Here is a 67,701-nt window from a genome sequence, read left to right on the forward strand (position 1 = left end):
AGCTGATGGAGATTTGGGAGTTAACGCCTCCTGGAGGCAGTGTATTGTTGGGGGCGGGCTTATGAGTGTGATAACCAGTTTCCTCTTGCTAGTGTTGGGCACAGTCTCCTGTTGCTATTGTCCACCTTATGTTGGCCAGGGGGTGATGTCCACCCTCTGCTCATGCCATTGTTTTCTCTGCCATCATGGAGCTTCCCCTCTAACCTGTAAGCCAAATAAACCTCTTTTTCCCCACACGCTCTCTTGGTTGGGTGATTTCTACCAGCAATGCAGCCCTGACTGTAACACACATATACACGTGCACATACACACACATACTTACAAGCACAAAACAAAAAAAGAAAAAGAATCAATTAATATTCTAAAATGTGAAAAATTCCAGACCTAGCCATAAGGTACAAACTAGCTCTTCACAAAATAGCTGTAAAATTTGGCAAACATGAACATGGTAGTTTGGATTGTTATTTCTAGCTTTGGCTTCCTTCTTATGACAGAGTTATGTGTCCACGCTCTTTGCTGAAGTGCTTTGCAGGGGCACCCACTAGAGAATGTGGAGGAAACGCCCAACCCCTTTGATATTTGACTTGGCCATGACTGTGAGAAGACTGGCAGGAAGTGGCAGCCTCAAGGGTGCCCACAGGTTAAATATATCCTCTTGTGCCTCTTTCTCAACCCTGGGAAGAATATGTCACCTGTGCATGATGCAGAATAGACATGAACTCACCAGAAGTCCAGGGGCCCAGACTTCTGCAATTGAGGCCTGGCTAGAGAGATGGCTTAGTGGTTAAGGATCTTGCCTGCAAAGCCAAAGGACCCAGGTTTGATTCCCCAGAACCCAGATAGGCCATATGCACAAGGTGGTGCATGCGTCTGCAGTTTGTTCTCAGTGGCTGGAGGCCCTGGTGTGTGCCCATTCTCTCTGTCTCTCTATCTGCCTCTTTCTCTCTCAAATAAATAAATAATAATTTTTTTTTAAAAAGATTGGGAATGGGAGCCCACAGGGAGAAGAGAATAGGGGATATAATTTCCACTGTGAGAGTTTAGATGTCATCCCAAGAGGGAGGTCAGCCTCTTTATCCCTCCCTTGTCCTCCTTATACTGTCCAAGGAAAAGGAGATTGTCAAATCACTTCTATGAACAGCGTCTTCCTCACAAGCCCAGTGATGTCATTCCTGAAGCCTTTCTCCAGGCTCAGAAGACAAGGTACTTGGAATTTCTTGGTCTCAGCTAGGCCCTGAATGCCAACACCCAGGACTAGGTGATAGCTCCACTCACTCTTCACTTTCTCCGTGATGGCAAACCAAAGAAAATGCCAGAAAATCATCTGATGACATTCAATACACCTTCCTGAGAAAAGTGCATCTTAGCAAGCTGAGGGTATAGCTCAAAGGCAGAGATCCTGCCTAGCACAAGCCAGGCCATGTGTTTGATCTTTGGCACTACAAACATATATAAAAATAGGGCTGGAGGCATGGCTTAATGGCTAAGGCATTTGCCTGCAAAATCAAAGGATCCTGGTTTGATTCCCCAGGACCCGCGATAGCCAGATGCACAAGGGTGCGCATGTGTCTGGAGTTCACTTGCAGTGGCTGGAGGCCCTGGTACACCCATTCATTCTCTCTCGCTCCCTTTCTCTGTCAAATAAATAAATAAATAAAAATAAAATATTAAAAAAATAAAGCTTACCAAGATAAGAAAAAGAGGATGTTTCTCTACCATGATTTAAGGCATCTCTTGGAGCCTTCAGTAAGCAGTGTTTTTTTGCTTTGTTTTAAAAATATTTTATTTATTTGAGAGAAAGGGAGTGTGAGAGAGAGAATAGATGCACCAAGGCCTCTTGCTACTGTAAACAAACTCCATACACATGCACCACAGCTTTAGGTGGGTACTAGGGAATTGAATCCAAGCTAGAAGGCTTTGCAAGCAAACATTGTTAATCATGGAGACATCTATCTAGCCCTTTTTCTTTCTTTCTTTTTTACTTTTTTTTTTTTTGATTTTTCAAGATAGGGTTTCACTCTAGCCAAGGCTGACCTGGAATTCACTATGTGGTCTCAAATCCATGGTGATCCTCATACCTCTGCCTCCTGAGTGCTGGGATTAAAGGCATGCACCACCACACCTGGCTCTTTTTTCTTTCTGAACGTTAGCAAATAAAATAGTGAGTTTTGTCATGACATTTTCAAATATGTATATTATATAGTTTGTAATTATTACCATCTTTTGGTTCACTTCCCCCTTCTACCGCTTCCTCTTCTTCCTCCAATAGTTCTCCTCCTGCTTTCATGTGATGTGTCCTATATGTGTGTGAACATACACATATGCATATTTGTCTAGCTTTAAATATAGGCATTTCAATATAGATTCAATATGTAAGAGGATATGATATTTTTGAGTCTGAATTATTTTATCCACTATGATCCATTTTCTTGCAAATGACATAACTCCATTGTTCATTTTTTTCTAATTTAAAAAAATTACTGCAAAGAGAGAGAGAGAGAAATAAGAAACAATGGGTGTACCAGGTCCTCTGTTCACTGCAAACGACCTCCAGACGCATGCATCACTTTGTACATCTGGCTTTACATGAGCACTGGGGACTCGAACCCAGGTCATTAGGATTTTCAGGCACATGCTTTAACTATTGAGCCATCTCTCCAGCCTTCTCCATTGTTCTTTTTGAAAATATTTTATTAATTTAATTTATTTATTTGAGAGAGACAGAGAAAGAAGCACATAGAGTGAGAGAGAGAATGGGTGAGCCAGGGTCTCTAGCCACTGCAAACGAACTCCAGACACATGTGCCACCTTGTGGAACTGGCTTATGTGGGTACTGGGGAATCAAACCAGGGTTCTTAGGCTTCACAGGCAAGTGCCTTAACTGCTCAGCCACCCCTCCATTGTTCTTTATGGAAGAATAAAGTCCTGCTGTGTGTGTGTGTGTGTGTGTATATATATATATATATATATATACACATACATACATATACATACATAATATTTTCTTTATCCATCTAACTGTTGCTAGACACTTAAACTAATTTCCTATCTTGGCTATTGTAAATATCCCTACAATATATATGGATATGCAGGTGTCTTTGTGGTGTGCTCACTCAGAATTTCTCTGCCACTACAAATGGACTCCAGACACAAGCAGCACTTTGCGTATCTGCCCTTATGTGTGTGCTGGGGGACTGAACCTCAGCCACCAGTCTTTGTAAGCAGGCGCCTTCAGCTGCTAAGTCACCTGTCCAGCTCCAAGCACTATTTTCGTTGGTGAAATATTAGCAATACAACATAGTGAGTGGTTCAATTGTTCAACATAGCTAAGGAGTTCCTGACCCATACAGAAAGATAAAAATTCAGGGCTGGAGGGATGGCTCAGTGGTTAATGTGTTATCCTGCAAAGCCAAAGGACCCAGGTTCAATTTCCCAGGACCCACGTAAGCCAGATGCGCAAGGTAATGCATGCGTCTGGAGTTCGTTTACAGTGGCTAGAGGTCCTGGTGTGCCCATTATCTCTCTCTCTCTGTCTCTAATAAATGAATAAAAATAAATAAAATTTTAAAAAGAAAGATAAAAATTCAGATAGGAATTATGAATATTGTAAGGGAATAGGAAATACTACCATCATTTGTAAATCCAATCATATATTCATAAAACACAAGAGTCAACTATATTACTATTAAGAAAAAAACCAAAAAGATCAAGAAAAATGAAATCATGTTTTCTCAAATGAATAGCAACTGATTAAAAATGTGACCAAAGTTAATATAGCAACCATGTTAGATAATACCATAATGTAAGTAAAACGAACCTAATAAGAAATGGGCAGCATCGACTCTTAGAGGATTATAAGTAAGCAATATGGACGTTCATTTATAGACTAGGGAATATAGGCATGGTGTTTATGCCCAGAATTACAGCATTTGAGACGCTGAGGTAGAAGAATCACCATGAGTTCAAAGCCAGCTTGGACTGCATAGTGAGTTGCAAATCAGTTTAGGCTAGAGTGAGACCCTTCCTTAAAAAAAAAAAAAAAAGTAAAATATGGACTACATGCTTGTGTTGAATTTTGTTTTAGGAAAACTCTATGTTTCCATCTGATTTTTTTCTCCAGAGCTTCCTTTTGCCCAAGAAAAGACAGAAAAACAGTGATAATGGTGGGAGAATGGGCACCTTTTGGAGAATGAGATGCATAAATAGCTACCTCTCAAGGGGCATGGTCCTGTTCCCATGAATCCCTGCAGTGAGGGCACTGTCGCCTGCCCTGCACCAGGGACTGGGGTAGCTCACGGAGGCCTGAACCGCGAGTCCCAACCTCCACGCGCTACACTGCAAAGGCCACCCAGGAGGCTAAGTAGCGGGAGGAACGGCATGGGAACACCATCCCCAAAGGAAGTACACGGACTCAGACCCAGAGTTTCCTATATGGCAGCCATCGGCACCAACACCATGTTCTTCCAGATGCTTCTTTCGCTCCCACCCCTGTTCGGCCTGAAGAAGATAAGGTTGCCGGTCCCATGGAACCAAGCGCAGAGCATCCTGAGATGGAAAAACCATATGCTCCACCAACCTGGGAGGGGAGCCTCAGAGCCTGAGCTAACTTGGTCAGCATCAATGTAGAAATGTGACGTTTCTTAGAACCACACATGTTAACACATGCATGGCTCGTTGCATTTCAGAGGTCTCTGCTCGGCCTGATGTGGCTATGAGCATAGATGGATTCTAAGCTAGCTCTGACACTTGCTCTACGCAGTTCATACACAAAACATTTGAGCGTTTTAAACTTTAGCATCCTTGTGTAAGAAAACGGGGGAATCATATTGCTTCTGTGACATTCTATAAAGATCAAGTGACAGTGACCAATATTAGAAGTGCTTGTCAAGGTGCTTGGTGTGAAGCACGTGCTTAGTCAGCAGTCTCTTTTCATAGCAGTGGTGGCAGGTATGATAGTAATTTTGATGGGCAGAGTAATGGTTAACTATTTTATTTCCATTTCATAGATGAAGAAATACCTTGGGGGTATATAAAATATTTCCAAGACTCACCCCAAGACAGCATAACTCCTGGAATACAGTCTGTTTAATAAAATAACTTGACTCAATGAGTTTGTGAAAAGAAAAAGAAAACAAACCATGGGTGTGACTAGTGGTGTGCCTGATCTGGGAAGGTGTGAAGTGGGCCTGGGGGCCATGTCTCTCCACTGGAAGTTCCTTGGATTAGGTCTGGGGTGTGAAGGGTTCTTCCCTAGAGACACAGGCTGACTGCTGTTAGGTCAGGAGGCTGAGTTGGCACTCCCAAACCCAAGGGAGTGAGACTTTACATGCCAACCAAGACGGTGGCATTCCACCAGCACCATTTAGGGGCCCCATCTGTGTCTCCGACTTCATAGAGATCAGGTTCTCCCTGAGAGCCCAGGTGAGGTTAAAACTGAATGCGCCCTACATCCCTACATTAGGCATTTCCTTGGAGTCTGCTTATATCTATCATTAAGTTTAACTGGACTGCTGAATCTCTTTATTTTTTTTAGGTTTAGGGAACTTTTATTAGGTTACAGACAAAACTTCAAGCACTTAAGGAAAGAGGAGAGAGTATAGAGAGCTCCTGCCCATGAGACAGCAGTAGCCTGGTAAAGCCTAAAGCCTAAACAGGGCAAGAGTGGACTGTACAGGAATAATAGAGGGGTCAGGAGGTGGGCATCCACGATGTGACTTAGAAGATCCTTTTGTCTTGGGACCTCGCAGTGGTTCTTTATGAATGACGACACTAGACAAGATAAGGAAGCAGGAGGTCACTTTTCCATGGGGAAGGTCAAGGTTGGCAGAGGTACCTTGAGTGCATGCTCAGAAGAGGCACCTAGAGGATGGCCAATTTGGCTTAATGACCACAGGGAAGGGTCAGGCCCACCTGAGGAATGGAGTGACTGCGGATGTCTCTAACTCTAACAGCCGCAGATAAAACTTGATTGAAAAGGTGCTGCATCATCTCACAGGTAGAATGGGTCCTCAGAATGGTGGCTTAAAGGCAGATGAGATCTTGCCACCCAAGCGCCTGCTCAAAACTCACAGACGGCCAGCCGGTACTGCTGACAATTCTTGTCATTCCACGTCCCGTCGCTGTACATCTCCACGCACTTCTCCCGGCCGCGGCCCGCCGGCTCCCCTGGGTACCAGTTGGTGTAGTTCACAGGGGTCCCATCCAGGTAGAGGAAGTCTCCAGGGCTCTGTTCCTCAACCACACCCAGATAGGCGTAAGTGTTGTATTTCTTCACGAAGCTCGCGATGGCCTCGTTCTCCTCTGGACTCGTGGGGGTAGCAATGTTGCCACCTGCTCTGGCACACGTCTCTCTAATGGCATCAAAGTTGACTGACTGCCCATTGGTGGAGAAGACCTTCTCTCCTACCGCCAGCATGGAGCCCTGTAAGCTGAGGACTGAGAGAGGAGGGGTCTGGGTCAGACCACTGACCTCTCTCTCCATAGCCGTCCCGCGCAGGCTCCTGCCGTTCAGCTCTCTGATCTCTGATCTCTCCGTCTCAGTCTCACTCTGCCAAGCTTAGTTTTAACGAGTGCTCTCTCTGTTCCCATCCACCCATTCATTCACCCATCCATTTGACAATGATCTATTGCTAGAACCAGGGCAATTTCCTAGGATTCAACAAAAAGTGGGATCAGCAGAGAATGGGCCATCCCATATCATAGGGATCAAACCCATGCCCACATCTGTCTCCTTGGGGCCACAAAGAGCCAAGGAAGCGCCCTTTCTTTCCTCGAGTCCCACATGTCCACATTTGCTTGTCAGACCCCTAGGTTTCTGGGTGCTGATTTATGGGAATTGGTGTGTGTTTATTTTTTGGGGGTGGGAGGGGTGGTAAGCCTATTCTTTGAGGCCTCCAGGAGTTCGTCTTACCTCCCATTGCCTTCAGGATCTGATGTCTGAGCTCATGGAGTTTGGTTTGGAGCTCCTCATCCAGATAAGATGGAAACCCTGTTGAAGAGACCCCCCCCCCCATCCAGGACGGGGGACAAATCAACAATGAGCTGCACTTGCTGCCAGGTGAGATGTCAGCGGCAAGTCCAGAACTCTGCCTTTAGTTACACATATGCACAGTCCCGGCCCCAGAAACACAGGTCCATGAAGGTTACACATTCCCACCCCACCCATCTTTTTAAAAATGTATTTTATTTATCTATTTGATAGGGAGAGAGAAAGAAGGTGAGAGATAGATAGATAGATAGATAGATAGATAGATAGATAGATAGATAGAGAATGGGTGTGCCAGGGCCTCCAGCAACTACAAACAAACTCTAGATGTATGGGGCCTCCTTGTGCATCTGGCTTATATGGGTCCTGGGGAGTTGAACCAGGGTCTTTTGGCTTTGCAGGCAAGTGCCTTAACCACTAAGCGATCTTCTTCAGCCCCCCAACCCATTTTTTAATTTTTATTTATTTAGTTGAGAGCAACAGACAGAGAAAGAGAGAGAGAATGGGCGCACCAGGGCCTCCAGCCCGTGCAACGAACTCTAGACGTGTGCACCCCTTTGTGCATCTGGCTGACATGGGTCCTGGGGAATCGAGCCTCAAACTGGGGTCCATAGGCTTCACAGGCAAGCACTTAACCACTAAGCCATCTCTCCAGCCCAACCCATTTTTTTAATAAAAATATTTATTTGTGAGAGAAAAAGAGAGAGAGAGAGAATGGCATGCCAGGGCCTCCAGCCACTACAGACGAACTCTAGATGCATGCACCACCTTGTGTATCTGGCTTATTTGGGTCCTAGGGAATTGAACCTGGGTTCTTAGGCTTTGCAGGCAAGTGCCCTTAACTGCTAAGCCATTTCTCCAGCCTTTAAAAACTCATTCCCCCGCCCCATCTTTTTGAATGCTTATCTGCTCAGCCCTCCTTGCTTCTCTTGCGTATGCTGTCCCTTAAGAGGCCCCACACACCCATCTCTGTGTGTCTTTCTGCCTTCTGGAGAAAGCTCTCTCCCCGTCTTTCTACGGAGAGCAACTATGATGGTCTCCATGTCCTTCTGGGCCTCGATACTCCTGGGTACCCTGGAGCCCCCCTCTGCAGGTGTTACTCTGGACCTTTCAGAATGTCCCTACAGCCTTGGTCTCAGGAAGGGCCTCCAGACTTCCCAGTGCTGTCCCTCATCCCCGCCGGGACAGCTTGTGTCTCCCCATGAGCAGTCAAGATTCCTGGGGCACATCCTACGCTTATCAGGACCTGAATTGCACTGTTGCTGAGACACCTCTGATTTCTCTCCTTGGTCTTTACTTGGGTTGCACACTCTGTCTTCCCTGTCATCCCTCCGGGGCTCAGGACCATGTCTATGTCACCACTGCCTATTTGCTCCCACCCCTGCTCACCTGGAAGACCCCTCTCACCAGGTTCTCCCTTGTCTCCACGCTCCCCAGGTGCACCAGGGGCTCCAGGCAGCCCGTCACGCCCAGGGAGACCTGGCATTCCTCCAGGAGGACCCATGGGGCCTGTGGAGAGAAGGGGACACATGTAGGTGGCTCACATGGGGACTTTGAGGACACACTGTCCAGGAAGCTCCAGCCTAGGGGACTCCAGAGACATCCCACCATGCTCTACCCAGCCAGAGCCCCGGGCAGCTGAGCCTTCTGAAGACAGACCACTGTGTCGTGGTCCCCTGTGCCCAATAAAGATGGGGGCTCCCACACAGTACCTGGAAGTCCAGGGTCTCCCTTGACACCGTCTCTCCCATCTCTTCCAGGCAGGCCATGGGTTCCAGGAGTGCCAGGGATGCCAGGGCTTCCAGCACACACTTCTGTCCCATTGCACTTAATGCCACAGACCACCGTCAGGATGAAGATGAGGGTAAAGGAGGAGAGCGACATGACTCCTGCTGCAGCTGCTTCTCCTGAGGAAGGGAAGCAGCGTCAGCCCGTCTGCAGAGCGCACACGTCTCCCCCGCCCCCGCCCCACCCCATTCCTGGGCTCACAAGCTCATAGAACCAGACAGCCAGGCAGATTGAGGCAGGAGCACTGGGAAGACCCAAACCATCCACACTCCCCCATTCCCAGCATTTGTCTGGAAGCTTCCACGATATCATAGCCCACTCCTCTGCTATAAGTGGGGTGGCCCCTGGACAGGGTGAGGAGCAGAGCTCTGGAGAGTAAGAGACCTGGGTCTGGGGTCCTCATGAAGTCTCTTCTCTGTTGTCACCTCTCTGTGTGGCCCTGGGGAACTCACTGCCCCTCTCTGACCTCAGCTCAACCTGCTGTGAACTTCAGACAATCCACTTAGGGTTGTCTGTTAGGGGGGACGTGCCACCAGCTCACTCCGCCCGTCCCTCAGAGCTCTGTCACCCTCTTCGTGGGATCTCAGAGATCACAGATCCCAGGACACACAGAAGTGACCAGGGCCCACGCCCTGACCCCTCCCTTTCCCCCCTGCAAAGTGCCCGTGCGCCGGAGTCCCCTTCTCCCAGCCTGGCCCTTGGTTAAGCCATGCTCTGCTCCCAGGAACCCATGCACTGCAGGACACCCAGCACTGGGGGTCCAAGCTCACCCACACACAGAGCTTGCAGGCTGCGTAGATCTCTGCCTCCAAGTCAGCGTGGGCAGCCCCGTTTATAGAGACTTGGGCTGAAAGGACCTGTCACAAGAGCCTCTCTGCCCTGGGGCGGGCCTGGCAGGAAGCAGCCATCTTGTTTACACAGCTCACCTCCTGGCAGAGCACTTAGCAGGAAGAGCACATGGGGTCCTTCAGGGGAGCACCCAGTCCTCCGAAGGCAAAATCCAAGTCCATAGGAAGGGGATCTCCCTCTGGCGGTGGCCAGTCCTCTGTTCCTAATTTGCTGGTCAGTGCAAGATGGAGGCCCTTGCCCAGGCACTGACGGAGGTCCTTGGGTTTCTGGTTTGGTTGCAGACAATGCCCAGTCTGTGGCTTAAGTTCAGAGCGGTTAGTTTGAGCTGGCACCCACTACTGGAATCGGGCTTCATCCCGATTTTTTGGACCCTGCAGCAGCTTTGAGGGGATGTGGACAGGGACAGGTGAGCACATTGCATGTTCCATCTCTGTCTGGGCAAGTTCACGGGCAGGGAGGCAGGAGAGGCCTGGATAGTCTCCAGAGAGCTCCGGTGCCTGGCTTTGGCTCCAGATGATATCTGGTGACCTGCAAGTGTGATCATTTAACTGCTCCAATAACGTCAAATTCCCTAATCGATGAAGTTTTCCTATTCAAGACGAGATTCCCTCTAGTTTAGTTTATTGTGTGTGTGTGTGTGTTTTAATTAGTAACTTTTGTGGGAAGGTAGTTCGGAACTATGAAAAGTTCCCCTTGTCCCCTTTTTTATCCTTACTTATCTTCATCAATATGAACTCATGTTCATGGGACAGTGACCATTAACCTGAGGAAGTTTGTTCACTCGAGATACATAAGATAAAAAGTGCATCGAATATAACAATCTAAAAGCCATTTACAATTTATTAGCATACTGCTTTAGAAATCTATTTTTCTTATTGAGGGATGGAGGTAGAGAAGTGGCAGACATATATATACATACGTATACATATACATACATACATACATACATATATATATATGAGAGAGAGAGAGAGAGAGAAAGGATGAGTGCAGCAGGGCCTCTAGCCACTGCAAATGAACTCCATATCCATGCTACCTTTTTCATCTAGCTTTACATGGGTACTGGGGAATTGAACCTGTGTCCTTTGGCTTGCCGGTAAGCGCCTTGTCTGCTAAGCCATCTCTTCAGCCCCACAAATCTAAGCAATAAGATCGTTCTCATCCTAAATAATTAGGCTTTTCCCTCTTAGCTCCTGTGCAATGACTGCTGAGTCCTGATAGCCCATGCCAGGCTATTCCTCTGTGCACATTCTGTACTTGGGTTCTTTTTCTGTTTTTTTTTTTTAAATTAATTATTTATTTAATTAAAAGAGCAAGAAGGGGAGGAGAGAAAGAGGAAAAAGACAGCACTCCAGACACATAAGCTACCTTGTACATCCGGTTTTACGTGGGAACTGGGGAGTTGAACCTCAGTCACCCAAAGTCTTTAAAAGAAAGAATAGAGTTTTGAGAATTCAAACTTCCCAACTTCAAATATTACTACAAAGCTGTAGTAATTAAAACAGCATGGTGTTGCCACAGATTTCCTATATGGATCAATGGAATAGAATGCAGAGTCCACAAATAAACACATGTATCACTGCTCAGTGAGTTTTTTTGTTGTTGTTGTTGTTTGTTTTTCAAGGTAGGGTCTCACTGTAGCCCAGGTTGACCTGGAGTTAATTATGTAGTCTCAGGCTGGCCTCAAACTCACAGTGATCCTTCTATCTCTGCCTCCTGAGTGCTGGGATTAAGGGCATGTACCACCACACCCAGCTCAACTGATTTTTAATAAGAGTACCAGGACCATTTAACAAAGAAATAATAGTTTAAAAGGAACTTTAAACTTAGTGTGCATTAGTTGTAGAAAATAATGGCTATCATGACACTTTCATACATGTACATGATGTACTTCGATCATACTCACCCCATTGCCGTCTCCTGTTCTCCACCTGCTCCATCTTCCAAGACAGTCATATTTCTACTTTCATACCTTGAAAAAAAATCCAGACTCCACCTATGAGAAAAAACATGACCTTCCTTGTCTTTTGGGATCTGGCTTATTTTATTTAATGTGGGGCTCTGTGCTTTCACCCATTTTCCTGCAAACATGACTTCACTCATCTTTATGGCTGCATTTCGCTTTCTTTGTCCATTTACCCATCGATGGGCACCTGGGTTGATTCTATAGCTTGGCTCTTATGGATAGCGCTGTAATAAACATGGGTATTCAGGCATCTTTATAAAAACACTTTATTCATTTATTTGAGATAAAGAGAGTGTGAGAGAGAAAGATATATATATATAAAGAATGGGCATGCCAGAAGCTCCAGCCACTGCACATAAACTCCAGATGCATGTGTCACTTTGTGCATCTGGCTTTTCATGGGTACTAGGGAATTGAACCTGGGTCCTTAGGCTCTGCAGGCAAACACCTTAACCACTAAAGCTATCTTTCCAGCCTCTCAGGTATCTTTTTTTTTTTTGTACTTAGAGTTGATTCTTTTCTACATACATGTATGAGTGGTTTGACCGGATCATACAGTGTTTCTATTTTTTTGTTTGATCTTTTTAGGTCATCCATATGGCTCACCATCTTGTCTGCAACAATTTGGATTTTTAAAAAAGGGGGGATGGAGAGATGGCTTAGCAGTTAAGCACTTGCCTGTGGAAGCCTAAGGACCCCAGTTTGAGGCTTGATTCCCCAGGACCCACGTAAGCCAGATGCACAAGATGGCGCACGCGTCTGGAGTTCATCTGCAGTGGCTGGAGACCCTGGCGCTCCTGAACTCCTTTTCTCTCTCTCTTTCCCCCTTTCTCTGTCTGTCGCTCTCAAATAACCAAATAAAGATAAACAAAAAGTTTTTTAAAAGAACAAACTGCAAATTACTTATAAGAAACTCACTTCACTGTTAAAGAAACAGAAAGTATAGGGATGAAATAAGATATTCCATACAACTAGAATTCAAAATAAAGCAAAAGTAGCATACTTAAATACATAGGCTTTAAATTAAAAGCAATAGAAAAACATAAAAAATATATAGATAAAAGCAATAAAAAGGACCAAGACATCACTATAATGATAAGGAGACCAGTTCAGCATGAAGAAATAATACTGTTAATGCAGAGATAACCAATATCAGCACACCCAAATAGATAAGGCAAGTCTTAGTAACCTGAATGGGAGACATAGATTAGACTCTAATACAATCTTACAAGGACCCATTAAATGTCACCTTTCAGCAATGGGCAGGTCATCTAGAGCAGACAGAGGGTTCACAAAGGATTAGCAGAGTTTAATTGCACCTTTGGAAAAACAGACTAGCAGAACATTTTTTTTTCAATAAGAATGCACATTATTAGGCGGGCATGGTGGCGCCTGCCCTTAATCCCAGCACTCGGGAGGGAGGTAGAGGTAGGAGGATCGCCATGGTTCAAGGCCACCCTGAGACTCCATAGTGAATTCCAGATCAGCCTGGCCTAGAGTGAGACCCTACCTCAAAAAAAACGAAAATAAAATAAAATAAAATAAAATAAAATAAAATAAAATAAAGAGAATGCACGTTCTTCTTGCCAGCCATACTGCATCCTGCAGGATGGATCGTAAGATATGTCACAAAATGAGTCTTAAATTTTCTTTTTTAAAAATCCCTATCATACTGAGTATCTTTTGCAGTGTATGCTTAGGTCCCCACCCACCTTGACTAGGCTGGACAGGTCATTTCTGAACAAGTGATTATAAGACTTCAGGAGGCATTGGCGTGGCCACCATGGGGACATAGGCTGGTCTTCTCCAGCAGAATGACCCTTGATGTCCCCAAGAAGAATGGGCCCATGTGAGGGCTGTTTGCAAAGTCTGTGGGCCTACTCCATAAAGAGAAATACTTCATACCCCCAAATAACTTTTCTCAGACCATTAAAGAGTGATTCCAGCCACTGTTTCTTATACTAGAGGGTTGCCCAGCCATTCCTTCCCCTTTCCCCCATCATGGGCACCAGGCTTTAGCACCTCAAGGCAGATCAGGGGAAGGCACATACACATAACCAAATTCCACTCCACGCTATCTCTCATTGGCTGTAGTGATTCTGCAACAAGCCTCAGTTCTTACAACTCTAAAATGGATGTAAGGACAGACAGTTCCTAGCTGACAGACACTGGCTCTAAACACTGAATTGTGTATGGTCCTTGTTCCTTAAAAAAATGTCTCCTTTGGGCTGAAGAGATGGCTTGGTGGTTAAAGTGCTTGCCTGCAAAACCAGTGACCCTCGGTTTGTTTCCCCAGGACCCACATAAAGTCAGATGCACAAGGCGGCGCATGCATCTGGAGTTTGTTTGCAGTGGCTGGAGGCCCTGAAAAGCCCATTCTCTCTCTCTCAAATAAGTAAATATCTTAAAAAAATTTCTCCCTTAACACAGGAGAAACATTGATCATTCTATGGGACAGGAGGGGGAACACAGATATACTGTATCCCCAAGAACCCAATTTGGACCCATGGGGGAATGTATCAGCTACAGGCTCATGGCCCTCGAAGATTGAATGTGTGGGTCAGCTCTGCCCTCTGCTGGCAACATGGAAAACTGCACCCAGTTGGGGGACTACAATTTACCTGTTCATCCATTCCACATGCACAGGGGGCTACTTTGTCCCGGGTGGCCTGACAGGACAGGAGACGGGATTTAATTCTGTAAGTCTCTTAGTGACTTCGCTCCTACAATTCCTGCTACCCCACGACTTTGTCTGACTGGCAGTTTTCATCCTTGTGCCCTTTGTCAGGGCTCTTCTGGCTACCTGGCCACTCCTATGTTCCCACAGAGGCCAGATCAGTGCCACGAGCTTGGGGAAGCCTAAGGAGGATCCGCACCCACCCCCCATCCCCATACCCGCTAGAACCTGTACAGCTACCACGTCCCTCCTGGGCTCCCCTCTGGTCAGGCAGAATCTGATTTCAATCCTTGTAACGTATAGGGAAACTGAGGCTCAGCGAGGTTCCACAGCTTACCGGAGGAGGTCTAGCCTGCAGATTCCACGGCCTGGTTCCAACCCCATCTTGCTTGGCCTCTGAGGCTCTGCTCAGGTTTTTCTGAAGACCTCAGCTTAGACCCTGCCTGAGATGGCCACAATGGGTGAGGCTCAGGGTACCCTTCCACTGGCAGGGTGCATCTGGTCCCTCAGCTACCTGAGGCCTCCCACCACATCACCTCTCTGCCCAACACACACCCAACCCCAGACATGCTTGATCCTGGCTCACCCGGGCTGCTGAGCCCAGCAGCGTTCCCTGCCCAGCCTCAGTCCTGAGGCCGTAGATGCCACCACCTGACAGAGGTCTCGTCACTCTATGGATGGATGGATGGCGGGCAGGAGCTTGTGGTCCAAAAGCGGAGTCGAGCTGAGTGATCACAGAGAATACAATACCCCCTTCACTTGCCATGAGGAGCTGAGCTCAGCCCAGTGCCCTCACCGCCAGAGGGCAGCAACCTTCCGAGCGCAGTCACCAGGTCCTCGGTCCATTCAGTTCCATTCACCTACCCTCCACAAAGTCAACGCAGCCAGGCAGGACTGAATCCCATTACATTAACGGAAAGCTACAAATGACCTCCACTATCATCTTTTCACCGAGTGACACAGAAACATCAGTTCAGTAAGAGGATTCTGATGGTTCACAGGCCTTTGTTTGGGGGCTGGAGGTGTAGCTCCATTGATGGAGTACTTGCCTAGCATGCAGAAGGCCCCGGGTTCAATCCCCAGTACTGTATAAAGCAGGTAGGATGACGCAAACCTGTAAGCCCAGCTCTCGTGAGGTCGAGGCAGGAAGATCAAAAGTTCAAGGTCATCCTTGGCTACAGTGAGTTAGTCAGAGGCCAGTCTGGGCTACAGGAGGCCCTGTCTCGAATGCTTCTGGTTGAACTGCTCCCAGATTACTTAGGAAATGGTGGACTGTTATCTAATGAAAGTTACTGCCATGTATGGCCTAGAAGTCATGAGACTAAGTTAACCATATAAAATTTGAAGAAAATACACTTATGCCTAAAAAAGGTTGTTGACCTGACAACACCTATTGATAATTCAAAAAAGAACATGTTTGAAGAAAATGAAGAAATTCCACAGGGCCTCATGGTGACTAGAGATTCGGAGGCTCTTGGGGTCAGGAGGGGACTCATCCCTAGTGTTTGGGTGGGAGTTTCCAGCCTGAGGAAAGATAAAGATAGTAACACGTTGTGACAACCAGCTCCAAGGTTCCTTATGAGGACAGGGTGGGAGAGGACACCCATAGCCTGGAGCTCTGCCTCTGGGGGTCCCCGGAAGCAGGCTTTTGAACAGGATGGGGGTGGGGTAGAGAAGCCTGGCAGCTGATAGGGGGGTGTGACAGGAGCGGAGTGAGGGCTTCCTCCTCAGAGACACCTTCTCCCACGCTCAGAGGTTGGGTCAAACGCTCCCTGAAGTGCTCCATCAGCTGCAGGTGGGTAGGTATCTAGAGGCTGGGGGTTAGCCAGTGTTGTCCTAATCTCCAGTCTGCACTTCCTGTCAGACGGCCATGACGTTTCCCTCACTTCCTGTCAGGCAGCGATGATGGTTCCTTCAGTTCCCCAGGCTCCCAACCAATACTCAAGGCAGCTGGGTTCAAGGGACAGGATCTTGTTCTGAGAGGAATCAATGGCTCTTTTGAGCCAACTGTCTGTCACTGTGGGAAAATACTTGAAAACTTTTGAGGAGGAAAGATTGATATTTCTTTTTGGCTCACAGTTTTAGAGGTGTCAGTCTCTAGTTGGTCAGCTCCATTGTTTGAGGGCCTGTGTTGAGGTGGAGCAAAGCTATTTGCCACCTGTCAGCCTGACCGCAATAGACGGAGGGTTGAGCACCCCAAATCTTGTTCAAAAGCCCACTCCCAGAGACCTGACTTCCTCAGCTAGGCCCTGACTCCTGAGCGCTCTCCTATCTTCCAATAGGTAAATAAGCCTCCAACCTACGGGCCTTTGGGAGGCATTCAAGATCCAAACCATGTTCCTGTGGGAAGAGCTAAATAAACCTCTAGATCCACTGACTTTTAGATGATTTTTAAAGTTACTAATTTTGGAGCCGAGCATGGTGGCGCACGCCTTTAATCCCAGCACTTGGGAGGCTGAGGTAGGAGGATCGCCGTGAGTTCAAGGCCACCCTGAGACTACAGAGTGAATTCCAGGTCAGCCTGAGCTCAAGTGAGACCCTACCTCGAAAAAAAAAAGAATGTTTACACTGGGGAAGCCACCATGTGCTGGCCATTTGTAGACTGCAGAGAGCGCCAAGCAAGCTAGGGTCCACGATGCTCGATCGTAGGGAAGCTGGGGAAAATTCCGCCCTCATTCCCGTCCTGCCTCGGCTCTTCTTCTCAAGTGTTCTCAACTGACTGAGCCTCAGTTTCCCCCTCTGTCCCCTGAGGACCTGAATACCCTCGGTGTCAGGAATTTCTATCTTCTTCGGTGCATTGGCTCAGCAGCTGCCTCCTTGGCCTGTGAGGGCCTCTTCCCAGCCTAACTGATGTTGAAGGGCATTCTTAGAGCTGAGGGTCTTCTGAGAACACCCTGAAGATAGCCCTGCACCCTAGGGACAGAAGAGAAGCCTTGACTTTCAGTGGCCCTGCACAGATGTGAGCTCTCCAGAAAGCCTCCCCTCCCCCTTCAGGCACGAGCTCTGCCAATCCTCTGCTCTTGTGTCTATGCCACCTCTGACCCCAGGATGAAGCCAGGCGAACATGGCATTCCCATTTTCACAATGTCTCTCTAGGTAGGGAGTTCATGCCAAGTGACACCCCACTGTGTTTGGGGATGTGCATGACCTTGTGTTTTGCTAGCCCTAGGTTTTAAGAACTCTTTTAATATCTTCTTTTCATATAATTTCTTCTCTTTCTTCATCCTTTTGCAAAGCACTCACACATACACACAAGTATTGTTTTGTTAATTAAAAAAAAAAACTGGCTGGAGAGATGGCTTAGCAGTTAAGGTGCTTGCCCACAAAGCCAAAGGACCCAGGTTCGATTACCCAGGACCCACACAAGTCAGATGCACAAGGTGCTGCATGCATCTGGAGTTTGTAGTAGCTGGAGGCCCTGGTGTGCCCATTCTCTCTTCTCCTCCCAAATAAATACATTAAAATTGTTTTTTTTTTAACTTACTGAAACATAAATGCAGTTGATCAATTTTTGTTTCTCGTGGGTTTTTCCATTTTTTTTCATGACATTTATTCATTCTTGTTCTTAAATTCTGTGGCTTTCCTCTCAGCATTTTTCCTTCTTATTTTTCTGTGGTTTGTTCCAGCATTGCATATATCATATTGTTCTCTATCTACATTTACTTGTGTTTTTTTCTTAATACATAAAAGCTGTATTTTTATGAGCTGTTTTGCTTTTGAGGCAGGGTCTCACTGTAGCCCAGGCTTTGCAAGCAAGCATCTTTTATTGCTGACTCATCTCTCCAGCTCCCTCCAATCCCCAAATCTAAGAAGGGTTACTAAGCATCTCTAATTCAGAGAGACATGAAGCTAACAGGTCGGTGCAGTGTCAATAGTCAGAACCCTTGTGGATGGGAAGGTCATAGACTACGGAAAGAAGTTCCCACTGTCCTTTGCCCATGAAGAGAGGGTGTGCCCATCAAAAAGTCTTTGAAAGGACACTTCTCCTCTTTGATCCATGCTGCTCTCACTCTTGGGTAGAGAATATGGTTTTTACAGATGGCAGTGATGAATACTGGGGAGAACCAAGAACCATCAATATGACAAGAAAAGAGGCAACTGCCTAGCATGAGACTAGTCATTTCTGTTACCTCTGGATGAGGGGTGATGCTTGGGGTCAAGAGCACACGCTGAGACCATGGAGCCACTGACCAACACAGTGGTAGTTTGAATGGATGTCCCCCAATAGATTCAGGAGGTTTTTTTTTTTTTAATGTGTAGCCCAGGCTGGCCTCAAACTCCTGATCTTCCTGCAATATCCTACCAGCAGGTGCCACCACAACCAGCTCAGGAGTTTTATTCTTGGTGTCACTGTGGGCAAATCCTAGGGTGCAGCCCTAAGGTGTGTTGGGGGGAGGCAGATCTGGAACTCCAGCCCTCAGGTTTGCAGAGAACAGAGGGAGTTCTTCCTGGGTTCCCTGATGTTTGGCTGCTGGTTTTTTTGCTCTTGTATTTTGGTGGTGGATTTTCTCTTTTTTCACTATGATGGAACTTCGGCTGGATCTGTAAGTGTCAATAAATCCTGCTCTTCCCACAAACTGTGTCTGGTTTGGAGGTTCATCCCAGCAAAGTGAACCTCACTCCAACAGTGCCCTTGTCACATTCCTAACCTTCTTGGATCCTCAGGTCCTCATATCTTTCTTTCTCTCTATTTATTTATTAATTTATTCATAGGGAAAGAGAGAGAGAGAGAGAGGAAGAGAGAGAGAGAGAATGAGGAGAGAGAGAGAAAATGGACATGCTAGGGCTCCTTGCCACTGAAAACAAACTCAAGATACATGGGACACTTTGTGCATCTAGTTTTCTGTGGGTATTGGGGAATTGAATCTGGACCCTCAGGCTTTGCAAGCAAGCATCCTTTACTGCTGACTCATCTCTCCAGCTCCCTCCAATCCCCAAATCTAAGAAGGGTTACTAAGCATCTCTAATTCAGAGAGACATGAAGCTAACAGGTCGGTGCAGTGTCAATATAGGAGCTTGGAGGGAAGAAACCCCGCGTCCCACATTCCCCCGGCCCGGGGTGGCCCCAAGGTACCAACTATGTTGAGGGAGGAGAGCTGAGCAATTACTTCACAGTCAGAATTCTGGGAGTTTGCAGACAAAAAACCAAGCATAAGGTTGTTGGTCCTTGAGTCTTTTATTCATTGTCCCACCAGAATCATCAACAAATAAAGGTTTTAGTTTCCTATAACAGTGTTGACAAGAAAAATCCTACTTGTTTTCCCCTAGGGGATAAGGAAGCTATAAAATTTTGGATTTTCACTTCAAAATGCAGCTCAAGTTAGAGGAACTCAGCCATCTGCATGCCTATCCCTCCCTCTGCTCTGAGGAACTCGGGGTTCCCAGGCAGCCAGGAGCCCTGTGGAGACATGCAAGTGTCTGGGTCCCACACGGGCCTCAGGGTTTGCTGGTTAGTGGGAGCCTGGGTCCTGTTTCCTCACCCTGGTGGCAAGAGACAGCCAGGGTCTTTGTGCTACACCCAAGGCAACAGACACAGGGTGCCGGTTCTATGCATGGAGCCTGCCCAAGCCCTTCTCCAGCTTGAACCCCAGAAAGAAGCCAGGAGAAGCCCAGTGTTCCCCTGCACCTGTGGAGGCCCCTGGGAGCTAGGGACAACGCGGTTCATTGTGCAAAGCCGAGCCTGGGAACACATAGGGTAGGCAGTCCTGGCCATGGTGGGAAGGCATAGGAACATGTGGCTTCCGGGACCCTGGTGGGCAGGTGTGTCACCCAAAGGCTACCTGGCAGAAGCTCATGGCATCTCAAGCAGCTTGTCCACTGCTGGGACACTGGCGCCATTGGCCACTAGATGTCTAGACCTACGAGGGACCCAGCCTCTTCTCTGCAAGTATTGGACAGTAGCAGGCCAGGGAAAGAGGAAGCCTTGAAGGACGCGGGGCTCCAGCGGCCCCATATCCCAAGCCCCACCTGAGACTGTTTCTTAATTCCAGACTCCAGCCCAGCCTGATGGGTCAAGATGCCCAGCCACCCTGACTTTGCTGAGCGCTGCCCAGGGATCACCAAGAGCTATTCATCGGGTTAATCTTCTAATTCCCAGCAATCCAGGCCCAGGCCTTCATCAGTACAGCGCCTACAACCTCCTGTCAATCCATTTTGTCACTGCTCAGGTCTATGTCTGGTTTGACACAGGAGGGGAGGGGTGTGGGATACAGTCAGAGCTCCTTGACGTCTCAGGCAGGTTGTCCACTACCAGGAGGCTGACTATTGGACCTGTGAAAACCACAGTCACTCTGTGCCTTGGTTTCCCTACTTGTATATGAGGATAGACACCGGTGCAACTTCATCATGGTGGGATGCAGAACATGTGACACCAGTCACCTGCTCAGTCCCTCAACACGGCAGGTGCTCGGGAGATAACAGTTGAGTCAATGCTTAGTCTGGGAGGGGTCTTGAGAAGGTCTTGACTTTGAAGGGGAGACCAGTTGTCTGTGGGACACATGCTCGCGAGGAGGGTGCAGGCTATTTAGCTCTTCAACAGGAGTAGCTTTTCCATTAAATCAACACTGCCTTTGTCTGAGGGCCAGGCAGGGGACATTGTGACTATCCTTGCCAAAAGGACCTGAGTCCCAGCACTAGAAAGCCATCGCCCACCATGACCCACACTATTCATGAGGATTACAAGTTGCCGGATGGGGGTGGGGAGGAAATTAGATTGGACGGACTTTTCCTGAAGGGTGGGGGCAGGGAAAGCATGCCGGGAGGCACTGGGACACTAGGGAGTTGTCACTACAGACAAGAGGAACACCCGGCACAGGGTCAGGCCCAGCTCCCACCAGCTCTAGAACACGAGCTTCTTGGGAACCTCCCACGGAAACTCGCTTCTCCCGAAATGGCCGTAGCATGCCGTCTTCTGGTAGATGGGCTTCTTCAAGTCCAAGTCCCTGTGCAGACAGCAGAAGCCACGGTCATTTCAAAGTGGGCGGGGGCAGCATTGATTTCCATACAAAGGACAGGCTCTAGGGATGGTCATATCTGAGCTTCACCACCACGCTGATCTACACCATGGCACCTTGAGGCTCAATAGCTTAGAGAGTGGTGGCCCTGGGGTGGCCCTGCGGTTCAGAGACAGCGGAACACTTCCACACGGGCCCAGGACTTGGGCTCCACCTGATGGCGCCTTTCTCACCCCTAGTCCACTGACCCTGGGCCAGGCTGATACCGTCATGGACAAGTGCCCCAGGCAACAAGGATGTCACAAGGGCATGTATGAAAGGACTTGCCCGACCTGATTCCCAGCCAACTGGCCTCGCAGTGATTTTCCTGACATGCCCCAGCTGCTCAGAGATGACCCCACTAGAGTGGCTGCTGGGACAGCGGGAATCTCACACAGCCTCCTTTTCCCCTGAGACTCAAGGTAACTGAGCCAGGCGTGTCCACTGGGTCACTATAAGGAGCTTAGAAAGTCTTTCAATCAGTGGAGCTGTCCGTCTGGGTGGGGGAGGGGCAGGGTCCCATGTGCACATGGCGGCACTTTTACCTGACAATGACGCCAGGCCGGAGGTCGAAGTTCTTATTCACCACATCTAGCAGCTCCCGCTCTGTCTTCTTGGAGGTCCCGTAGGTGAAGATCGAGATGGACAGTGGCTCCGCCACACCGATGGCGTAGGACACCTTACAGAAAGGCTCGGCTCAGGGACAGAGGCCCTCACAGAGACAGGGGCAGCGGGAATCATGGTGCTCTTGCCCACCCTGGCCCCGTGCCAACCCTGCCCACTGAGCACCCTCTCCCTGAATGTCTGCTCTCCTTCCTGGGTGCCAGAGCCCCGGCCGCTCGAGCCAAGAGTGTCCACGAATAACAAATATGACACTCTCCCCATGAGGCCAGTGTCTCGTTACTCTGGGATAGTCAGGGACCCTCAGCAGGGACAGGAAGGCAGGAGAGGGTGACCTACCTGGACAAGAACTCTCCGGCAGAGCCCCGCCTTCACCAAGGACTTGGCCACCCAGCGAGCAGCATAGGCTGCTGAACGGTCCACCTTCGTGTAATCCTTCCCAGAGAAGGCTCCACCGCCATGGGCTCCCCAGCCTCCATAAGTGTCCACAATAATCTTGCGACCTGTGACGCCAGCATCCCCCTGCAGGGAGGGAGGGGGGAGAGGGAGAGAGAGAGAAAGACAGAGAGGGAGGGAAATGGAGAGGAGTTGAGAATGCTGGATGGAGTAGAATCCCTCAGGAAGGATGCCCTGAGCTGCCTGGAGCCATTTACCAAGACCGCTTGGCTGGGACTCAGATAGAAGCCACAAGCAACCAGCTACAGAAGTCAGGTGACCTTTGTCAGAGCCTCATTGTCAAGTGCACAAGAGCGTGCAACCTCAGTCCATGAAGACGCCTCTCAGAGGGGGAAAGGAATGGGAAGTGAAAGAAATGGGAAATGGGGAGAGTCTGTTCTCACTGATCCTCTGCTAACCTTAACACACATATGTCTAGGCTTTGAGATGGCTTTCAAGATAACAATAAGCTTGGCCTTCCTTGGACTTGTCTCAACACTGTGTCTGCTCACAGAGCCTGTTATGGGAGGCTTCACACTGTGGCGATACCTGCAGTGGTGCTGACCCACAGAAGTCGGCTGTCTGTAGACGCGGGTCCACCAATCCTTACTTTCTCACTTCTGTATGCATACAGGGGTGAAGGAGCGCAGCTGGCCCCGCTACAAAGGGGCTGAAGAGATGGCTCCGCTGTTACGCGCTTGCCTGCAAAGCCTAAAAGACCTGGGTTCGATACCCCAGTATCTGTGTAAAGCCAGATGCACAAAGTGATGCATGCATCTGGGGTTCTTTTGCAGTGGATAAAGGCCCTGGCACACCCATGCTCTCTGTCCGTCTCTCTTCCCTGTCTGCTTGCAAAGTAATAAATATATATATATATATATATATATATATATTTAATCCCTGAACCAAGGATCTGGTGCCTAATTATTAGAGCTGGAGACAGGCATGGCACTGCAGGGCCAAGTGAGTGCTCAGACAGAGAGAAACGACCACTGGGCAAGCGCGCTGGCATTTGGGATGGTTGGGTGGGCGGGCCACAGGTGGCAGTACAGTCATGCCTCGCAGTGCATTCGATGCCCAGAGGCCAAAACTCACATCTACTCTAGGGCCCGACGCAGCTGAGCCACTGCCAGCTACCACTTGTGGTCTTTGAAAGGTGAGCAGCCTTGTTGGCTGAGAACACACAGCAGCAGGGCCTTGTCAGGGACAAGGACGCACCTGGGGCCCTCCGATGACGAACCGCCCGCTGGGCTGCAGGTGGTAGATGGTGTCTTCGTCCAGGTACTTGGCGGGCACCACGGCCTTGATCACTCGCTCCTTCAGGGCCTCGCGCATGGCTTCCAGGCTTATGTCCTCGTTGTGCTGCACAGAGATGACGATGGTGTGGATGCGCACAGGGATGACCGCGCCGTTGTCCTGCGTGTACTGGACCGTCACCTGTCCATCAGAGAGCAAGGGAGATGGCGTGAGGCCGAGAGGCAGGCTGACCTGAGGACATGCGGCTGCCAAGCGCAGATCCCTAGCATGCAGGCAGGGCCCCCCAGATGCCACGCGGGACTTCTCCTCCTCAGTAGACCTATGGAGAGTTGATATGTCACGTTTTCACATTTTCACACGTGGCTGTTGGCCCAGCGCTCTGGGCGACGGTAAATAGCACAGTCCTTCCTGTTGAGGGCGCTTCCTCTTACACCAGGCACCACCCCTTCTGTCCCAGAGGATACTGGGTGCCAACGAATGCCTCTGTGGCCAAAAACATCTTGCAACTTTCTGCATGGGCTTGGGGCCAAAGTGTTCCTGCTCCTGCCGCGTGTCACAGCAGCTCACGGGCCATGTGTTGCTGGCCGGCATGAGGACCCCTTGGTCCCGAGCTGTGAAAGGTTAAGAAAGGACACAGACCCGGGGCACTATCCGTTGGCACCCAGAGCCTCTGAGATGGAGGGCAGAGGCTTGGCAGGCAGCCCAGCACCCTCGGAGAAGGATCCCCGAAGTGCGTGCACGGGCCAGTGAACTCTGCCTACTGTAGTGGAAGGGTGACAGAGACCCTGGCCAGGGTGGCTGAGGGAAACTCTGGGTGCTTGCCCTCAAGAAAGGAAAAGCAGACATATGTGTAAGGAGGGGCCTTGCCTACAGGGCTCACAGGCACAGCATGGGCATGAATTGAATGTTCACCTCTACCTTGACAAGTTCTGTGTTCATTCTGTACACAGCTCATTGAGGGAGGAATTCCTTTCTTCCTCTTCCTATTTATTTATTTATTTATTTATTTTTTGAGGTAGTGTCTCACTCTGGCCCAAGGTGACCTGGAATTCACTATGTAGTCTCAGGCTGGCTTTGAACTCATGGTGCTCCTCCTACCTCTGCCTCCCGAGTGCTGAGACTACAGGCTTGCACCACCACACCCAGGCGAGGGAGGTGTTCTTACCCCCAGTTTGCAAAGGAAGAAAACAGTTGATAGGATATAAAAAAAAAAAGAAAAAAAACTTGTCTGCCATCTCACAGCCTGTTTATGACTATCAACCACACCCTGCCCAGCCTGACCCACAAGCTTGCAGCGCTCTCACTGTGGCCCAGACAAAATGGTTCTCCAGAGACGCTGTAGAAATATGGTCACATCACTGGGCACAGAAGCCTGACGTTCCAGACCCATCTATTTTGGTGACAAAGGAAAAGATCCCTGGGTTTGCAGAGTGGGAGCGCGTGCTAAGGGTAGAGGGTGGGGCGGGGAGAGAAAGCAGTGGGTGAGCAAGCTTTATATGCCAGAAGCCATGCCAAAGATGTACAGCTGTTATCAGCCCGTTCTCCAGACAGGACAGAGGAGGTTCTAGAATGCATATGTGTTGGTCAAGACCACACGCATGAACTAGGTCTGAACCAGAGATTTGTAACCTGACGGCCTGTTCTGTCCAGCAGAAGGTTGTTTCTTTGATGAGCCTGGACCAGCTGCTGAGCCTCCGGCTCCATGCTGCCTGAGCAGTGCGTTCCTGTCAAAGCCGTGTCCAGACAGCTCTGCCAAATGCCTAGGTAGTGACACTGGCCTGCCAACGCAAGATTTCATCCTCCCAGCGCTCTGCCAGGACCCCGCAGCCCGCTGTGCCTCCCTGGAGGCTATGGCATAGCAAGGTCTGTGCCTGCTCAAGGCCCCTCACAGATGCATTCAAAGCAGGACACATCCATGACTTCTCAAGTCTTTTGGCTAAGATCAAATGCAGCAAAGTGGGGTCTACATCCTATTCTGGCTCTGTGCCCTATTGCTCCAAAAAGCAGTCAAATGAGTGTGATCTGAAGGAAGGGAGAGAAAGAGAAAGATCCAGAAGAAAGCAAAGAGCCTTGACCGTTGACCATAGTGAGACAGGCACATGAGCAGTTATAAAGGACTAACCCTTAAATGCTGGGCTGCCATTCCATTAAAGGGAACTAGATAGGGGAGGAGGGTTGCCCAAAAAAGAGACCCTTGGCAGGCTTGAGGAGCACCTCAAGTTACCTCCTGGCACCACAGGAAGAGGACAGGTTGTGAAGAAGCAACCTGACTGCTCTCCACCGCTCCCTGCATGTTTCTACCCCTGCCAGGCAAACACCACCATGCTGAACCCCAGAACCAGTGGCCCAGCAAAAGGGACCAAACTCCGCTCTTATCTCATCATGTCAGCAGATATGGGGGGAAAAATACCGCATGGAAAACAGAGCTCTGACCCGGTACAAAAATAGCCATCGAACTGCCACCCGATTCCCGATATCAGCAGCGAGAATTTGCTCAGGTGGAAAGACTCATCCTGTTCGCAGTCAACATGGGCGAGGATGGAAATCCTTTACAAAGAGGCTCTGGGGAGGGAGGCCTGCTGCCGTTCCTGGCACAGGGTCCCCTGTGTGGAGGGGGTGCGGGGAGGCAGCTGGGCTGGCTGCCCCGTGGCCAGCTGAGGGATCCCATAGAGCGCTCTTAGCAAGCGGCACCCTGCGGCTGACCCAGCACCATGGCCGGGAGTGAGGCCGACCTTGGCAATCGCTGAAGAGAATGCAGTGAATTGTCCCAGGCAAGGGAGTCCCAGGAAAGCCCTTCCTTCTTTCCCTCCCGGTCCCTGAGACCCGGAAGCCTTCTCTTTCTGAGGTCTTTCCTACTACAAGCTGGTCACACATGTGTATCTTCCTTTCCTCTCTCACCCAAGGGAAAGGGAAGCTCTGTGAGTCTCACTGCTTTCTTCCCAACTCCCACCCCCCGTTCTCAGGTTGCCTTTTCTGGGGAGCTCCACCCCGATTCTGAATTGTAGCCCCATTCCAGCACAGTATGGGCCACGGCATGCCAACACTTATGTGCCCTTCCTTTTCGGTACCATCACAGACTACATGTTCATTACCGTGCCCTACAACCTCCACCATCATCGTCTGAGGGCGCCTGGTGACCCCACCTCCACTTTGGGAGACGTGAATAGCACAGGAAGTCTTAAGAAAAGAAGGGGGCCGTAAGCTCACGTTCTCGCCCTAGTTCCAGCTGGAGCGAGACCTCTGGCCTGCGAGCGGTCCCTCCCTCGGGACAGGGAGCAGGCGCCTCTGATCTCTGTGTGACTGGAGGGGGCCACATGCTCCACACTGAACTGCACCAATGTAGCAATTCCAAGCACAGGAGCAAGAGAAGGTGCTGTCTGGGGGTAGCCAGGGATGGCATCCATAAGGACATGGGCTTTGCTGACCTCTTATGGGCCAGCGAGGTCCAGAGAAGGACCCCAAATAAGACTAAGACAGGAGCACAGATGTGACCCCCACCCCAAGGCACAAGGGCAACCCGGGTGAAATGATGTCTGTTAAACGGAAATGCTACAGAGGGGTAAAGGCAGGCAGGGAAGCTAACCCTGGAAGACCGTAAACAGGCTTTGGACGACAGAATGAAGCGCGGATTAAGTCCCACGGGAAGGTGACTGCGCAGCACTGGGACATGAACAGAGGAGGCGTGGGAAATGACCTGGCGCTGCCAAGCAGACAGAACCTTTGGGAGGGAGGGGTGCTGACGTTGGCCTGGCTGGAGTTGGGGCAGCACTGGGAAGGACTGGGCTGGAATGGTAGAGACAGAGGGCACGGGTTCAGTGGAGACGGCCGGCACCAAGTAGGACTGAGGGACCGGGGTTTGCTCCATGTTGGGTTGCGTGTCACACAGAGAGGGGCATGCGCTAAACTCTTGGGCACACATGCTGCCAAGGTGAATGAGAAACGGGGCTGCAGATTCAGAGGGACCAGAGAGGGGAGACTTGGAAGATGAATTTGAGAAGGAGAAACCGAGCCCCACCAAGTGCGAATAAAGGGTGAGGTCACTCGGAGGGAGAAGGTGCCCGTGTCCTTGGGACCTTGTGTTGGGGCACGGAAGAGGGGTCTGGACAGGCAGCCACTGGCCAAGGGCCACCAGGATCATCGCACAGGGGACATGCGGAGTGAAGGGTGACGGGACACCTCCACATGTGCTAACACTTGCATCAGCACTGGCCTTCAGATAGCAATGGGTTTCAACACGGCGGGGAGCAGGGAGGTCAGGGCCCTGCTGTTGGAACTGGACGTGTCAAAGGTGAAGCATCTTATCAAGAAATATAAACAAGCAGAAGGACCACAGGATGACACAGCAAGCCCAGACAGCCTGGCGAGATGGCGAGAACTGCTTATTTGTAAGGGCAGGGGCCCCCATGTCTGAAATGGGTAAAGAAGTCTGCCAGAAACTGGTCAATATTAAAGTCTGCCTACGCCCACAGAGCAAACCACATCTCTTAACTGTTCTTTTAACTTTTCTGAATTTTTGATTTTCTTTTTTTTTTTGAGGCAGAGTCTCACTCTAGCTCAGGCAGACCTGGAATTCACTATGTAGTCTCAGGGTGGCCTGGAACTCACGTGGTCCTCCTACCTCTGCTTCCCCAGTGCTGGGATTAAAGGTGTGCACCACCATGCCTGGCTCATTTTTATTTTATTTTTTTACTTATGGGGGGGATGGGCATGAAGACCTCTAGCCACTGCAAACAAAGCATGCACCACCTTGTGCATCTGGCTTACATGGGTCTTGGATAATTGAACCTGGGTCCTTTGGCTTTGTAGGAAAGCTCCTTAACTGCTAGGCTATCCCTCCAGCCCAGAATTTTTGTTATTTTATATAACGAAATATTATGGGGTGAGGGCAGGAGGGTGGGTCACCTAGACCAGAAAAGTTTTCAAATAAATAATTTTTTTTAAAAAAATGCATAATGCGTTGAGTGCCCCGGACTGAATACATTTATCTTACAAACAGTAAGATCCACGAGGCCTCAGGGTGCTCGGCATTCTGCAGGAGGTCGAGGGCGCCGCTCACCTGAGTTTTAGAGTCAGGTCTCAGCCAGGGCAGGACACCGGAGCGCCTCAATTCTGCCATCCGGGAGTTGAGCTTGTGCGCGAGGACGATGGTGAGGGGCATGCACTCCTCTGTCTCATCCGTAGCGTAGCCAAACATCAAACCCTGGGGCGGGACAGCGGGGCACACTGAGCCACCACCAGGTGTGAATAAAGGGAGAGGACAGCTCGGGCAGGACGGGAGCTCTCTTGGAATCTCAGGTTTTGTTTGGTGTTTCAACTTTTCTTCAAGGGGTCTCATACTCAGAGCACTTCTGCACTAGGTGTTTTGGAAGGGGAAGACATTGTCCCTGACCACCACCCACCACCCGCCCCCCACAGACACACACACCCTGGAAGGGGAATTCAAGCTCACGTTGGGCATTAACGAACCCAGCTTTCTTCAACACGCCTTAACATTACTGCGGGCCTGCTCCTCCCTCCCACTCCCCTGGTGAGTCAACAGAACAATGGGATTACTCCTTTTCTCACATGGTTCCCTACGAGCTCCGCTACACAGGTCATAGCCTGGCCCAAGGAAGACCAAACCACAGTGAGGTCTCCACGCAGCGTCCGTGCGCACGGGTGACATACCTGATCTCCCGCGCCAACGTCCTCCTCATTTCTGTCTAGATGGACACACTGGGCAATATCTGGTGACTGCTGCTCCAAAGCCACTAGCACATTGCAGGTCTTGAAGTCGAAGCCTGGGCAGGAGGGAGGCAGGCCCGGTGGGGACACATGTCAAGACGGAGCTGAGAGCCTCCTGGGGGACTTCTCCTACTCAGTCCCTAGCATGGCTTGTAGTACCGGGCTGGGTGGCCTCTGGCTCATGGCAGAGGCACGGGACGGTGTGGGAAGACCATGGGCCACGAGGAACTCTCGTCAAATACAATTAATTATAGTATACTGTGATGGCTAATCTCTGGTTGTCAACTTGACAGGATTTAGAATCACCATGGAAACAAACCTCTGGTCATGTCGGTAAGGGCTTTTCTAAATTAAATTGGTTGAGGCGGACAGACCCACTTTAACTGTGGGTAGCAGTAGCCTATGAATTCCTGGACTGTGTAAAACGAGAAGGCTAGCTGAATTGTCAGTCTCTATCACTCGCTTTATTTTCTGTTGATGTGATGACGTGACGCTGGCTGGCTTCCTGCCCCTCTCCTGATAGACTTGATCCTCTGGAATGTGAACTGAGAGAAACCTTTTCCTTCTTTGTTTTCAAAATGTATTTTATTTATTTATTTGCAAGGAGAGAAAGAGAAACAGAGAGAGAGAGAGAGAGAGAGAATGTATGTACCAGGGTTTCTAGCCACTGCAAATGAACTCCAGATGCATGCACCACTTTGTGCATCTGGCTTTACATAGGTACTAAGGAATTGAACCCTGGTCCTTGGGCTTTGCAGACAAGTGCCTTAACCTTTGAGCCCTCTCTACAGCCTAACCCTTTCCTTCTTTAAGTTGCTCTTGCTCAGGCATTTTGTCCCAACATAAGAAAGTGACTGGCGTATTCATTTTGCCGCACTGACTTGCACCTTGGTGAGAGAAGTGCATCCCTCGCAGAACTGCTGCATAAAAACCAGCGGTCACTGGAGCTGCCCTGCCTGACAACAAAGTGGGTGACCAGTGGCCCTGTCCTTTAGGTACTCCCCAAGGAGCCTTCCAGAACCTGATTTCAAAATCAATCACACAACTAGCTAGGTGTGATCCTAGTATCTGGAAAGCAGAGGCAGAAGAATCAGAAGTTCGAGGTCATCTCTGGCTGCATAGAGAGTTTGAGGTCAGTGTGGGCTACATAAGGCCCTGTTTCAAAAAGAAAGGAAGGAAAGAAGGAAAAGGAAGGAGAAGGGGGAACAAAGGAAGAAAGTCACTGCACTGATTGAAATTCAAAGGACCTTCCAATGCCAACATTCAGAAGCCCAGGTATGTGTCTAACCCAGAATTAAACACCCTGAACAGATAGCATGTATGTGAACCACCTAGGGAGACTCTCTGACCCTGAGATGGAACAGGGCCCATGGCAAATAAAAATGCCGCACCTCTGGGGTCCGGGTCTTGTCTGAAAAACTGTGGCACTGAGCTGGGGGCCAGCCTGTGGCATGCTGGGCTCTGGCTCAAGGAATCCTTGTCAATAGTGGTTCCCAGCTGGGCGCTCCATGAGAAACCTCATGTTTCCCTCCCTGTCAGATCTCCCGGGTATGATGGACTCAGCTACCGGATCGTGAGAGTGAGGAGCTCAACCCATAGATGCCCTGCCCATGGTCCTCTAGCCTCTTCCCAGACTCCACCAGCTGTCCCCTTCCAGTCTGTTCTCCTGCGCAGGCTGCTGCACAGAGATCCCATCTATTGCTTGTCTGTAAGCTCTAGATGGTCAAGAAACAGGAAGTAGAATTGAAGTCTGACTCAGCCCTTGTTGCCTGAACTCCTGTAGACAACACACTCAGGGCCTGGCCTTGGCATGGTGTATGCTTCCAGCTCTCTGTCTGAAATGTTCCAGCTCTGGCTCCCCTTCTGCACACACCGAAACATGACTAGCCCCCAGCACGTGTCTTGCAAGCTAACATGAGTGCTTGGCTCCTTCGCTGCACACAGGGAGTACCTCACGGTGGCCATCTGAAGACAGGCTGTCCCTTTACCCCAGAAACATAAGCTTACTTTTCACATCTCCATGTTCTCCAGTAGATGTTTTTCGATGTGCAATGCAATGAACGGTCTTGTTTGGTTTTGTCATTTTTCAGTAATTAAACCCAAGGCACCATGTTTATAAGGCAATCACTCTACCACTGAGCTACCTCCCTGGCAATGAATGTCTTTAGGTACCAAAGAGTCTCCTGTTATGCATTAGATATTTAATGTTTTGTCTAAATCATCTGTCTAAATAACGACTCTTCCCAGTGCTTAATATGTGGCAGGGATTTTAAGTAATTTGATTTTAAAAAATGGAATTTATGGACCAAAGAAACGGGGCAAATCTTGGGAAGGGCAGTGAACCCAGCGACCCTGAATCAACCACTGTAAGGATGGTTGGCCCTAAGCCTTGTTGAAACAGCCATCAAGCCCACAGTGACCCAAATGGCACAAGCCACTGCCAATCATGGGTTCAGGGGAGCTTGGCCAGCAAGTGCCACTCAGCCAGAGCTGGGCTCTATCACTTCATCCTTTCTAGGGGAAATTACCTCCTGGAAAATTTCTCTGTGACCTAATGTAGGACAGGGTTTGTTCTTGAATAAGGTTGAAATATGTATAAATAAATTGGCTTGACATGGCCGAACTGGGAAAGACTATACACTGTGAGCTTTCAAAATGTTGCTCTGGGGGCTGGAAGGATTGCTTAGTGGTCAAGGCACTTGTCTGCAAAGCCAAAAGACCCAGGTTAAATTCCCCGGGACCCACATAAGCCAGATGTACAAGGGGGCGCATGCATCTGGAGTTTATTTGCAGTGGCTGGAGGCCCTGGCACATGCCTATTCATTCTCTCTCTCTCTATCTGCCTTCTCTCTCTCTCTCAAATAAATTAAAAAAATAGAAATATTTTTTAAAAGATTGGGGCAATGAGTTTCTTCTAGAAGTCCTCAGGTCTTAGGTGACACATAGTTTCTCTTTTGCACTGATTCTGAGCCCCAAACAAATCCAATAAAAAAAACTTTCTATTCCGTTAAGAGACTTTGGGGCACATCAGACTGCTAGATGAAGCTTCTGAATGCTCCAGATGGTGTGTTCCTCTCTCGCTTCTATGTGGGAGCCATGGGCGTCTCTGGTTACCTGACCCACAGAGATGCCACAGGTCACCCTGGATAACCAGTGTGTGAAGGAGGCAGAAACGCACACCTCCCACCGGTCACTGTCTGTGAGACTGCATGCCAGGTGTGGGCCTCAGAAATTGGTCTAGAAGTAACCCTTCTTGTGACTGCGCAAGGTTACTGTATCTCCAACAGTGACCTCTGGGGCTTGGGAGAAGCCCTAGTCAAAAGAGTCCAAAGGAATTTTTCTTTAGCTGGACTTGCATGGCCATTTCCCAGAAGCTATCATGGACACTCTTAGAACTGGGGCCAGAGCCCTGCTCAGGAAGTTAGGGTCGATGAAGGGTACCGAAGCTCCCATGAAATGTCACTGCACATAGATCCTCCTGCCCTGGGCCCATTGAAACACCCCCAGACCGGGCTTCTTCCTTCAAAGGCCTCGGTCCTGTGCTCCAGCCCTGCCTGGTTGCAATGGTGCTTCTTCCCACTTCCTGGCCCAGCCCTTGCGTCTTTCCTGTGACTCAGCCTTCACGCCACATGACAGTGTTGTTGACCTGGGCCAGCCCATCTCCTTCGCTTGCTATCAGGGCCTGTTCTGGGCAGAATCCCTGCTCCCCGAATCTATGGTGGGAAGCAATATAGCTCAGTGGAAGGCACAGGTGTCCCCGCCCTGGTGGCCTCTGACAGAATGTGTTTAAGCCTCGCTCTCCCCCCAGTCCCGGTCAGAAGTACACCAGTGCCCGATGGACTGCGTGTTGTTCCCAGAAGAGGCCAGCTCCTTTCATTACGGATTTCATTCCGAGCCCCTTACAACCCCAAGAAGTTGGGGCCTCAAATGCGCCCCATCTGGGGTGGATAGGCACATCCTGGCTCTCCCAGCTTCAGTTCCACACAGACAGTGGCCAGACAGATGTGCCAAGGGCCGTTTCCACTCCTGACACAATTTGTGCCTCCGCCACACTGGAGGGTCAGGTGTGGCTCATTGTGAGATGTGGGGCTCTCTCAGCAGACACCTGTGTCCGTCCAGGCACAGGGACCCATTCTCACCCTTGGCAGAGTCGTCGTAGCCAATGTGCTTGATGGCGTCCCTCACCACGCGCTGGTAGTCCACCATGGCCACTGAGGTGATCTCCCCGCACAGAAGCACCATGCCTGTCTTGCACACGGTCTCTGCAAGGGAAGGACAGGTTGCTGTGGCTGCCAAGTGCCCACATATCTGCAAGTCTCTCATGGTACAGATGGAAAACTCACACGGGGCCTTATGAAGAATGGATTCTGAGAGAAACAATAATGCTAATAAAAAAAAAAAAAAAAGTGAGCCGGGCATGGTGGCGCATGCCTTTAATCCCAGCACTCGGGAGGCAGAGGTAGGAGGATCGCCGTGAGTTCGAGGCCACCCTGAGACTACATAGTGAATTCCAGGTCAGCCTGAACCAGAGTGAGACCCTACCTCGAAAAACCAAAAAAAAAAAAAAAAAAAAAAAAAAGTAAGTCCAGAGTTTGAGGCCAGCCTGAGGCTACATAGTGAATTCAAGATCAGCCTGGCCTAGAGTGAGACCCTATCTTTGAAAACAACAACTAACATAAAGGATTAAGTCTAGCACTGAGCCACTAAGCTAAGCACTGAGCATCTTCAAAGGATACTTTGCAGAGGCTTAGATACACTGAGCTGTGGGCCAAGAACTTACAATTTTGTTACCTTGGGCCACTTAAAAAAAAATTTTATCAGAGAGAGAGAATTGGCATGCCAGGGCCTCCAGCCACTGAAATTGAAGTCTGGATGCATGCACCATCTTGTGCACGTGTGCAACCTTGCGCCCTTGTGGCACGTCGTGCATCTGGCTTACATGTGACCCGGAGAGTCGAACGTGATTCCTTAGGCTTCACAGGCAAGCACCTTAACGGCTAAGCCATCTCTCCAACCCTGGACCACTTATTTAACCTATGTCAGTTTTCTCAACTATCCCATGAGGATAATAACAAGACTGCCAAGTAGACTAAGACAGTTGTTGAATGTAGCCATCATAATAGATCGAACTGGGGTCCTTAGGCTACACAGGCCAGCACTTAACCGCTCAGCCATCTCTCCAGCCCAAGGAGGGCATTCTTTAATACTGGCTTCAGAGCAAACGGAGTGTGGCTGTAAAACCGCAATTGGACTTCCCATTCTAACCCACTCATGTCTCTTACCACAGGCCACCTTGGCATTGGGGTCTTGCTTGAGGTGGGCATCCAGCACTGCGTCACTGATCTGGTCGCAGATCTTATCTGATAAAAGCAAATTCTAAGCGTGAAAAATCACGTAAATGTTAAGTATGGGAAACTTAAGTGTTAAAATAGTCAGACAATTTGTCAGTTTACACATCAAATCAACCTACCAAAGAAAAGAAGATAGCATCTTAGATATAAGCAACAAGAGCTGTTTTGAACTTTTATTTTTTTTCCCCAATTCCTACCTCATTTTGGATAACGTGCCTGATGTAAAATCATAAAATTACTTTAAAAAGAAAACATATTTTCAAAACCAACTCCTCTAGCTGGACTTGGCAGCATACGCCTTTAATCCCAGCATTCAGGAGGCTGAGGTAGGAGGATGGCCAAAAGTTCAAGGCCAGCCTGAGGCTATGGAATCAGTTCCAGGACAGCCTGGGATAGAGTAAGACCCCGCCTTTTAAAAAGCAAACAAAACAAAACAAAACAAAACTAGCTCTTCTAAGAGTCTAAGCAATTCATACACATACGCACATTCTCCAAATTAAAAAGCAAACAACCAAACCTCTCATCTGTCAACCTTTAGGTCTAACATGTAGAAAAGTCCTAGAAATAAGAGTTTAGAGTCCTTAGTGAGCTGTAAAGCCAGATGGGTCAAACAATGTATTGCACTGAAGGTTTCTGAGACACATTGTACCAGATATAAAACACAAGACAAGGTATATGATACTCCGTGCGCATCCTGCTCTTGATCGCTCAGCCTCCTCAAAGCCAAGCGTCCTTAGAGCAGGCCAGCATGGGGCTGACAAGGGTTCAACATGAGCTGAAGTTGACCTGCCTCTTCTGCTGCTTGCTGTAACGGCTACATGGTCTAGGTGGTAGCTCCCTCAACAGCCTGTTCCACTTTTCTTTAGTGTCACTCAAACTGAATGCTCACCACAAGAAATAAATACAAGTGGCTCTTATTGACACATATTATCTCTCACTTAGTATTGAAATAACCCAGAAGGTTTGCTGTTCATAGACTGTTTTTAAGAATCCAGATCCCAAATCAAGCAGTTCCGTTCTCAAAAGCAGATCTTAAGATTTGTAATTAAAGACACAGGTCCATCTGTCATGAAGGGTGACTTCCTCATTTTTCCTTCAGAGATGACTATAGCACATGATTGAGGTTTTCTGTCTGTTCTCTTGCCTGTGACAGATCCTGGTTTTACATTCAAGTGTGTCCAAGTCCACAACTTCTGCCCACTCACATCAATGAAGGCTGCCTGGAATGTCCTAAAATAAATCATGGCCCCTTCAGGATTACCCATAGCATTCCTAGGATTTACGTCCAGGCTGGCCAACTCTGCTTACTTAAAAGACCCAGCTCACACATGCTCCCACTCTGGGTAGAGAGAAGCAACAGCTACAATCTAGAGCTTAGTAAAGTTCTCCTCAGGGCTGGCTGTCTCTCTCTCTCTCATTCTCTTCTCTTTCCCTCTCCCTTTCCTCTCACTTATCTCCCCACTTTTCTCTCCCTCTGTTTTTTTTTTTTTTTTTTTTTTGAGATGGGATCTTATGTAACACAGACCGCCTCAAACGTACTATGTAGCTAAGGACAGAGTGGAATTCTTGATCCCCCTACTGCCCAAGTGCTGGGGTTGTGGGTGTGTGCTCAAATCTCTTTGCTCTCTCAATGCTAGAGACTGGACCCATGGCTATGCACATTGTAGTCACTACCACTAAGCTACGCCCATCCCCTGGAGTCTTTTCTGAACTGTCTTTACAGGCGTTCAAAATTTCTACCTATTACTCAGTAGGCTTTAGATAGTCAACAGTCTGTTTTCTTGGAAAGATTAAAAAAAAAAATGAGTGCTATCTTGCTGGCATAGGAAAATTGAATCTTTAAATGACAAGAAAGTCATCAAGCCTTAGAGGAAACTGACATACTTAGACAGTTAATTGATAGTGGCAAGTGAATTGGGAAATCAGATAAATGATAGGCTATCATTAAGGACACAAGACAATCAATGGATTGGCAGAAGTTTTCATTCTCTGGTCTGGAGACATGACTCAGCAGTTAAGGTGCTTGGTGAAAAAGTGCTTAAAGACCTAAATCAGTGTGTCCAACCCCAGGATTCTCAAAGTGGTATTTCTATATCCCCAGCAGCACTTCCTAGGGGCTTGTTACACATTCAAACTAATTTTTAAATTATTTTATTTATTTGAGAGAGATAGAGAGAGAAAGAGGTAGATATGCATAGAATAGGTGTGCCATGGCCACTAGCCACTGCAAATGAACTCTAGATGCATGTGCCACCTTGTGCATCTGGCTTACATGGGTACTGGGGAGTTGAACTTGGGTCCTTAGGCTTTGCAGACAAGTGCCTTAACCACTAGTCCATCACTCCAGCCCCCATTCAAATCTAAATCCTCTACTCTGCCCTATTGGATCGGACATTCTGGCCCTCAGCTTCTACAAGGCCTGCGTCTGTTACTATGAACCCCATGGCTTGGCAACCTCTATGATACATCTGAAAGCTCTGACTATCCACATGTGACCCTCACTGCGTTGAAGAAGTCTCACCCACGTCACAGACCATCAGTCTTTCAAAGACCCGAACAATGCTTGAATTTTCTTCCTCGTTTAGAAGCCATTGATACATGTGTTAGAAAATACTGGGCTAGGGATATAGCTCAGAGGTAGAGTCCTTGCCTAGCATGAGCAAGGCTGTGGATTCAATCCTTACTACCACCACCACCACAAAAAGTAATAATAATAACAAATTACCCTGAGGTTCCCAGTACCTGGAGATCCACTTAGCACCCACCAGAACACAGAGATGTTCCCCGCTAGACCACGCATGCTTTCTATGTAAGCCTTAGTCCTGTCTGAGGAATAACTCGCTACTAATAGAATAAATATTTACTCAAAAATGTTTTAAAACATCAAAAGCTGATGATGCATGTGGTATGAATTAACCGTCCCCTGTCCTCTACTTCAGCCTATTGGGCTGAGATGCTGTGTAGACAGCAACATGACCCTGGGCTTCAAAACGAGTGGCAGTTTGCACACCTATCTCATACAGTTGCCCCAGGGCGCTCTCTATGGTAGCTCATCTATCTGCTTTGCTTTTAAGGCGTGTAGCAAAAGTGGCTCTCTAGGAACAGGCTGGGAAGGACAGGTTTGTCCACCAGTCGGGGACAATCTACTTACCCGGATGTCCCTCTCCCACAGATTCTGATGTGAACATGAAGGCTCCCTCCTCACATACAGTACGGTCACACAAGCCATCCACCGGTCCATTCATTGCTTCACACTTTTCTGGCCCACTTCTTTAAGGTGACAATTTTCAGGGCTAGGACTTTGCGTGAGTTTTTCTTTTCTTTTTTTCTTCTTTCTCCAAACCCAACAGGTTGGTCTTGGGCAGTCACAGGGGTCACTTCTGCCTAAGTGCCTATGGACACGTGAGAACAAGGTGAGGATGAGTGATGGAGGGCAGGGAGTGGATGGAGTACAGATGTCACTCCCTCCAGCTGGTCACAGCTTGCCTCCTTAGTGACTCCTATATATGGAAAAGTGAAAGTGACTGAGTAATCATGCGGGAGCAGCGGAGGAGTCCATTTCCTGGGAGGGGAGCGTGCTTACCTTGAGGAATTTCAGCCTTCGGTTCAGACGTCCCAAGAGTGGGAAGGGGGTGCTGCACGTGGGGTGAAGACCGCTGTGGACTCCAGCCAGAAGCACCGTTGAGGCGTCCTTCAGCTCTCTAGCTGATCTCAGTGCGCTTGCAGGATTAACATCCCATTTTATAGGTTGTGGGGGGATGCTAGGGCTACTTAGAGGTAGACAGGTAGCAAGAAACATTTCCTGGTGATTGGGTTGGAGCTAAGATTGCAACACTGTGCGGCTGGGCCGTGGGCGCTCGGGCTCCTCCCCCACGTCTGCTGTGGATTGGGCTGGTCCGGCTACCTCTTGGGGCCCGAGTGGAGCCTGCACCTTTACTCTGCCTTGTTACACAACAGACTCACCTGCCGAGGGAAAACACTGCAATGCTCATTTGTCTGCTACCAGAAATCACCTAAGCTGTCAACTTCTCCAAGAGGCTCGCAGGCAAATGATCAAGCAAGGCATTCAAAAACAAAAGTACCTGGGTTGATAACAGAGTAATATGTTTACTTTTCTGGAGGGAGGAATTTTGAGAAACAGATTTACTACATGGAAATTAATTACTAGAGTTGTTTCCCAAAGTTGACCAGATGATAAACTCGGGGTTTCGTGCCTGCAGTCTTCGTAGTATAACATCTGCCTTACTTTTGCTTTAGCCAGGAGCAGTAAACAGAATTCTATCCCTAGCTTATGTCCTAATGACGGCTTCTGTCTCCCGATTTTTTTTCTCCTACTCTCAGACCTGGCGGCGTATTCGTGGAACAATCGAGTCCACTGAGGAGGATGGATGAGAAACCGGTTCCCACTAGAATGCAATAAAAAGTAATCAACCAAGACTTTGTGCTTCAAGGCTGGACTGTGGGAAGTGCAAGATACAGACCATCTTGGCAACTAAAACTTCATCTATGATGCGAACATTTAACACATTTGTTTTTCCAGCCTTAATTCTTGTGCTCCAAATCTTGACTTCTGTCGGTCAACAGTCTTACAATGATGAGATGACATCTTAAGGAACAACATGAACCATCTTATGTGTGCATATGTAGTAAAGGCGTTTGGTGAACTCAATGGCTTAAGCTCAAAACTGCTGCAAGCTTGGAGAGGAGAAAGGTCACTGAGAAGGGATGGAAAAATGAAAAATCAAATTGGGACTTTCGACAAAATCACCTGGTCATTCCAGCACACAGACCTTTCCCGTTTGCACTTAAAATATTTCAACATCGTTGTTGCTTGGAAAATTTCTTTGGCGTACATTAGTTTCAAACCAAGATACAATGTGAACTAATATTTAATTGGAACTAGATACCAGTTACACTACCAAGTGGATCTGTGTGACAGATATTATGTTCTAAAGGCGCTTGCTTGCAATGCCTGCTGCCCTGGGTTCAATTCCCCAGTGCTCACATAAAGCTAGGTACTCAAAGTGGCACACATGTCTGCTTTGTTGGCAGTGGCAAGAGGCCCTGGTGTGCCCTAACTCTTCCCTCACAAATAAATAAACATATGTTTTTTTAAAAAAAAATGTTTTATTTATTTATTTGAGAGTAACAGTCAGAGAAAGAGGCAGAGAAAAAGAGAGAGAGAGAATGGGCGCACCAGGGCCTCCAGCCAGTGCCAATGAACTCCAGATGCATGCACCACCTGTGCATCTGGCTTACGTGGGTCCTGGGGAATCGAGCCTCAAAAAGGGGTCCTTAGGCTTCACAGGCAAGCACTTAACCGCTAAGCCATCTCTCCAGCACCATAAACATATGCTCTTTTTTTTTTTTAATTTTATTTATTTATTTATTTGAGAGCGACAGACACAGCGAGAAAGACAGATAGAGGGAGAGAGAGAGAATGGGCGCGCCAGGGCTTCCAGCCTCTGCAAACGAACTCCAGACGCGTGCGCCCCCTTGTGCATCTGGCTAACGTGGGACCTGGGGAACCGAGCCTCGAACCGGGGTCCTTAGGCTTCACAGGCAAGCACTTAACCGCTAAGCCATCTCTCCAGCACCATAAACATATTCTTTTAAAAGGGAAGTTGAAGCATCGAGTAGCCATCGGAGTCCTTAGATGCCGCAAGAAGACAGAAAGCAAGGCAACAAGGCCCCCTTTGGATTCCAAAATGATAACATCATGGGGCAGATGGTACCAGTGTTGGGGTATGTTCCATGCAGAGAGGTGGGACTTCCAGGAATGTGTGCCGGAGGACTCTATAGTTATGGCCACCAATTCAGAATGAGGGAAGGCTCTGGAAGGCACCCTGTTTAATACCCATCTCATGTGTGTGTTTCTTACAGCACTCCTATGGAATGCTGGGATGTCTCACGTCCTTTCAGTAAATAAATGAAAGAACACAGCGCACAGAACCCAGTGGTTGGGAATGTAACTGCAGGGAAACTTGGTTCTTCCTCCATAACCAACTCATGCAGCCTGGAGTTTCCTTGTTTGCTGGGGCTGCTCTTTCCCAATGAAAGGTGAAATAATTACCTGCCTCCTGGCATGATTGTGAGGGAAATTAGATTATGTACATATAATGAGCATTAATCATACTGCTAGCAAATAAAAACTGGCCAAGTATTAGCTAACATTAGAGTACACACCTATAAACACACTATTCTTCAGAACAAAACAGATCAGATCATAGTGGTATGTGTGTGCATGTGTTCATGCATATGTCTATGTATGTTTGCAGCTTGTTTTTCCCAAAGCACCCTATGGTCTTCTTTGCACATCTCTAAATGCGGATAGACCTCATCTGCTTAGCACCTGAATGGTATTCCACTATAGGAATGTACCATAAAGTCTTTGACCATTCATTCCCCAATGACTGAGTATTTTGATTTCCCAATTTTTTTGTTTATTTTTATTCATTTACTTGAAAGCACCAGGCAGAGAGAGAAAGAGGGGGAGAGAGAGAAAGAAAGGGAGAGAGTGAATGGGCACGCCAAGGCTTCCAGCCACTGCAAACAAACTCCAATTGCATGTGCCACCTTGTGCATCTGGCTTACGTGGGTCCTGGGGAATCAAGCCTTGAGCCTTGGACTTCACAGGCAAGTGCTTAACTGCTAAACCATCTCTCCAGCCCAACTTCTCCAATTTTTTTAATATTACAATAATGCTACCGAGATAATATTTATCATACGCATGTTGTAAAAATATAAAATGGTAGCCAGGTGTGGTGGTGCATGCCTTTAATCCCAGCACTTGGGAGGCCAAGGTAGGAGGATTATTGAGAGTTTAAGGTCAGTCTGAGACTACATAGTGAATTCAGGTCAGCCTGGGCTACAGTGAGACCCTAGCTCAAAAAACCAGTATATATATATGTGAGGTGTGGCTGTGTAAATCCAAGCATTCTGGGGTCTGAGGCAGGAGGATCAAGAGTTGAGCTACACAGCAAAGCCTGTTTCCAAACACAGAAACAGCTAAGAGTTAACGTCCCCCCCCCCTTTTTTTTTAACCAGTTAGATAAAGCAAATAGCAATCCACACTAAAGTTAAAATAGCAGTTTCAGTCTGTTCCTCCTCAGAAAGAACTAGATCTTGGAAAGGTAAATAATTACTTTAAGAGACAAACTCACAAGGACTTCATAGTTCAAAATTTCCACCCTGCACGCAAACTGGATCTTTCCTATGCACAGGTCGTCCTGATCTCCCTTACGCATGAACTGTCCCCTTATGTCCTCCTTAGCTCTGCAATTACTCAAGTTTAACTTGCCAAAGGCTCATGGCTGGCCTCATTTCCATGCCACAGCCTTCAACTCTGAAACAACTGACAAGCCTCTCGGGAAACTTGGCTTTTAATTCTAAGAGGGAAGTTTCTGAGTGCCTGCGTCAACAAACAAGAGTGATCGCGGATAAATAAGCTGGCCGCGCACCTCGAGGACAACAGGAGCAAGCCAAATCCAAGATTTGGAGATGGAAGTAAATATCAGCGTAGAAACTGATGAGATGGAGACCAAAGAACAATGCAAAAAATGAAGCAAGCAGATGTTTCTTTGCAAAGACAAAATGAATTGATAAGTTGTTAGCCAAAATAACTAATGGAAAAAAGAATGAAAACTCAATGAAATTAAAAACAAAACGGGGCATTAAAACAAATACAGATGAGGTTGGAGAGATGCCCAGGGGTTAAACGTGCTTGCTTGCAAAGCCTGGTGGCCTGGGCTCAATTTTCTAGTGCTCATGTAAAGCCAGATATACAAACTGGCAAATGCATCTGGAGTCTGTTTGCAGTGGCAAGATGCCGTGGCATGGCACACCCATTCTCTCTCCTTGCCTTTCTGTCTTTCTCTCTCTCCTCTCGCTCATAAATAAAAACTGGGCTGGGGAGATGGATCAGCAGTTAAAGGTACTTGCTTGCAAAGCTTGACAGCCTGGGTTCCGTTTTCCAGTACCCACATAAAGCCAGATGCACAAAGTGGTGCATGCATTGGTTTGCAGCAGCAAGAGGCCCTGGTGTGCCCATTCTCATTCTCTTCCTCTCTCTTCCTCCTCTCTCTTTTTTTAAAAGCAACAATAGCAACAAAATTCAAATAAACAAACAAAGTCAAGAAGAACAGTAGAGAATTTTTTTTGAAAGCTTATAGTCCAATACATTGGAAAATCTAAAAGAAATGAGTTAAATTTCTAGATGTATATGTTCTGCCAAAGCTCAGTGAACAGGATATGTATAACAATAATCTAAACAGATTTGTAATGAGCAATGACGTTAAAGCCGCAACACTCTCTCAACAAAGAAAACCCCAAAACAAGACAGGATGCCCATGTCACATTTTCTTATCATCCAAGAGGGATTAGAGAGCAAGCAGTACACTTCCAGGCTGGGCCCCAGTCAAACACTTCCTCCAGTTCTGACAGGTTCCCCAATTTTTCCACCACGATCTAGTGATCAAGTATTCTACCACAGGAGACTATGAGGGATGTTCTACATCCAAACCACCACAGCCCACCCCACATCCCCTATGGGCTGTTGGCCATCTCATGAGGCAAAATGCATTTGGCCCAACTTTAAAAGTACCCCTTGTCTTGCCCAGTCCCAACACTATTCAAAAGCCTAAAGCGTCATCTGAGATCTTTATAAATCAAACCAAAAGCTAGCTGGGCATGGTGGCGCACGCCTTTAATCCCAGCACTTGGGAGGCAGAGGTAGGAAGATCACCATGAGTTTGAGACCACCCTGAGACTACATAGTGAATTCCAGGTCAGCCTGGGCTAGAGTGAGACCCTACCTCAAAAAACAAACAAACAAAAAAGCCAAGCTACATACTCTTCTTATGTAATGATACAGACAAAACATTCCCACTCCCCAAGAGAGGAATGGTGGCTTAGCGAGGTAATATTGAACCAACACAACCAGCAGATATCAAACCCCTCACGTCCATGTTCCCTATCTGGGACTCATCACGGTATCATTGAGATTCTAAAAAGCTTGGGTTGCTTTGCCTCTCTTGTTGTTGTATGTATAGCACTGCTCCTAAGCAGGATCCTCTCCCTCACCAAGCCTCCAGTTCTTCTCAGCAGATGTGTTATGGTCCTGGCATCTCGAATATGTTGGGGTCTCCATTAAAACATAGGGTTCATCTTCACAGCTTCACACAATGGCCTGGCAGGGCCTCTCTGCAGAGATTCCAACCCTGACTCACATTGCTAACCATCAGTGGCTGTGTGGAACCATGGTTCAATCTATGACCCTTTATTTCCTGCATCCTCATGCCTCCAAAACCAGCACCTTGTAGGTTACAGTGCCGAGCTATTCTGCCAGGTGAGGATTAATCTTGACCTTGAGAAGCAGAGAACTTCAGCACTTGTCCTTAAGGCCTTCTTCTGTTAAAAGAATTTGCAGCCGAGTGCAGTAGTGCATGTCTTTAATCCTAGCACTTGAGAGGCAGAGGTAGGAGGATCACTGTGAGTTCAGAGTTTCAGGTCAGCCTGGGCAAGAGTGAGACCCTGTCTCAAAAAGAAAATACAACAACAACAACAAAAAGAATTTGCATTTTTACTAGCTTGAATCTTGAATGGGTTGGGTCTTCCCCTCAAGGCCTCTTTCACATTGTCTCAGTGAAGAGCAATCATGTATCTTTAATCTATTTAACAATAACAGCTGAAGTGCCTGAAATCTCTAGTCCTAGGACTTTAAACTTGCTTGTACTCCTCTCTGGGTTAAACTTTATATTTTACATATCTTTCTGCTCTTTATTTTCTTCTCTTACATTGTATATCTGAATAAATGCAGCAAAGGGAAGCCAAATCACAGACTTGAAATTCCTTTGGTCCTTGCCTTGAAATTCAATTTTTCTCAAGTTCTTAGGACATGGGCAGAATGCAGGCAATTTCTTTGCCTGAATATCACATTAATGACCTTTATCCCAATTTCCAACAGAGTCCTTTTTCCCCTCTGAAACCTCATAAGCCAAGCTTCCACAGTCACATTTTTTTTCAGTCTTCTGATCATTTAAACCCCTATCAGAATGGCCCACTAAGCTCTGCTGACAGTGTTGTAAGGCTTCTTTAGTCCAAAGTTCCAAATCTCTTTCTATTCCTTCCACAAACCAGTTACAAAAGACCACGTGGTGAGATTTAGCACAGAGATGGCCCAGCTTCTTGTTAACAGTTTTCAGAACCAGTTACCTTCTCATTTCTAGAACACAGGGCCTGGACAGAAATAGCTCATGGAAGGAAAGAGTTCATTTCAGTTCACAGTTGTTAGATGTTGCAGACCTCCCTATCTATTCCCATTCCCCCTTACCATGAAGCCAAAACTCAACAGGGGTCTAGCCAAACTGGCTCCTTCCCTAAGCATTAGCCCACAACTTCACAAGCTCCTCCTCTACTCTGGATAAGTCACCATCAAACTCCCAGATGGCATTCTTTCTTTCTGGCCCACTTTCTTAAAGCAACTTATGTGTTTCTCTGTCTCTCTCTCTCTCTCTCTCTCTCTCTCTCTCTCTCTCTCTCTCTCTCTCTCCCTCTCTCTCTCTCTCTCTCTCTCTGTGTGTGTGTGTGTGTGTGTGTGCCTCAGTCTCCAGTCTGCCTTCCTTCTTACACATTCTTCTTTCTTACTCATTCTCTCCCCTCCCAACTTGCAGGCTTCCCTTCTTCTGCTAATCCACCACCACATGCTGTTGCCTCTGGACTGGCATGGTGCCAATCCTTTGCCAATTCTCCTGGCTCCTTGCCCCTCCTCCTTGGCTAAAACTCCCATGCTGAGCAGCTAGTAAAGTCTCTGTCTCCAAAAAGCTGTGGTCTCAGTTCCCCCGTGTTTGAACCCTACCCTCTTCAGAACAAGGTCAAGGGGAAGTCTGCCATGGCAAGCAGGCAGGAGCAAAGAGCCAGTGCCATGTCCTTACATCAGTAGGGAGGAAGTAGAGAGAGCAAGCAAGATTTTCACACACTTCTTCTAGTAAGGTTCTGCGTCCTAACAGTTCCACAAGGGTCCCAAACAATGCCATCAACTGGGAACCAAGCATTCAAACACATGAATCAGTTCAAACTCATGAGTTTATGTGGGACCAGCCACATCTAAAATAGCTCACCTGTTTTCAGAAAGGAGAGAGAGAGAGACAGAGAGTAAAGTAATGAATGATATCTCACTGCCAATCATATTTATCCCTAGTTAAACTCTGGGTATAAAATGAGGGGCATTTTCAGTAAGCAGTGGGTATAAAACACTTTGACCAACTTAATGTCAGAGCTTTCAGGGTACTTGATCCTAGGAAGTACCATGTATCAGCAGAGACAGAGGAAAGGCCCCAGCTAGATGGTACCCTTCACTGGCCCCTGCACTGCCCAGTACTGATGGGTAGGCCATGAGCAGAAGGAAGGCCCATTTTGACGAAAAAAACATGCTGCTTACATGCAAACATGCTTAAAATTCAGCTAAAAGACTTCTTAGAAGCTGAGCATTGTGGTTCACACATGTAATGACAGCGCTTGGGAGGAGGTGGAGGCAGGAGGAATGCCACGAGATCAAGGGCAGCCATGGACACAGAGTGAGACCCTGTCTCTAATAAACAGAACAAACAAAAATAGCTTATGGAAAAAGCATTACCCAAACTGGGACCCAAATAAGTGATAGTTTAGGAAGGTATCAAGGAGAAGTAAAGAGGCTTTGGAAGGGAGAAACTGCAGCTGGGCAGCCCAAGTGCCCCACCTGGGGAGGAGAAGGAAAGATAACTTTGCCAGGGGCTGGAGGTCTAGGGAAGCTGAGCATTCTGAGCAGTGCGTGGCCCTGCCGAGGTACAAAGAAGTGGGAGCTCCAGTCTAGTACAAAATGAAAACTAGGAAAATTCCAAAATCAGGAACGAGAACTGACACTCTTTGCTTGATTAACAAACAACCTAATAAAGACCCTGAGATGCTCTTGAGATGCAAAGCAAACGTAGCTGCTCACCGCCACTCTTCAAACAATATGGCTTCTTAGCAGAACCACTGCTTTACTTAAAAACATACCTTCTGGCCGAGTGTGGTGGTGCACACCTTTAATCCTAGCAGTTGGGTGGCAGAGGTAGGAGGATTGCCATGAGTTCAAGGCCACCCTGAGACAACATAGTGAATTCCAGGTCAGCCTGGGCTACATTGAAACCCTACCTCGAAAAACAAAAATAAATAAATAAATAAATAAACAAATACCTTCTGGGCTGGAGAGATGGCTTAGTGGTTAAGGCACTTGCCTGTGAAACCTAAGGATCCAGGTTTGATTCTCCAGGTCCCACATAAGCCAGATACACAAGGTGGAGCATATGTCTGAAGTTTGTTTGCAATGGCTAGAGGCTTTGGCATTCCCATTCTCTCTCTCTCTCTTTCTCTTTCTCTCTAATAAAGAAATAAATTATATAAAAAGAAAACTAAAAACTAAACATAAATAATAAAAAAGTACCTCCTAACTTTTGAGGCTTAATTTCCAAGAGGTAGTTTTTATTCCTACTTATACCTCATCTGAATTTAATTTTACATAAAGCCTGTCCTTTCTTTTCAATAGTGCCTTAAAATTCTTCCCCTCCATTTGTATGCCTATACAGTCACCTCTGAATTCAGTCAGGCCCACCTCTTGTGCTAATATACTTTCTGATTTAGATCTTAAAAATGAATGCTCTGTAGAAAAATTAACCATCTCTTATGTTAACTAACCCCTCACGTGAAGTACACAACAATATTTAATAGTGAAAACCAAGTCAGTCTCCCAGAAACTACCCCACTGAGGAAGATCATTCACCAGTCAAAACCTGAGCCACAGCATCGCACATGAACATATGGGGGAATTACGGAACTATAGCATTTAGACCTTTTTAAAAAGCTCAAAAGTAGGGCTGGAGAGATGGCTTAGTGGTTAAGCGCTTGCCTGTGAAGCCTAAGGACCCTGGTTCAAGGCCCGACTCCCCAGGACCCACGTTAGCCAGATGCACAAGGGGGCGCACCCATCTGGAATTCGTTTGCAGTGGCTGGAGGCCCTGGCGCGCCCATTCTCTCTCCTTCTCCCTATCTGCTTCTTTCTCTGTCTATGGCTCTCAAATAAATAAATAAAAATATTTAAAAAAAAAAAAGCTCAAAAGTAAATATACGATATAATGCCCTTTTGTAAAAATAAACAAAAACAGCATTTAACAATTTTTTTGATTTGGGGCTGGAGAGATGGCTGAGACGTTAAGACATTTACCTGTGATGCCTAAGGACCCAGATTTGATTCCCCAGTACCCATGTAAGCCAGATGCACAAGACGGCACATGCATTTGGAGTTCATTTGCAGTAGCTAGAGGCCTTGGCATGCCCATTCTCAATCTCTCTCTCTGCCTCTTTCTCTCTCTGTGTCCATCTCTAAAAAATAAGCAAAAAAAGAAAATCATGCTGATGGCAGGAGACTGGGTAGGAAATGACACTCAGAACGGACCAACATGTCTGGGAAGAAAGCCTGGGGAAGGAGAAACATGGAGAAATAAGGGCTTTTAAGAGCTACATGTCCCAGAGACTCAGTAAGATGAAGTCTGTGCTTGGAAAGAGCTGAGAAGTGGGGGAGCCGCCAGGCGAGCCTCACGCAAATAGGAAGTGAAGGCCAAGGCGGAGTTAGTAATTGCCTGGCCTTGGAGAATGCCTGCCCCAGAAGCGAACTGCAGTGACCGCAAGAGTGGTAAGAATTCTTTTCTTTTCCTTTTCTTTCCCATGGCTCAAGACACTTAAAGAAATTCTGTCCAACACCAGCTGACTACTATGCTAACTAAACCGACTTTGTTTGCCACATTAAAAAAAAAAGAGAGAGAGAGAGAGAGAATACAGCCAAGTGTGGTGGTTTACGCCTTTAATCCCAGCACTCGGGAGCAGAGGTAGGAGGATCACCATGAATTCAAGGCCACCCTGTGACTACATAATGAATTCCAGGTCAGCCTGGGCTAGAGTGAGACCCTACCTCACACACACACACACACACACACACACACACACACACACACACACACAAAGAATACAGGGGGCTGGAGGGATGGCTTAGCAGTTAAGGCGTTTGCCTGCAAAGCCAAAGGACCCAGGTTCGATTCCCTAGGACCCATGTTAGCCAGATGCACAAGGGGGGGATCACAGGTCTGGAGTTCGTTTGCAGTGGCTGGAGGCCCTGGAGTGCCCATTTTCTCTCTTTCTCTCTCTCCCTCTTTCTCTGTCAAATAAATAAATAAATAAATAAATACATCTTTTAAAAAATATTTAAAAGAGCCGGGCTTGGTGGTACATGCCTTTAATCCCAGCACTCAGGAGGCAGAGGTAGGAGGATCACTGTGAGTTCAAGGCCACCCTGAAACTACATAGTTAATTCAAGATCAGCCTGGACTAGAGTGAAACCCTACCTCAAAAAAAAAAAAAAATTTAAGGGCTGGAGAGATGGCTTAGCAGTTAAGCGCTTGCCTGTGAAGCCTAAGGACCCTGGTTCAAGGCTCGGTTCCCCAGGTCCCACGTTAGCCAGATGCACAAGGGGGCGCACGCGTCTGGAGTTCGTTTGCAGAGGCTGGAAGCCCTGGCTCTCCCATTCTCTCTCTCTCCGTCTATCTGTCTTTCTCTCTGTGTCTGTCGCTCTCAAATAAATAAATAAAAAAAATAAAAATTAAAAAAAATATTTAAAAAGAGAATACAGGGACTGGAGAGATGGATTAGCAGTTAAATGCGCTGCTTACGAAGCTCACTCTCCACATAAGCCAGATGTATCATGTGGCACATGCATCTGGAGTTCATTTGCAGCGGCAAGGGTCCTGGAGCGCCCATTTACATTCTCTCTTTCTTTCTCTCTCTCTCACTCTTTCCTTGAAAATAATTTTTTAAAAATACAGACTTAATAAAAATAGTTCAGGAAACTGCTAACCACTAAGATAACAACCACCCACAACAGACAACTATTGGATAATTGGATTTCCAGTGTTATAACATTAAAATGTCAAATGGGCCAGGTTATCCACAAAAACTTGTGCATCGTTCAAGGAAACAAGAAATAATTACCATTCAAGAAAATAATTAATAAATTAGAAAAAAACTGTTCCAAAAATTCTAGCCATTGAATTTATTAGACAAAGATTCTAAAGGAGCTAATGTAAATATATTTAAGTTAATTCATAGACAAAGAACAAATGGGAACTTGGAGAACAATGTCTCACCAAAATGTGATGACCAATATAGGGATAAAAATTATAAAGAAAACTAAATTTGAGTTCTGTAGCCAACATTTACTATAGAAATATTTGCTTTCCTAGTGGATTTGCGCAGACAGAAGAAAGGATCCGTGAATGTGAAGAGGCTGCATGAGCTGTTTTGTCATTGCTGCTGTGGTTTTTACAAAATAACTGGGCTAGGCCAGATATTTACCACCAAATATATAAAGCAAAGAGGTTTATTTAATTCACAGTTGTGGAGGTTCAGAGTCCAAAGCTGGGTAGCCCCATTCACATGGCCTTTGGTAAGAACCTGTGGGCGATAGTATCACAACAGCAGAAGTTTTCGTGGGAGAGAGAACACATCTAAACACAAGGTCAGAGGGGAAATCAGAAGCCAGATTTCTTTCATGAGAGCTCATGGGTCTCCTGAGAGACCTTCCAAGGGCAACTTGATCCCTGACCTAAGAACTTCCCACCCAGTTCCACCTCCTGCAAATTCTACCACCTCCTGGGTCACTACACTGGGGACCAAGCTCAGAACGCATGACTATGTAGGAAATGCCATGCTGAAACTATACCATACTGTGACCATTCTCACTGAGAAAGAAAGAAATGAAGTAGACTGAGCAAAGTTCAAGAAACCTGTAGGACAATACCAACACGTGTTCAATGATAGATTCAAAGGGATAGTGAGATCAAACAGAAAGAATTTTTGAAATAATGAAGGCCAAGAACTTCCCAAAAGACCTGAATCTCTACAAAACTTAAATATCCAGAGTCTACATGGGATTGATTTGAAAGATGCCCACCGGGGCTGGAGAGATGATTTAGTGGTTAAGCACTTGGCTGTGAAGCCTGAGGACCCCACTTCGAGGCTCAATTCCCCAGGACCCACGTTAGTCAGATGCACAAGGGGGCGCATGCGTCTGGAGTTCGTTTGCAATGGCTGGAGGCCCTGGAGTGCCCATTCTCTTTCTTCCTCTCTCTCTCTCTGTCTGCCTCTTTCTCTCTCTGTCTATTGCTCTCAAATAAATAAATAAAAATAAACAAAAAAATTAAAAAAATAAAAGATGCCCACCAGGGCAACAAACAGGTCAATGATGAAATCACAGGTAAAATTTAGAGATGAGTAGAACATATCAATGCTTATGATATGGAGAAAATAGCATTTGAATTGATATATCAAAACCCCTTAGCCCAAGTCTACCCATGATAAACCAATCCATTTTGGGACAGTATACGAAATGTTTCCTCAAACTGTTAAAATTATCAAAATGAAAATCTGATACATTGCCATAGTCAAGAACAATTTAAGCCAGATGGCTCATGCTGAAAATCCCAACATTTGGGAGGCTGAGGCAAAAAGATTGTCATGAGTTAGAGACCAGCCTGGGCTACAGAACAAGGCCCCATCTCAAGAGGAAACATAGTGTCTTAACTTAAAAAAAAAAAAACAAAAAACCTTACTAATGTAGGAAACAATGTGATTCTAGAACAGTATAAAGATCTTAGGGGCACACAGAGAACATCTAAGTAAAGGAGGGACTCTAAACATTAACACATTGTTTAGTTAATTGCAAAAAATTAATCATACTTGTATACAATGTTAATAGAGAAAGCAGATACCAGTGAAATGAAAACTTTCTATGCTATCTTTTTTTTTGGGGGGGGGGGGGTGGGCAGCTCTTTTTGAAGTAGGGTCTCACTCTAGGCCAGGCTGACCTGAAACAAACTCCATAGTCTCAGGCTGTCCTCAAACTCATGGCAATCCTCCTACCTGTGCCTCCCGAGTGCTGGGATTAAAAGCATGCACCACCTCGCCAGGTTTATAGTATCTTTATAATAATGCTGTCAAGCTAAAATAGCTCTAAAGTTTTCATAACTTTAAAAATTCAATGATGATCTTGTCACATTCACATCCACCTTTATTCGTTAGTTTAATTATTTTCTTTCTGGGCATCAGATATGATCCAGACACCTCTCTAAACAAGCAACCAATAATACCCAACACGGTTCTTGCTACGGGGGGGGGGGGCGGGTATTGGTGGTGGGGGACTGTTACAATCCAATGGAAAATGAAAGAAGCATCGCTAAGACATTCATAAGCCAAAGAAGGAATCAGGGCCCACTTTCAAATTGAAGGGTGATCGTCTTTTCTATAGAGAAGAAAACCCTTGAAATAAAAGCCCCACTTCAACACCACATCATCTAGCGGTCTGGTAACCAAGGAGCCTGGTTCACAGGGGTAGGAAGGCTATTTCTAAAGCAGGGATGTGCATTGCTCAGGATGCCCAGCAAACCGACCCAGCTAAGAGCTGTCCTGTTTCTAGAGTTAACTCAAAGGGCCATGTTGGCTGACGGCTTCTGTAAGCTGGATCAGTGCTGGGGGTGGAGACGTGCGTAGGAAACCTCCTGCCTTTCATTCATTCAGTCACTCACTCTTTTTTTTAAAAAAAAAAATTATTCACTTATTTATTTATTTATTTATTTATTTATTTATTTATTTATTTATTTAAGAGAGAGAATGGGCACATCAGGGCCTCCGGCCATTGCAAACAAACTCCAGATATATGCACCACCATGTGCATCTGGTTTACATGGTTCTGGAGAGTCCTTAGACTTTGCAGGCAAGTGCCTTAACCTCTGAGCCATCTCTCCAGCCCTCATTCATTCTTTGAACATGAATGAAACACCTGCTACCCACCACCTTATAGCAGACCCTCGACAATAAAAAGACCTAACGGGAAGATCCGCGTTCTCCCAGTGACACTGGAAAACAATACCGGAGGCAGCAGAAAGAACACATGTCAGGCCCAGGAGCAGACGGGGCACTGAACCCCTCAGGATGTTTCGGGTGGTGGGGTGAGGCTGGAACACAGTGTGTGAGCTGGGAACTGCAAGAGAGAATGTTGCTGAAAGTGACGTAGGCCCGATCACCATGCGATCTGCGGGTCATAGGTAATTTAGACTTGTGTGTGTGTGTGGTGTGCACGTGTGGGGGCCACATGTATGGATGCCACGTGCGTGTGTACGTGTGTGTGGCTATGGAGGGTGATGTCGGATGTCTTCCTCCACAACTCTCCCCTTTATTTATTGAGGCTAGCAGTCAGCTTGCCCCGAAGACCCCCCGCCGCCCCCCATTTCCACCTCCCATGTGCTGAGGTTATAGGCAGGCCACCACTGCCTCCAGCATTTCTGTGGGTGCTAGGAGCCTGAACGCAGGTTCTCCCACTTGTGACAAGAACTTTACCAATGGAGCCAGTTCCCTAGCCCAACGTTGATGACAGACAGAGATACATGAAGAATTTTTTTATTTTTTTATTTTATTTTTTTATTTGAGAGCAACAGACACAGAGAGAAAGACAGATAGAGGGAGAGAGAGAGAATGGGTGCACCAGGGCTTCCAGCCTCTGCAAACGAACTCCAGACGCATGCGCCCCCTTGTGCATCTGGCTAACGTGGGACCTGGGGAACCGAGCCTCGAACCGGGGTCCTTAGGCTTCACAGGCAAGTGCTTAACCGCTAAGCCATCTCTCCAGCCCTACATGAAGAATTTTAAGCAAAATGTGGTTGTGCAGGCAGCACGTAATCGGAAGCAGATGTTAATAGACACCGTCTTGATAGTGCCGGGCCTAGACAAGGCTGTCCTGGAGGGATGAGATGACATGGCGCAGGCACATAGTAAGAGCAGGACTCAATGCCTCACTGGAGGTGGTAAGTAGAGATGTGGGAGGCACTTGGGGTGACTTCCAAATTTCTTGCCTAGTCAGGGTTCCAGAGTAAAGTAATATCAAAAGTAAACATGAACGCTGTGTGTTGTCAACATGTGTTGGACACAGCCAGGAGGTGGGTACTAGAGGCCCGTACGAGAGTGGAGGATCTTGGTGACCTCACTGGGGTTTCTGGCACACAAGGAGTAGTGTTTCCTCCCTCGTACCTGCAAGTCAACATCTTGCTTAATATAGGCAAGATTATATTTAATAAGCATCCAAAAACTTTGAAGTAAAATTCTTTCATGGATATAAAATATAAATCATCTCAAATACTGATGTTGAGAACTAGATGAATAAGATGTAAAAAATAAAAGAACAACAATATTCTGAAGGCTGTTTGTATCACTAGGTCAATAGCATTTGTCTTACATAACCCAACATGCTCACCTAGATAAAGATTCTACTAAAGTCTAAATGAAAATCGGCATGGGTGTGTTCAGGACTAGCCAGTCATTTCAGAGGAAAAAGCATAAAGTTGGGTGGGAAGGAAGAGCAGGGTATGATTGGCCAGCTCACCTCCCAGCCAAGGGAACCATGGTGGAAGGGACCGTGGACATCCAGCTGTTGGAGTGTCATGAATTCTGCATGCCCCTGTAGGCTGCTCTCTCCAGGTAACAGATCCCCGCCTTGGAATGGCTTCTAACATCTTTCAAGGAGAAAAGTTCCAAAGCCCCAAATCTATGAATCCATTAGCAGCAACATATTAAATATGTGTTGCTTTAGGGAATTAGTTATCACCTCTTGACTCTAAACCTTCTCAGTCAGGACATTGTTCAGATGTACACAGAGCTATATTAGTCACAGTAGGCATCCCTGGGGACTTGAATGCACGCTTCCATTTTGTGATAAAATTTCAATGGCCAATCTTGCTGGAGCTGAGCTGAAACCTTCCTCCTTGTAGACCAGCTGACAGAAAAGTGGAAAAGCTATGCTGCATGCAACTCCATGGGAGAGAGAGAAGTCACCAGTGGAGATAAACAACAGTGGGTACTGCAAGCCTTAAGTTTTGCCCAGGCCAAATGAGCCAATGGATGCAACAGTGCCATGTCTGTTATGGGGGAAACTAACTGCTCTCTGATCAGATTAGAGGCCCACTCCATGGAAGGGAATACATGCCTGATACTGAAAACTTATGAGGGGGGAGGTCATGAGCCCTAGAGGTGGAACACCTGCTGGTGTCTAGCCAAATACATATATTATGCTGTCTAAACTGCCCAGTAAGGACTTCTCTTAATGTTCATACTCATATATAAACACTACTCTCATTTTTGGGTTAGAGAAGCCTCTCTTTTCAGATGGCGGTGACCTTGACATGACTCAGAAGGCATCATAGTGGTGAGGAGAAGTGACAGGAGTACTCAGCACTGACATCTCAATCACACCTTCTAAGGCCAAGGATCTATTGTGAAAGAGTTGATGGAAAGAATGTAAGAGCCAAAGGAAAGGTGGGACTCATTACAACATTCTCCTCCACACACAAAATGGCCTGGATATCCATGACCATACAGTGCCTGACACTACCTACATAAGATCATCATAATAGGAGGAAAAGATGATGGCATCAAAATAAAAGAGAGACTGATTGCTGATTGAGACAGGGAGGGGATATGATGGAGAGTGGCATTGTGAAGGAGAAAGTAGGGAGGAACTTACCATGGTTTATTGTCTATAATTATGGAAGCTATCAATAAAAAAAAATTTTTTTAAATCTTGACAGCCATGCTGCTTAATGTAAACCAGCTTCAGTTTCAAAAATATTTTATTTGTTTATATTTATAAGCAGAGAAAGAGAGACAAAGAGAATGGGTGCACCAGAGCCTCCAGCTACTGCAAATGAACTCCAAATATATGTGCCACTGTGCATCTGGCTTTATGTGGGTACTGGGAAATTGAACCCACATCATTAAGCTTTGCAGGAAAATGCCTTAACTGCTGAGCCATCTCTCCAGGCCCAGCTTCATGGTTAAAACTTAAGGTCTCAAATTGCCCTGTTAAATGCAGAGAGCTTCAAAATATCATGTCCTTCCATTGAAGTCAACACGTCAAAATTCAGTGACAAAGATAGGACACCTGGAAAGAACACAGAATGACAGAACCAAATGGCCTCAGTCCACACTTCACTAACAGGCTAAGCCACTGGCCTAAGGTTGCACAGCGCCACCAGCAACTGTGGTAAAGACACCAGCAAGTCATCTGCCCAGAACAATTTCTCCACCAAACAATTCACCAGGCCAACAATGAAACAGGGAGTTAGGATATTTTCAGGGCAAATATTGTAGAGGAAAGAACTTATAGTTATCAAGTTGATAACTTGATATTTTCTCTTTCCCTTGTTTGCTTTAGAAAATATTTTATGTAAGTGAATAGTATTATTGTAGTGTAAGTATTTTTAGAATGTTTTCATTTATCTATTTGCACTCAGAGAGAGACAGAGAGAAGACAGAAAAACAGGGAATAGGCATACCAGAGCCTCCAGCCACTGCAAACAAATTCCAGATGCATGTGCCACTTCATTTATCTGGCTTTATGTAGGCACTGGGGAATCAGTCATTAGGTCATTAGGTTTTGCAGGGGAGTGCCTTAACCACTGAACCATATCTCCAACCCCTAAAGTTTTTAAAAAAATATGTATTTATTTATTTATTTATTTGAAAGCAGAGAGCAAGAGAGAGAAGAGAGAATGGGCACACCAGGGCCTCAGCCACTGCAAATGAACTCCAAATGCACATGCTACTTTGTGCATCTGGCTTTACCTGGGTACTGGGGAATCAAACTCTGGTTGTTAGCTTTTGCAGGCAAGTGCCTTAACTGCTGAGCCATCTCTCCAGCCCATTTGGTCCCCAAATATTTTTAATGAAATAAGGAGATAAGCTACTTAAGTAATTTAGGCTCACCTGTCCTTCCCTCCCAAGCTTTCATTCTAAACTTGGCAAAAAAAAAAAAAAAAGTATCATGTTTGGAATAGTCTATACAATTGCCCTATTTGGAATTTTATATATATACACACACATACATACATACATATACATACACACATATACATACATTTAATTATTTATTAGAATATGTATATGGATATAACAGGGCTAAATAAATAAATCTTAAGCTAGTTCATTAATTCTAACCTTTTGTTTGTTTGTTTCTTCAAGGTAGGGTTTCACTCTAGTCCAGGCTGACCTAGAATTCACTATGTAGTCTCAGGGTGGCCTAGAACTCATGGTGATCTGCCTACCTCTGCCTCCCAAGGACTGGGAGTAAAGGTATGTGCCACCATGCCCAGCTTTAAAAATATTTTTGAAAATATTTAATTAATTTATTTATTTGAGAGAGAGAGAGAAATGAAGAGGCAGATAGAGAAAAAGAGAGAATGGGCATGCCAGGGCCTCTAGCCACTGCAAATGAACTCCAGACACATGTGCCCCCATGTGCATCTGGCTTATATGGGTCCTAGGGAATCTAACTGGGGTCTCTGGCTTCACAAGCAAATGCCTTAACCGCTAAGCCACTTCCCTAGCCCTAACCATTTTTCAATTTATTTATTTGCTAGCAGAGAGAGATAGAAGAATGACAAACCAAAAGAATGGGCATGCCAAGGCCTCAAGCCGCTGCAAATGAACTCCAGATGCATGTGTCACTTTGTGTGCCTGGCTTTACTTTGATACGGGGAATTGAACCCAAGCTGGTAAGTCTTTTCCAGCAAGGATGTTTAGACACTGACCCGTCTCCCCAGGCCACCGCTTGGAAACTTTGAGAGCAGATTTTACAAGCCTTTATGGAGAAGGCAGCTCGCCACCTTGTTCCTTCCCTCATATCAACTTTTCACACTAATGATTATATGCAGAGAGTCTTACAACTCCTAAAGTACTCCTACAAGTGTTGAGCCAGTGCGCTCTCGCAGTGACCGTGGTGCAGGCGCCACTGGCCCCATTTATTTAACAGAGGAGGGAGCTGAGAACCACAGAGAGCAGGTGGCTTATTTGGGTCACGCAACGACTAAGGGCCACAACACTGAGACCCAGCACTTCACGTTCCAAGCATTAACTGTCTCCCTCCACTGCACTGCCCACTAAAGCGACTCTAATTCTTTTTCCTAATTTGACATAAGACAAAAAAAAAAAAAAAAAAATCAGCTTCTCACAGACTGGGATTGCGGATTTTTGTGCCTTCAAAAGTTCTCCATGCTTTGCTCTGGGGGTGGAGGTGGGGCGGTCACAGTTTCCTTTACTGAACTCTTGACTCTGAATGTTCTAGAATGATAGCCAAAGAACCCTTAAAAAATGAAGACAGCACATTTCTAAGTCCACTGTTCACATGATCTGTGTCTGGTGGCTTTTTTATTTATTTATTTATTTTGATACAAGGTTACAAGGTCTTATGTAGGCCAAGATGGCCTCAAATTCCCTATTTAGTCAAGAATGACCTTGAACTCCTGATACTTCTGCCTCTGCCTCCCAAGTGTTGGGACTATAGGTGAATGCCACTAGGTGTGTGTGTGTGTGTGTGTGTGTGTGTGTGTGTGTGTGTGTGTACGGTGTACATGTGTATATGCACATATATGCAGGTACATGCATGTGCATATGGAAGCCAGAGGTTGACATCAAGTCCTCCTCAGTCACTGCCCACCTTGTTTATTGACACAGGGTCTCTCATTTGAATTTGGCTAGCTTGGCTATAGCCAGCTGGCCTCGGAGTCCTGTGTCTGTGCCTCACTCGCCCTGACATTCCAGAGGAGCCATCTCATTCACCAGACATTGCCGTGGCTGCTCGTGGTCAGACCTCAGCTCCTCACCCCAGCCCTGGCTCTGGATTCCTAAGAATCACTTGTAGTAAAGCACCGAGCCCAGAACCAGCAGATTCCATAGAGGACAGGGCCAACTGCACTCAGCCTGGGTCCAGAACCAGCCGCACGAGCCACAGCCTCACTAACGTGTGCCCACCACCTACCTTCCCACCTGAGGCAGCTCTCCACAGCCTTCCTCAGAGAAGCTGCTCTGCCCTCGGACTTCTCCAGCAACCCCGGTGTCCATCAGACTCTTTCCAGTCTGCACTCTCTGACCTTCCATTTCTGCCTCTATGAAATAGAGATAATAACCCGAGATACAAAAGACATCGAGACAATGTGAAGAATCTTGAGCCACGCACGTCTGGATCACAGTGGGTGCTCCCTTCCTTTCAATTGGATGCACCATAACGTCAGCTGTAACTGAGCTTCGAGATAGTATTGATGCAAAGAAATGCCTAGTTAGATGTCCTTTCAGTCACAGTGGTCACATGGGAGACATTCTGGAGCTTGTAAACATTTTTTTGTAAATCACAAAAAAAAATCAATCACCCTGCCAATCATTATGAGCCTCACTGGCCTGAAAGTCTCTCTGCACACCTCCCACCTATGACTTCTCCTGAGCTCTGGAGTTCTCTGATTTGAAAACTGTTTCCTTTCCCCTTGAAGAAACTATCTGGTCAGAGAGTTAAAGCACCAAAGTTAATGGCCAGGCTGGAGCTAAGTTGAGAGGTTTAAACTGCAGGAGATTGGCTCACTTTGGCACCTAAAATACCCTTTTAGCATGAATGCCACTAGTGAGTCAAGTAATGAATTAATATGTTGTATTTATCTATTTTAGGGAGAGAGAAAGGAAGATAGAAAGATAGATAGGTAGGTACATAGATAGATAGATAGATAGATAGATAGATAGATAGATAGATAGATAGAAAATTGGTGAACCAGGGCCTTCAGCCACTGCAAACAAACAAACAAACAAACAAACAAACAAACAAAAACTCCAGACACATGCATCGCCTTGTTCATTTGGCTTACATGGGTCCTGGGGAATCAAAGCTGGGTCCTTTGGCCTTGCAGGCAAGTGCCTTAACCACTAAGCCATCTCTTCAGCCTTAAAATGTTTATTATTAATATAAGTGGAAAAGCGTGCTTTATCACATTATTAATTGTAAATTTTATTATCATCATATTTGATGAGAAAGAACTTAAAAATAATTCCTGGGGTTGGAGAGATGGCTCAGAGCTTAAGGCACTTGCCCGCAAAGCCTAATGACCAGGGTCTCGATTCCCCAGTGCCATATAAAGCCAGATGCACAAAGCGCGCATGCGCTTGGAGTTCGCTTGCAGTGGCAGGAGGCCCTGGTGCCCCCATTCCCCTACTCTCTTTCTCTGCTTGCAAATAAATGAATATTCTTAAAACAGAAGACAAAATAGCATCAGCCATGAATGAAAGAGGGAATATTTAAATAAGTTTTGATTTTTTTTTGTTTGTTTCAAGACGGGGTCTCACTCTAGCTCAGGTTGACCTGGAACTCACTCTGAAATCCCAGGCTGGCCTTGAACTCACAGCAACCTTCTACCTCAGCCTCCCCAAGTGCTGGGACTAAAGGCATGCACCACCACATCTGGCTTGACACATTTAAATAAAACAAAACTTAACATTTTTGCCAAACAGCAAACACGGTGAACCAAGTTAAAAGTCAGCCTACCACCTGAGTGATTTCCCAACACGTATAATCAACAACGAAAATCAGTAGGAAAGAGCCAAACCAATCAATACAGACTAAGCAAATAACCTGCACATGGAGTTCCCAAAAGAACAAATCCATTGGCTAATAGACACCGAAAGATGTGTCACCTCAGTAGCACTCAAAGAAAATACAAGTGAAACCGCCAGAAAACAACCACATTATACTCCCAGGATGGACGCACAGGTAGAACGTAACAGGCCCTGTCACTGTCACATAGTGCCAGGGGATCTGCCCTGCTGGACAGGCTGCACTCACGTGACAACTTCGGAAAGAAATTTAGCATTATATATCCTATCTTGAGGATGACCGTAGCCTGAGCCTGCGGCTTTCACAAACATGCCTGACCCACTCCCGAATAGTACTTTCCAGAGCGAGGTCGCTGATCCTCCAGGGCAGTGCATCTGGGAGCTTGGTGGGATTGCAGCTAGTCCAGCGGGCTGGGCATGGTGGCACACTTGGGAAGGTGGCAAGAGGATCAGGAGTTCAATGTCAGCCTCAAAAGAAAAAAAGAAAAGTACAAATTCCCCTGTCCCAGCCCAGACTTACTGACTTTAAGTTAGAGTGGGTAGGTTTTGAGAAACCTTCCAGAGAAACTTGAAAGCAAACTTCTAGCCCGTTCTAATAGTAGTTCGCATCAGAAGGCTATGAGGGGAATGGTCCTTGATGCATTCTTTGGGAAAAAGTCTGGAAAAACTGGCTTTACTTATATAATGTCATCTAAAAGTCAAGCACAGTGTGAAAACGATCTGAGTTCCTCAAATGCACAATATTATACAAAGGGATGGCATATAAATATATGTACATATATATTATATGCATATATACATATGTATAAAATAGACAATTCAAGCCATCGTAAACACCTGTGATAGATGAATATGTACAGTGGAACAAGATATTAAATAGAAGTTAAGATAAGTGAAGTAGACATGGACCATATATCACAAAATTTAAAAAATATTGTGATTTATTTATTTGTTTGAGAGAGGGGGAGGGAGGGAGGATGGCCATGTCAGTTTTGTGCATCTGGCTTTAGCTAGTACTGGGGAATTGAACCAGGGCCACCACACTTTAACCATTGAGCCATGTGCCCAGTCCTAGGTAGAATTTTTTTTTCTTCGTTTTGATTTTTTAAGGTAGGGTCTCACTCTAGCTCAGGCTGACCTGGAATTCACTATGTCACCTCAGGGTGACCTTGAACTCACAGCTATCCTCCTACTTCTGCCTCCCAAGTGCTGGGATTAAAGGAGTGTGCCACCACGCCCGGCTCAGCTTTTTTATGTTTTAATTTCCATCCGCTTTTTTTCTTTTTAATTTTTTTTTATTAACGACTTCCATGATTGTAAACAATATCCGATGGTAATGCCCTCCCTCCCCCTACCTTCCCCTTTTAAACTCCACTCTCCATCATATCTCCTCCCCCTCTCAATCAGACTCTCTTTTATTTTGATGTCATGATCTTTTCCTCCTGTTATGATGGTCTTGTGTAGGTAGTGTCAGGCACTGTGAGGTCATGGCTATCCAGGCCAGGCAGAACCTTGAAAGAAAAAGAAAAAGAAGAAAAGAAGGAAGAGAAGAAAGAAGAGGAGGAGGAGGAAGGGGCAGAAGAAATAGGAGGAGGAGAAGGAAGAGGAGAAGGAAAAGGAGAAAGGAAGTTATACCCAAATCACCAAGAAAATTCACAGCAAAGAACCTGGCAGAAGCGAATGATGCGCTCAGCAAAAGCACACAGAGATGAGAAGAAGGAAGAGGATGTCACATGAGATTCTCGACAGCCAACCAGCAGTTGCTGGATGCTCTTGCTGGCCATGGAGAAGCAAATGCCAAGATGACTCTCTATAGTCAACCCTTGATATCTTCCCAAAGAGCAGCATGTCCGCCAAGCCAATAGGTGCCAGTACTCCAGTAACCGCTGCCTCATCAGAAAAGAGAAATCAATGACCTGTCGCCTTAGCGGCCCCATCAACCAGCAAGTAATTTTAGTGAAATGATTCAAACATTCTTCAGGCTCAGTCATGGATGTTGAGAGGGTAATCATCCAGCCAGCCATTCCGAATTCCACGTTCCACACAGTGCTCACCAGCTCACATGAGATATTCATACCTTTATGATCATATGAACTTTGTTTTAGATGATTTTGCCCAACTACAGGAGGAGTGTTCTTAGCATGTTTAAGGTGGGGAGTTTAAGCAATGACGGAAGACAGGCTGGCTTTGTGAAATGCAATTTTCTACTTAAAATATGTGAGCTTATTGAGTTGTACATGGAGTCGCATCTCTAACTCATCATAGCCATAAATGATACAAAACCTTATTCCTTTTATTTATTTATTATTTATTTTTGGTTTTTCAAGGTAGGATCTCACTCTAGTCCAGGCTTGACCTGGAATTCACGATGTAGTCTCAAGGTGGAACCGAACTCACGGCGATCCTCCTACCTCTGCCTCCCAAGTGCTGGGATTAAAGGAGTGTGCCACCATGCTTGGCTTATTATTTATTTTTTATGAGAGAGAGAGACAGAGAGAGGCAGAGAGAGAGAGAGAGAGAGAGAGAGAGAGAGAGAGAGAGAGAGAGAGAGGGAGAGAATGGGCATGCCAGGGCCTCCAGCCACTGCAAACCAACTCCAGAGGAATGTGATATCTTGTGCATTTGGCTTTACAAAGGTCCTGGGGAATCGAACCCAGGTTCTTAAGCTTTGCAGGAAGCAACATAACCTCTGAACCATCTCTCCAGTCCCAAAACCTTATTTCTATGTAAGAAATCTTTGCAAAAACTGAATCTTTGTGACACCTAGTGGTAGCATAAATTGTGACAATTTAATAAGCATTCAGAAATAAGTATGATTTAATGTGGGTTTTTTTCTTGTTTTTTTTTTAAATAAAATTTTACATTATTTTATTTATTTATTTGAGAGATAGAGGCAAATATAGAAAGCAAATTGACATGCTAGGGCCCTTAGCCTATGCAAATGAAGTCCAGACACATGTGCTACCATGTGCATCTGGCTTAACTACTAAGCCATTTCTCCAGCCCCTGTTATTTTTTTTTTTTTGAGGTAGGGTCTCACGCTAGCCTAGCTGACCTAGAACTCATTCTATAGCTCCAAGCTAGCCTTGAACTCACAGGGATCCTCCCTACTTCCAGAGTGCTGAGATTAGAGGTGTGTCCTACCATGCCGGATTTGATATTTTTTTAATATCAATTTCTGGCTCCATTTGACATTTCGAAAGCTTCTGATTTCACTTTTTATTTTTGCTTTTGGTAGTCTAAACCTGAGTTTTAAAAATATTTTTATTTGGGCTGGAGAGATGGATTAACAATTGAGGTGCTTGCCTATAAAGCCTAAGAACCCAGGTTTGATTCTCCAGAACCCACATAAGCCAGATGCACATGATGGCACATACATTTGGAGTTTGTTTGCAGTGGTTAGAAGTCTTGCCATGCCCATCCTCTCCCTCCCCTTCCAAATAAATAAATATAGTCTTTAAATTTTTTTATTTGCATGTGTGTGATTGTGCACATGCACATGTGTACCTCGGGTCTCTTAGCTGATTCTCACAACCTTCTTGCCTCAACCTCCAGAGTGCTAGGATTATACACACAGGCTACCACGCCTGCCCACCAATAGTTACATCCCATTTGCTGCTCCTCACAGCCCCTGGCACTCAATAATCTAATTTCTGCCTTGTGACTATTCTGGAAATTACATGTAGATACTTTTTATATATATATAATCATACCTGGACTTTGGTATTTGCCTTCTTTCACTTACCATGTTCTTCTTTCTTTCCTTTTTTTTGTTTTTTTCCAGGTAGGGTCTCACTTTGATCCAGGCTGACCTTGAATTAACTATGCAGTTTCAGGGTGGCCTCAAACTCTCAGTGATCCTCCTACCTCTGCCTGCCACCAAATGCTGGAATTAAAGGCGTGCACCACCAAGCCTGGCCTGTGTTCTTTTTTAAATTTAATTTTTTTATTGACAACTTCCATAATTGTAAACAATATCCCATGGTAATTCCCTCCCTCCTCTCACTTTCCCCTTTGAAACTCCACTCTCCATCATATCCCCTCCCCCTCTCAATCAGTCTCTCTTTTATCTTTGATCTTTTCTTCATATTATGATGGTCTTGTGTAGGTAGTGTCAGGCACTGTGAGGTCATGGATATCCAGGCCATTTTGGGTCTGGGGGAGCACGTTGTAAGGAGTCCTACCCTTCCTTTGGCTCTTACATTCTTTCTGCTGCCTCTTCCACATTAGATCCTGAGCCCTGGAAGGTGTGATAGAGATATTGCAGTGCTGAGCACTCTGGTCACTTCTTTCTAGCGCCATGATACCTTCTGAGTCATCCCAAGGTCACTGCCATCTGAAAAGAGAAGATTCTCTAACCAAAAGTGAGAGCAGCATTAATATGTGGGTATGTACATTAATAGCTTAGTGAGCAGTTTGGTGAGCATCATATATACATCTAGCCAGACAGCAGCAGTTGTTACACCCCTAGGGCTCATGACTACCCCTGTTGTAGGTTTTCAGTATCAGGGGTATATTCCCTCCCATGGAGGGGGCCTCCAGTCTAATTAGAGAGTGGTTGGTTTCCCCCATAACAGACATGCCACTATTGAACTTGTTGGCTCTTTTGGCCTGGCTGGCCAAATATAAGGCTTACAGTGTCCACTGTTAAGTATCTTCACTGGTGATTTCTCTCTCTCCCATTGAACTGCACGCAGCATAGCTTTTTCTAGCTTTCTGTCAGCTGGTCTACATGGAGGAGGTTTTCACCTAAACTCCAGCAGGATTTCTCAGTGGCCTTGGAGCCCAAGTATGTGGAGTGTTCAGCAATAGGGTCTTACCATCAATTCCTGGTGGGAAACCAAGGGCCTCGGCAATGGCCTGTAATGTTTTGGGGATATCACAGACCTCACTAACCAACAGCTCACAAGAAGGGATCCCATTCCTGGCACTGAAAATTTTCTAGTAACAATCTATGGCTTCTGAGTGTTCCATCGTCCAAAAAAAAGTAGGTTTCCATGTGACTTATTTATATCCTCTTAGATTTTGATTAGCCCTCCCTCCACCTTTCCTTTCCTCAATCTCTTCCCCTGACCTTTCTTAGGTCTTTTCACCACCATTAATCTGTTATTCTACTTACATATTGTAGTGGTTTGATTCAGGTGTCCCCCATAAACTTAGGTGTTCTGAATGCTAGGTTTCCTAGCTAATGGAGATTTGGGAATTAATGTCTCTTGGGGGCAGTGTATTGTTGGGGGCAGGCTTATGGGTATTATAGCCAGTTTTCCCTTGCCAGTGTTTGACACAGTTTCCTGTTACTATTGTCCACATTATGTTGGCCAGGGGGTGATGTCCACCCTCTGCTCATGCCATCGTTTTCCCTGCCGCCATGGAGCTTCCCCTCGAATTTGTAAGCCAAAATAAACCTCTTTTACCTGCAAGGGTAATTGCTTTTGTTGGGTGATTTCCACCAGCAATGTGAACCCGACTGCAATAGTAAAGTGGTACCAAGGAGTGGGACTGCTGTTAGACACCTGGCTGTATGGCTTTGGCCTTTTGGAGCTGATTTTCTAGAGGAATATGGAAGGATTTGAAAGCTTGGCTAAAAGATGCCTTGCAGTGCTGTAAATACAGCTTGATGGACTATTCTGGTCAGAGTTGAAAGACTTGAATGCAGTAAGAACTATGGACTGTGAGGTTTGGCTCATGAGGGTGAGAAAGAGCTTTGCTTGGACTGGGCTAGCAGTTTGTGTGGGAAGCTTGCTGTTATGCCCGTGTCCTGAGAAGCTGTGCAGGGTTGTTTTGCGTAGAAATGAACTGGTGTGAGAAGAGGGATATGGCACAGAAAGAAAAATCTTTGGGTGAACTGCTGCCCATTCAGCTGCAATTGAGAGAGATTATAGCCTTTGAGATTGGGCCAGCTGACCTGCACTGGGGCAACAGGAAGAATGTAGACTCTTTTGAAGGGGCTTAAGTGCTCAAGAAGTGTCCTGTTATTTAAAGTCTGCTTTACCACCCCCCTATGGATTAATAAATTGGCACTCTACCTGGTATTATGGAGTATAAGAAAAGCAGGAAAGAGTGGGTCATTGAGTTTGCAACAGTCTTGTGTTTTGGAACTGCCATGGCCAGTGTGAAGCAGGTTTGTTGGATGCCTGCAGAGACCCTATGGGGCCATAAGGATGAACCATGGACTGCAATGGAGATCCAGTGGAGATGCTGGGACCACGAGATGGCTGCTAAGGAAAGCTGCCGGCCCCAGATGAAGTTTTCCAGGACTGTGAGTAGCCTAGCTGGAGGGGTGGAATTGGAATGCCAGAGACTTGTTGCTGGTTAGAATTATCGGACCTGGAGATTTGTCACTGGTGAGAGTTGTTAGACTTGAAGCTATAGAGTTTAATGATTTCCCTGTTTAAATCTTATATTGGTTGAATATTTCTTTGCTATGCCCAATGCCATCATTTTCAGTGTGAATGTTTATTCCATGCCATTATGGGTTTGGGGGGGATTTTTTTGGTATTATGGCCCAGTTAAAAGATAATGGACTATGGGAATGTTTGAACATCATTGGGATTGATAAAAACTATGGGGGCATTTAAAATTGGACTGAATGCATTGCATTTTACATCATAGATGGTTATCAGTTTATGGGGGCCTGGGGTGGAATGTGGTGGTTTGATTCAGGAGTCCCCATAAACTTAGGTGTTCTGAATGCTAGGTTCCTAGCTGATGGAGATTTAGGAATTAATGCCTCCTGGAGGCAGTGTATTGTTGGGGGTGGGCTTATGGGTGATATACCCAGTTTCCCCTTGCCAGTGTTTGGCACACTCTCCTGTTGCTGTTGTCCACCTAATGTTGGCCAGGGGGTGATGTCTATCCTCTGTTCATGCCATTGTTTCCCCCTGACATCGTGGAGCTTCCCCTTGAGCCTGTAAACCAAAATAAACCTCTTTTTTTCCACGAGCTGTTCTTGGTTGGGTGATTTCTACCAACAATGTGAACCTTACTGCAACACACATATACAATACCAATTAGTTGAAGGACATCTAGGCTGGTTCTATTTCCTAGCTACTGTGAATAGAGTGGGAATAAACATACCATGTTCTTAAAAAAAAAATACCATGTTCTTTTTTTTAAAGTCCATCCATGTGGTGCATGAATAAGTACTCTATCCTGTGCTGAATAAATACTTCATCGTATTGATATACTACATTAAAAATTCACTTGGAGAGCTGAGTGTGGTGGGTCATGCCTTTAATCCCAGCACTCGGGAGGCAGAAGTAGGAGAATCACCATGAGTTCAAGGACACCCTGAGACTCCATAGTGAATTCCAGGTCAGCCTGGGCTAGAGTGAGACCCTACCTCAAAAAACAAACAAACAAAAAAAAAAAAACAAAAAATTCACTAGGGACTGAAGAAATGGCTTAAGAGTTAAGGCTCTTGCCTGTGAAGCCTAAGGAACCAGGTTTGACTCCCCAGAACCCACGTAAGCCTAAGGTGGCACATATGTCTGGAATTCAGTTGCAGTACCTAGAAGCCC

At 46.5% G+C, this 67,701-nt stretch overlaps 2 protein-coding genes across 2 annotated transcripts; both read right to left on the minus strand.

Annotated features, from left to right (window-relative positions):
- Positions 1-6,058: 6,058 nt before the first annotated feature.
- Positions 6,059-8,875, minus strand: LOC101611105 (pulmonary surfactant-associated protein A-like). The gene is made up of 4 exons (XM_004657831.2): positions 8,698-8,875; positions 8,375-8,494; positions 6,911-6,988; positions 6,059-6,435 (listed from the first exon to the last, which is right to left on the minus strand). Exons 1-4 carry the CDS (start codon positions 8,867-8,869, stop codon positions 6,059-6,061), a joined length of 747 nt encoding a protein of 248 aa, XP_004657888.1. The 5' UTR covers positions 8,870-8,875.
- Positions 8,876-19,463: 10,588 nt separating this feature from the next.
- Mat1a (methionine adenosyltransferase 1A) lies at positions 19,464-38,347 on the minus strand. Its single transcript, XM_004657999.2, has 10 exons — positions 38,229-38,347; positions 37,797-38,037; positions 34,577-34,654; positions 33,434-33,556; positions 29,238-29,350; positions 28,627-28,770; positions 23,532-23,750; positions 22,218-22,400; positions 21,803-21,936; positions 19,464-21,206 (listed from the first exon to the last, which is right to left on the minus strand). Exons 2-10 carry the CDS (start codon positions 37,888-37,890, stop codon positions 21,104-21,106), a joined length of 1,191 nt encoding a protein of 396 aa, XP_004658056.1. The 5' UTR covers positions 37,891-38,037; positions 38,229-38,347; the 3' UTR covers positions 19,464-21,103.
- Positions 38,348-67,701: the final 29,354 nt, after the last annotated feature.

The sequence above is a fragment of the Jaculus jaculus genome, chromosome 18, assembly GCF_020740685.1.
Source record: "Jaculus jaculus isolate mJacJac1 chromosome 18, mJacJac1.mat.Y.cur, whole genome shotgun sequence".
In the NCBI taxonomy this organism is placed as follows: domain Eukaryota; kingdom Metazoa; phylum Chordata; class Mammalia; order Rodentia; family Dipodidae; genus Jaculus; species Jaculus jaculus.

Bases quoted from the DNA above. Each gene is read 5' to 3' on its own strand.
- LOC101611105 (XM_004657831.2), bottom strand. From the start codon at position 8,869: ATGTCGCTCTCCTCCTTTACCCTCATCTTCATCCTGACGGTGGTCTGT. The intron at 8,495-8,697 runs GTACTGTGTGGG...TTCTCTCCACAG, and splicing joins GGGAGACCCTGGACTTCCAG to GCCCCATGGGTCCTCCTGGA. The intron at 6,436-6,910 runs GTAAGACGAACT...CTCCTCTCTCAG, and splicing joins GATCCTGAAGGCAATGGGAG to TCCTCAGCTTACAGGGCTCC.
- Mat1a (XM_004657999.2), bottom strand. From the start codon at position 37,890: ATGAATGGACCGGTGGATGGCTTGTGTGACCGTACTGTATGTGAGGAG. The intron at 34,655-37,796 runs GTAAGTAGATTG...TGCTTTTATCAG, and splicing joins TGTGGGAGAGGGACATCCGG to ATAAGATCTGCGACCAGATC. The intron at 22,401-23,531 runs GTGCGTCCTTGT...CCCTCCCTGCAG, and splicing joins TCGTCATCGGAGGGCCCCAG to GGGGATGCTGGCGTCACAGG.